This window comes from Nerophis ophidion, linkage group LG07 (genome assembly GCF_033978795.1).
Source record: "Nerophis ophidion isolate RoL-2023_Sa linkage group LG07, RoL_Noph_v1.0, whole genome shotgun sequence".
In the NCBI taxonomy this organism is placed as follows: domain Eukaryota; kingdom Metazoa; phylum Chordata; class Actinopteri; order Syngnathiformes; family Syngnathidae; genus Nerophis; species Nerophis ophidion.
The window spans coordinates 68,722,902-68,794,399 of record NC_084617.1 but is presented as its reverse complement, the minus strand read 5'-3'; the positions used below and the strand labels follow the sequence as shown (position 1 = coordinate 68,794,399).

General features: G+C 42.6%; 1 protein-coding gene across 3 annotated transcripts; it reads left to right on the top strand.

Annotated features, from left to right (window-relative positions):
• Positions 1-11,662: 11,662 nt before the first annotated feature.
• Positions 11,663-57,618, top strand: zgc:110329 (uncharacterized protein LOC550500 homolog). 3 transcript variants are annotated; one of them, XM_061906981.1, is made up of 8 exons: positions 11,663-11,983; positions 14,874-15,059; positions 19,891-19,965; positions 25,085-25,180; positions 30,856-30,972; positions 40,094-40,150; positions 46,177-46,293; positions 50,492-57,618. In XM_061906981.1, exons 1-8 carry the CDS (start codon positions 11,897-11,899, stop codon positions 50,825-50,827), a joined length of 1,071 nt encoding a protein of 356 aa, XP_061762965.1. In that variant the 5' UTR covers positions 11,663-11,896; the 3' UTR covers positions 50,828-57,618. The 3 variants fall into 3 exon arrangements, with proteins under 3 accessions (XP_061762965.1, XP_061762966.1, XP_061762964.1); XM_061906982.1 differs by lacking the exon at positions 19,891-19,965; XM_061906980.1 differs by lacking the exons at positions 11,663-11,983; positions 19,891-19,965; positions 25,085-25,180; ... (2 more) ...; positions 46,177-46,293; positions 50,492-57,618 and adding an exon at positions 15,887-17,565 and having other exon boundaries at positions 14,919-15,059.
• The last annotated feature ends 13,880 nt before the right edge of the window (positions 57,619-71,498 follow it).

The window sequence follows — 71,498 nt, the reverse complement described above, 5'->3', positions numbered from 1 at the left end:
GAAGCTGTAATAGCTCCGAAAGGTGGACCGACGTCATATTGAACCCTGTGGGGTTAGGAATGGGATCGCACTTCCAAGTTCATATGTGAGTCAATGCAGGTGGTCAAATACTTTTGGCAATATTGTGTATCTCAACCGTTATGGAAGGCCATGGACTGACCGATTATATACTAAATTCTGAGTACTGTGACTTTTTCTAGTCTGTAGAACCCTGAGAAAATGAGACCCATAGTTTAATAAAGTTATCAATACTACAAAACATAAAAGGATCCAATAAAATGACCTCCTACAGCCTACAATGTATGTTAACTCTTCACTTGAGCGAGCAACGTTTAGTAATAACAACAAATTGGGCCACTGGGGCTTGACTTTTATTTAGACTTTATTGTCCTCTTAGGTAAATTATTCCCCAAATATCTTGGACCTGAACTGCACTCCAAGGACGTCATGAGATTAGTTTACATGTATCATTGTGACATTAATAGTTGAACATTCTTAATATATTTGTCATTTTTGTAAATTGGTAAAAAAGCTCGCAATGGGGGAATTTATGACATACGCCATGTTGTTAAGGCTTAAAATACAAACCCCGTTTCCTTATGAGTTGGGAGATTGTGTTGGATGTAAATATAAACGGAATACAATGATTTGCAAATCCTTTTCAACCCATATTCAGTTGAATGCACGAAAAAGATATTTGATGTTCAAACTCATAAACTTTGTTTTTTTTGGGCAAATAATAATGAACTTAGAATTTCAACACATGCCAAAGTAATTGGGAAAGGGCATGTTCACCACTGTGTTACATCACCTTTTAACAACACTAAATAAACGTTTGGGAACTGAGGAAAACTAATTGTTAAAGCTTTGAAAGTAGGATTCTTTCCCATTCTTGTTTTACGTAGAGCTTCAGTCGTTCAACAGTCCGCTTCATAATGCGCCACACATTTTCGATGGGAGATAAGTCTGGACTTCAGGCAGGCCAGGAAGGTAACCGCACTCTTTTTTTTACGAAGCCACGCTGTTGTAACACGTGCTGAATGTGGCTTGGCATTGTCTTTCTGAAATAAGCAGGGGTGTCCATGAAAAACACGGCGCTTGGATGGCAGCATATATTGTTCCAAAACCTGTATGTACCTTTCAGCATTAATGGTGCCTTCACAGATGTGTAAATTACCCATGCCTTGGGCACTAATGCACCCCCATACCATCACAGATGCTGACTTTTGAACTTTGCGTTCATAACAGTCTGGATGGTTCGCTTGACACAATGTCGAATATTTCCAAAAACAATTTGAAATGTGGACTCGTCAGACCACAGAACAATTTTCCACTTTGCATCAGTCCATCTTAAAGGATCTCGGGCCCAGAAAAGCCGGCGGCGTTTCTGGATGTTGTTGATAAATGGTTTTAGCTTTGCATAGTAGAGCTTTAACTTGCACTTACGGATGTAGCGACAAACTGTATTTAGAGACATTGATTTTCTGAAGTGTTCCTGAGCCCATGTGGTGATATCCTTTAGAGATTGATGTCGGTTTTTGATACAGTGCCGTCTGAGGGATCGAAGGTCACAGTCATTCAATGTTAGTTTCCGGCCATGCCGTTTACGTGGAGTGATTTCTCCAGATTCTCTGAACCTTTTGATTATATTTTGGACCGTAGATGATGAATTCCCTAAATTTTTTTCAATTGCACTTTGAGAAACGTTTGACTATTTGCTCACGCAGTTGTGGACAAAGGGGTGTACCTCGCCCCATCCTTTCTTGTGAAAGACTGAGCATTTTTTGGGAAGCTGTTTTTATACCCAATCATGGCACCCACCTGTTCCCAATTAGCCTGCACACCTGTGGGATGTTGCAAATAAGTGTTTGATGAGCATTCCTCAACTTCATCAGTATTTTTTGCCACCTTTCCCAACTTCTTTGTCATATTCAACTGAATATGGGTTGAAAATGATTTGCAAATCATTGTATTCCGTTTATATTTACATCTAACACAATTTCCCAACTCTTATGGAAACGGGGTTTGTATAAACGGTATGGAAAGGGCAACAGTCATGACTCGAGGGAGGTAAACATTAAACAAGAAACACAATAAAATCCAGCAAAGTAGATGGTCTGTCTAATCCACTTTTCACTCTCCTGTCTAGAAGTCGCTTGGTTTGATGAACTTCATGTTTGAGGTCACTGAGGTCTGACTCAAAGGTCTGTGCAAAGGCAAACAGAGGCTCCTCATTGCACTCTTTGGGTTCAGGGACTGCACACCTTGCAGGATCTCACAACTTTTCTTTGAAAAACGCCTCTTCAGCTTAGTTATGAGACGCCTTCATCATCACAGTTTCTCTGTCCTACAGTGCTCATCACCAGTGAGTCAAGAAATCTTGAACTTATTCTAGGATGTCTTTTAGATTGTGTTTGTACACCGATTTTGCACTGCAAGCTCCTCAACGTCTTTCCATAGTTCATCAAAGTAATTCTCAGTTCTGTAGTCCTGGAAAGTGTCTGTAACGGCCCTTACAAAGAGGTTTTCCATGAGATATTCAGACTTTGCAAAATTGCTGTTGTTACTCCAGTCAGCACTGCTTCCTGTGAGAGAAGCTTCTCTGCTTTAAAACTGATTAAAACTCATCTCAGAACCGCAATGGCTGATGACAGGTTAAGTCACCTTGGAACCCTCAGTATTGCGGCTTCTCGCCATAACCGAAGGATTATGCTTTTCTAAACCTTTTCTGAGAGAGAGAGAGGGAGAGAGAGAGAGGAGAGAGAGGGAGAGAGAGAGAACTATGAATGTGTTGGTGCATTTTCACCATCTTACGGTGTTAGCTTTCACTGTTATGCTGATGACACCCAACTCTACATGCCCCTAAAGCTGACCAACACGCCGGACTGTAGTCAGTTGGAAGCGTGTCTTAATGAAATTAAACAATGGATGTCCGCTAACTTTTAGCAACTTAATGCACAAAAAACGGAAATGCTGATTATCGGTCCTGCTAGACACCGACCTCTATTTAATAATACAACTTTAACATTTGACAACCAAATAATAAAACAAGGTGACTCTGTAAAAAATCTGGGTATTATCTTCGACCCAACTCTCTCCTTTGAGTCACACATTAAAAGCGTTACTAAAACGGCCTTCTTTCATCCCCGCAATATCGCAAAAATTCGCTCCATTTTGTCCACTAAAGACGCCGAGATCATTATCCATGCGTTTGTTACGTCTCGTCTCGATTACTGTAACGTATTATTTTCGGGTCTCCCCATGTCTAGCATTAAAAGATTACAGTTGGTACAAAATGCGGCTGCTAGACTTTTGACAAGAACAATAAAGTTTGATCACATTACGCCTGTACTGGCTCACCTGCACTGGCTTCCTGTGCACTTAAGATGTGACTTTAAGGTTTTACTACTTACGTATAAAATACTACACGGTCTAGCTCCATCCTATCTTGCCGATTGTATTGTACCATATGTCAGGGCAAGAAATCTGTGTTCAAAAGACTCCGGCTTATTAGTGATTCCTAGAGCCCAAAAAAAGTCTGCGGGCTATAGAGCGTTTTCCGTTCGGGCTCCAGTACTCTGGAATGCCCTCCCGGTAACAGTTCGAGATGCTACCTCAGTAGAAGCATTTAAGTCTCACCTTAAAACTCATCTGTATACTCTAGCCTTTAAATAGACCTCCTTTTTAGACCAGTTGATCTGCCGCTTCTTTTCTTTCTCCTATGTCCGGTCCGATGACCATGGATGAAGTACTGGCTGTCCAGAGTCGAGACCCAGGATGGACCGCTCGTCGGGACCCAGGATGGACCGCTCGCCTGTATCGGTTGGGGACATCTCTACGCTGCTGATCCGCTTGAGATGGTTTCCTGTAGACGGGACTCTCGCTGCTGTCTTGGATCCGCTTGAACTGAACTCTCGCGGCTGTGTTGGAGCCACTATGGATTGAACTTTCACAGTATCATGTTAGACCCGCTCGACATCCATTGCTTTCGGTCCCCTAGAGGGGGGGGGGGTTGCCCACATCTGAGGTCCTCTCCAAGGTTTCTCATAGTCAGCATTGTCACTGGCGTCCCACTGGATGTGAATTCTCCCTGCCCACTGGGTGTGAGTTTTCCTTGCCCTTTTGTGGGTTCTTCCGAGGATGTTGTAGTCGTAATGATTTGTGCAGTCCTTTGAGACATTTGTGATTTGGGGCTATATAAATAAACATTGATTGATTGATTGATTGATCTTTGTAAAAAATAGTTGTTATTATTAATTATTAGTTCTTGAAAATTTGTTGCCAAATTATGTTTTACATTTTCTGCATTGTTAATAAACTGCAAATTATATATACATAAATCTCATCTCCTGTGTGCTTAGTATGTACATTTCAACATTTGACAGTCCGATTGCAATTGTTAAGTCAAGAAAAAAATTAATTGTTATAGTCTGTGGACCCCCTGAAATAGCCTTGGCCACCCCCCTGGCCACCCCAAGGATAAAAGTCTAGCTCCGCCACTGGTTACGGGGGGTGGATAAGACGAGACCGCCGACAAATCAGCCACTTACGGCGCTCCTTAAAAAGGTGAGAAAAGGGTGACATTGGGAGACCCAAGAAAGTCGCACAACATGAGGCGGAGACGGCGGGCGCCATCATGGCCTTCTTCCTGTCGATGGGCTTGGCACTGGGAGCCGCCATCTCCTTTCTGTTCGGGGTCATCATCTAGCTGGGGAAGACTGGATGTCACTCAGCCTTCCGCCCTCGTTACCGCGGCAACACTTTTCTGACAGAATGCAAGCCAACTTGATGATTGACATCTTGCTATTTGTAATGGGTCACATTCTTCATACTTTTGTTTATGGGGTTCAAAAGTTGACACGTTTTATATTTTTTACCACCAACAAAAATGTACAAAGTACTATGAGGGTCCAAACAGGTACAGCAGGGGTGTCCAAACTTTTTCCACAGAGGGCCGCACACGGAAAAATTGAAGCATGCGGGGGCCATTTTGATAGTTTTCATTTTCAGACCATAACAAAATATATTGATTTTTTTTTCATCCTTAGGGCTCTTGGGGAGCATAGAGGGTCTCAGTCACTAAAATGTTAACAACAAGCCATATTATTATTTGTTTTTATTTATTTAATGCTTACAGTAAATCTCTATATCACCTTAAAACTCATTTGTATACTCTAGCCTTTAAATAGACTCCCTTTTTAGACCAGTTGATCTGCCGTTTCTTTTCTTTTTTTCCTATGTCCCACTCTCCCTTGTGGAGGGGGTCCGGTCCGATCCGGTGGCCATGTACTGCTTGCCTGTGTATCGGCTGGGGACATCTCTGCGCTGCTGATCCGCCTCCGCTTGGGATGGTTTCCTGCTGGCTCCGCTATGAACGGGACTCTCGCTGCTGTGTTGGATCCGCTTTGGACTGGACTCTCGCGACTGTGTTGGATCCATTATGGATTGAACTTTCACAGTATCATGTTAGACCCGCTCGACATCCATTGCTTTCCTCCTCTCCAAGGTTCTCATAGTCATCATTGTCACCGACGTCCCACTGGGTCATTATTGTCACCGATGTCCCACTGGATGTGAGTTTTCCTTGCCCTTATGTGGGCCTACCAAGGATGTCGTAGTGGTTTGTGCAGCCCTTTGAGACACTAGTGATTTAGGGCTATATAAGTAAACATTGATTGATTGATTGATATCAACTTGAAGTTGATATAAAGTAAAACAAACAAGGTTTTATGCCTTTTCTGTCAAAAGACAACTTTGTTTTTTATAGTAAAACTGAAATATGGAGTATTTAGATAGATAGAGAGTACTTTATTGATTCCTTCAGGAGAGTTACTTTATTTAGCAATTAAAGCCCTCAAACATCAATAATGCGGGACACCATTGATTTTAATTATTTAATATTTTTAAGTAATCAAAGTGGGCTTCACGGTGGCAGAGGGGTTAGTGCGTCTGCCTCACAATACGAAGTTCCTGCTGTCCTGGGTTCAAATCCAGGCTTGGGATCTTTCTGTGTGGAGTTTGCATGTTCTCCCCGTGAATGCGTGGGTTCCCTCCGGGTACTCCGGCTTCCTCCCACTTCCAAAGACATGCACCTGGGGATAGGTTGATTGGCAACACTAAAATTGGCCCTAGTGTGTGAATGTGAGTGTGAATGTTGTCTGTGTTGGCCCTGCGATGAGGTGGCGACTTGTTCAGGGTGTATCCCGCCTTCCGCCCGATTGTAGCTGAGATGTAGCCCCCCGCGACCTCGAAAGGGAATAAGCGGTAGAAAATGGATGGATGGAAGTAATCAAAGTGAAAAGTTAAATAAAATCCTACTAAATATACCGTATTTCCTTGAATTGCCGCAGGGGCGCTAATTAATTTAAAGCCTCTTCTCACTCCTGCGCTTACTAAAGGCATGCGGTAAAAGTAAGCATGCGCTAATTATTTTAAAACCTCTTCTCACTCCGGCACTTACCAAGGGCATGCGGTAAAAATTTGAGCGTGAAGTAAGGATACCATCATGAAAAGCACATTTAATAAAAAAAAACGTGTATATGGTCTTACCTTTAATTATAAATGAAGTCCATACCAGCTCCTTCTGATCAAAAGCATCGATAACTTGTTTATAGAAGTCTTCCTTATCTATCTTTCTCTCTGTCTCACTGGATATCTTCCTTTATTACCTCCTCCAGCACGGGGGGGGGGGGGGGGGGGGGGGTTGCCCACATATGTGGTCCTCTCCAAGGTTCTCATAGTCCTCATTGTCACTGACGTCCCACTAGGTGTGAGTTTTCCTTGCCCATATGTGGGCCATCCAAGGATGTCGTAGTGGTTTGTGTTGTGGTTTGTGCAGCCCTTTGAGACACTAGTGATTTAGGGCTATATAAGTGAACATTGACTGATTGATTGATTGATTGATTGATTGATTGATTGATTGATTGAGTAAAAAAAAATATCAGTCTAAGGCTAGACCCTCAGGAGAGGTCCAGACTGAGTCCAAGGAAAAAAACTCACATAGCATGGCACACATTAAACATGGTAGGTATATCACACCAACTTGCAACAGAGGGAGGGGTGGGTTTGAGGAGACACCGTTGCCGCTATATAGCGCTGCTCAGCCATCCACAGCCCCAGAGGAATTAAGCAGTGGTGAAGGCGTTGATTCGAGGGTGGGGGTTGTGTGTGCATTTATACCCAATTAACTTGGGAGAGATGATGAAATGTTTTTATATGAACTGAGGCCGATCTCAAAGTTCGACCACAGGTGTTGTTGACAAAAAGGAAGGTCAAAAGCGTCCATCTTTTAGTAGTCCTCGGGAGAGTTTCTTCAGAACAGCCTCTTCCTGATTGTGTCAAGGCCATTAACTTGTTGGTTTTTCAACTACTGTGCCACAGAAATATGGAAAAAAACCCACAATGTCATTATGGAATATTGTGTGGGGAATTTTGAGGGAAAAATGTATTTATTCCATTTTAGAATAAGGCTGTCACATAACAAAATGGGGGAAAAGTGAAGCCCTGTGAATACTTTCGGGATGCGCTGTATAAGGGCACATTTCCAATTAGATTTTGTATGTTTGTATTTATAGTACAGGCCAAAAATTTGGACACACCTTTCCTCATTCACTGTGTTTTCTTTATATTCATGACCCTAACCCTAACCAACCCTAACCCTAACCCTAACCCTAACCCTACAGTACAGTCCTGTGAGACATTTGTGATTTAGGGCTATATAAATAAACATTGATTGATTGATTGATGACTATTTACATTGTAGATTGTCACATGTGGAGTTATGTACTTAACAAAAAAAGGTGAAATAACTGAAAACATGTTTTACATTCTAGTTCCTTCTAAATAGCCACCCTTTTGTCAGGTTTGTACCTGACAGTTTGGTCATGTTTTATTTTTTCCTCTGTGTTTGTCTTATTTCCTGTAAGCGCTCTCATTTTGTCTTTATTTCCTGCTGTTATCCCTGACTGCTTTTTCCCCTCAGCTGTGGCTGACTGGCACCGGGCCACACCTGGTGTCAATCAGCCAGTTGCTATTTAGACCTGCTTGTCCCTCCACTCTGGGCTGGATTATTATCATTACGGCTTGTAGCCCCGACCGTTTGTACCTGAACCTGTAGCTGTTTGCAGCCTGCAGTCTTTTTTGTTCCTCGTCTTCTAGTTCCTGTTCGTGGCATCCTGTTTCCTGTCTCCGAGTTCCTGCTTTGTGTTCTTTTCGTTATTTTTTGAAGATTAAATCATGTTTTCTTGCACAATGCCTGCCGCCTTTTCTGCATCTTGGGGTTCGTCACAAACTCAACCTGACACCTTTGCTTTTATTACTGCTTTGCACACTCTTGGCATTCTCTGGATGAGCTTCAAACAGGGCTGTAAAGTGAAAACCATTTCAGGTGACTACCTCTTGAAGCTCATCAAGAGAATAAAACGTGTTTTCAGTTATTTCACCTTTTTTCTTGTTAAGTAAATAACTCCACATGTGTTCATTCATAGTTTTGATGCTGCACTACAATGTAAATAGTCATGAAAATATATTTAAAAAAAACATTGCATGAGAAGGTGTTTCCTAACGTTTGGCCTGGACTGTGTATACATCCATCCATCCATTTCCTACCGCTTATTCTCTTTGGGGTTGCTGGTGCCTATCTCAGCTACAATCGGGCGGAAGGCGGGGTACACCCTGGACAAGTCGCCTGGACAGACAACATTCACACTCACATTCACACACTAGGGCCCATTTAGTGTTGCCAATCAACCTATCCCCAGGTGCATGTTTTTGAAAGTGGGAGGAAGCCGGAATACCCGGAGGGAACCCACGCAGTCACGGGGAGAACATGCAAACTCCACACAGAAAGATCCCGAGCCCGGGATTGAACCCAGGACTACTCAGGACTTTTGTATTGTGAGGCAGACGCACTAACCCCATTACCACCATGCTGCCCTCTGTTTGTATGTTTACTTAATTGTAAAAGCAACGCTGTACCTTTTCAGAGTCTGCACAAAAATAATCCCTCCAGTTTAAAGTTACATCAGTTGTTGCCACCACTTGTTGGATATATTTGGCGCGGTCATGATTGACACATTTGCAAATGGGTTTACACGTGTCAAGTTGACCCCCGTGTGATGAACAGCATCTCCTTGTTTCAACCTTGAGGTCTGTGCATTCTTCATCAAAATGATGGTCTTCAAGCTGTGCGGGACAGAGGAATATTAACATTTGTTTCAACTTTCAAGTGACGGGTACCTTCCTCACTGTGTGACAGACCGTGCGTCACTAATGAGTTTACGCTGAATCCATTGCAGGAGTCATTCACCCGAGTCCTTGTCGTCCATCCTTGGGAGAACATTGACTATTATCAATGATTGTGTCTCCAAGAAAACATTGCGCTCTCATAAAACATGACATCTATGTCTCCATACAAACAACAAATATACTGAATTGTTGGAAAGGCTTTCATCTATTTCCTGATGATTATAAACCAGTCATGATCTCATCCTGATCTATTAGCATTCATTCAATAACACACAAACCAGGTGAACTCTGTCCCCTTTTAAAATTGGGGTCTTAAGCAGAATTTTTTTTTTTAAACACACACACACACACATATATATATATATATATATATATATACACACACACACACATATATATATATATATATATATATATATATATAGGTGTGGGAAAAAATCACAAGACTACTTCATCTCTACAGAACTGTTTCATGAGGGGTTCCCTCAATCATCAGGATGATTGATGATTGAGGGAACCCCTCATGAAACAGTTCTGTAGAGATGAAGTAGTCTTGTGATTTTTTCCCACACCTACATATTGCGCTCTACTACGGTATCGAGCACTATTCTCTGGATAATCCAATCAAGACATATATATATATATATATATATATATATATATATATATATATATATATATATATATATATATATATATATATATATATACTATGGCTATGAATCTTAAGATTCGATTCAATATCGATTCTTGGGGTCACGATTCGATAATATAGTGATTTTTTTCGATTCGATTCGATTCTCGATTCAAAAACGATATTTTTCCGATTCAAAACGATTCTGTATTCATTAAATACATAGGATTTCAGCAGGATCTACCCCAGTTTGCTGACATGCTAGCAGAGTAGCAGATTTAAAAAAACAAAAAAAAAAGCTTTTATTATTGTAAAGGACAATGTTTTATCAACTGATTGCAATAATGTAAATTTGTTTTAACTATTAAACGAACCAAAAATATGACTTATTTTGTCTTTGTGAAAATATTGGACACAGTGTGTTGTCAAGCTTATGAGATGCGATGCAAGTGTAAGACACTGTGACACTATTGTTCTTTTTTCTATTTTATAAATGTCTAATGATAATGTCAATGAGGGATTTTTAATCACTGCTATGCTGAAATTATAACTAATGTTGATACTGTTGTTGATATTCATTTTTGTTTCACTACTTTTGGTTTGTTCTGTGTCGTGTTTGTGTCTCCTCTCAAATGCTCTGTTTATTGCAGTTCTGAGTGTTGCTGGGTCAGGTTTGGTTTTGGAATTGGATTGCATTGTTATGGTATTGCTGTGTAGTGGTTTGTTGGATTGATAAAAAAAAATAAAAAATTTAACCCCCCGCGCCCCCCCCAAAAAAATCGATTTTTAAAAAATGTGAATGGATTCTGATTCGCACAACGTAAACGATTCAATTTGTATTCGAATCGATTTTTTCCCACACCCCTAATATACATATATATACATATATATATATATATATATATATATATATATATATGTATATATATATATATGCATATATATATATATATATATGTATATATGTATATATATATATAAATATATATATATATATACATATATATAAATATATATATATATATATATATATATATATGTATGTATATATATATATATATATATATATATATATATATATATATATATATATATGTGTATATATGTGTATATATGTGTATGTGTATATATGTGTAAATGTATATATATGTATATGTATGTATATGTATATATATATGTATATATGTATAAGTATATATATGTATATACATATACATATATATATACATATATATATATATATATGTATATATGTATATGTATATGTATACATATATATACATATATATACATATACATATATATACATATACATATACATATATATATATATATATATATATATATATATATATATATATATATATATATATATATATATATATATATATACATACACACATACATCCATTTACTACCACTTGTCCAACGATAAAAAATTGGCCCGAGTGTGAATGTTGTCCGTCTATCTGTGTTGGCCCTGCGATGAGATGGGGACTTGTCTAGGCTGTACCCCGCCTTCCGCCCGATTGTAGCTGAGATAGGCACCAGCGCCCCCCGCTAACCCAAAGGGAATAAGCGGTAGAAAAATGGATGGATAATAAAAGTTTCAATCAAATCCGTCCCTTTAAGACTTTTAGTCAAAACCAGTTGATGTGTGTACTCTCCCTTTAAGAATGTACTGTCCCTTTAAGAATGTACTGTCCCTTTAAGAATGTACTGTCCCTTTAAGAATGTACTGTCCCTTTAAGAATGTACTGTCCCTTTAAGAATGTACTGTCCCTTTAAGAATGTAGTCAAAACAAAGCCTAGACGAGCCGGCTGCACGGAAGTAGCATGAAATGAGCCGATATAATTAGAATATATGTATATGTATATACATCACGGTTTTGAACATGCGGTTGGTCTTTTAATGATTAATTAATTATTTTTTCTCTAACCAAGCACTTAGTAGTCGCTTGAACTTAACCGAAGAGCTGGTTAGCTTGCTGGCTAGCGTCAGCAACACAAGCCGCCATGCCTCCTTACTCCCAACTGAAGAAAAGCAACCACTTCTACTACTTCATCAAGTTCACCCTAAACGTGTATTCCATGCTGTTTTCGGTGAGTTTTCTTTTGTTTTTTTTTAAGCCTACAACCGCTTGGTAAGAAGATAACCTGCGAGGCGGAGCTTCGATTGTCGACGCGACCCAGCCCAGAAACAACACCAAACCTCGGCGAGAAAATACTGTTTTTAACGCACCTTCTTCTATAAACATACATATGACTTTAAAATGATTTAAAAGGGCCTATTAATAATTAAAATTAAGCATAGTATCATTCGGCATAAACTAAGAAGTCCTAACGCCTTTCGTTTTAACACGCTTTTTATATTTTATGCCTGCGATAAGACTGCGACTTGTCCGGGGTGTACCCTGCCTTCCGCCCGATTGTAGCTGACATAGGCACCAGCGATCCCAAAGGGAATACGCGGTAGAAAATGGATGGATGTCCAGTTCTAATGAAACCACCGAGCCTAGGATGGGGAAAATCTGCCATATTTTCCATCAATCTGATGCTATATTGACATGGAGTAATATGTCCTGCATAACGCATATAAGCATGTTAATCGCAATGCTTTCATCCTTTTAGGTGAAGCGTTTTATTTCATGTCTTCACTATTTGTGGGCGTCAACTTAAATTGCCGTGTTTGCTAACGGGGTTCAGTATTTACATCGCACTGAATGATGAGCTCTCTGGGGAAAAATGATGCTCGCTGCAAATCTGCTTGTTCTTTGTAAAGTTCAACATGCTTTATGTTTTATTGAGAGCAAAAACAATATAAACATTCCACTAAGCTATTGTTCACAGCGTCGCAGCATCACAGCGGCTTATGCTGCAGGGCGTTGGACCTCTTAAAGGAGAGATGATGCCTTTTTTTCTTTTTTTTTTTCCCTGGCACTGACATAAAATAAAGAATGCCGAAAATACAGAACGTTTTTACAAACCCCGTTTCCATATGAGTTGGGAAATTGTGTTAGATGTAAATACAAACGGAATACAATGATTTGCAAATTATTTTCAACCCATATTCAGTTGAATATGCTACAAAGACAACATATTTGATGTTGAAACTGATAATATATATATATTTTTTTGCAAACAAGCATTCATTTTAGAAACAGCAGGTAGGTTGTGTTCACAACTGCTGTTACAGCTGTCCCTTATATAATGGCCAATATGATTGGCTCTCAAAATACAATGATTTGCAAATCCTTTTCAACCCATATTCAGTTGAATATGCTACAAAGACAACATATTTGATGTTGAAACTGATAATATATATATATTTTTTTGCAAACAAGCATTCATTTTAGAAACAGCAGGTAGGTTGTGTTCACAACTGCTGTTACAGCTGTCCCTTATATAATGGCCAATATGATTGGCTCTCAAAATACAATGATTTGCAAATCCTTTTCAACCCATATTCAGTTGAATATGCTAGAAAGACAGCATATTTGATGTTCAAACTGAGAATATATATATATTTTTTTGCAAATAACCATTAATTTTAGAAACAGGTAGGTTGTGTTCACAAATGCTGTTACAGCTGTCCCTTATATAATGGCCAATATGATTGGCTCTCAAAATACAATGATTAGCAAATCCTTTTCAACCCATATTCAGTTGAATATGCTACAAAGACAACATATCTGATGTTCAAACTGATAATATTTTTTTTTTTGCAAATAACCATTAATTTTAGAAACAGCAGGTAGGTTGTGTTCACAAATGCTGTTACAGCTGTCCCTTATATAATGGCCAATATGATTGGCTCTCAAAATACAATGATTTGCAAATCCTTTTCAACCCATATTCAGTTGAATATGTTACAAAGACAGCATATTCTATGTTCAAACTGATAATATATATCTATTTTTTGCAAACAACCATTAATTTTAGAAACAGCAGGTAGGTTGTGTTCACAAATGCTGTTACAGCTGTCCCTTATATAATGGCCAATATGATTGGCTCTCAAAATACAACGATTTGCAAATCCTTTTCGACCCATATTCAGTTGAATATGCTACAAAGACAGCATATTTGATGTTCAAACTGAAAATATATATATGTTTTTTTGCAAACAACCATTACTTTTAGAAACAGCAGGTAGGTTGTGTTCACAAATGCTGTTACAGCTGTCCCTTATATAATGGCCAATATGATTGGCTCTCAAAATACAATGATGTGAGTTTTCCTTGCCCTTATGTGGGCCTACCGAGGATGTCGTGGTGGTTTGTGCAGCCCTTTGAGACACTAGTGATTTAGGGCTATATAAGTAAACATTGATTGATTGATTGATTGATTGATTTGCAAATCCTTTTCGACCCGTATTCAGTTGAATATGTTACAAAGACAACATATTTGATGTTAAAACTGCTATTTTTTTTTTTTTTTGCAAATAACCATTAATTTTAGTGCGTCTGCCTCACAATACGAAGCTCCTGCAGTCCTGGGTTCAATCCCGGGCTTGGGATCTCTCTGTGTGGAGTTTGCATGTTCTCCCCGTGAATGCGTGGGTTCCCTCCGGGTACTCCGGCTTCCTCCCACCTCCAAAGACATGCACCTGGGGATAGGTTGATTGGCAACACTAAATTGGCCCTAGTGTGTGAATGTGAGTGTGAATGTTGTCTGTCTATCTGTGTTGGCCCTGTGATGAGGTGGCGACTTGTCCAGGGTGTACCCAGCCTTCCGCCCGATTGTAGCTGAGATAGGCGCCAGCGCCCCCCGCCACCCCAAAAGGGAATAAGCGGTAGGAAATGGATGGATTTAGAAACAGCAGGTAGGTTGTGTTCACAAATGCTGTTACAGCTGTCCCTTATATAATGGCCAATATGATTGGCTCTCATGAAATGTTGGGAAACATTGGTGTCCTTTTTTTTTTTAAATTCTTCACAACACTTCTGACCGAAATCGATGAGACAATTAGTATAACCTCTTATGTTTTGTCCAGCTGATGGGTCTCTGCGTGCTCTGCGTGGGGGTGTATGCCGAGGTGGAGCGGCAGAAAAATCGAACTCTGGAGGGTCTCTTCCTGGCTCCTGCTGTGGTGCTAATCCTGCTGGGTCTGGTAATGTTCACTGTCTCACTTGTGGGCATGGTCGGCTCCCTCAGGGACAACAAGACACTGTTGCACATGGTAAGGATGCGAGCGGGAGTGGCTTTAAGCTCTCTTAGTCAGTTTTCCAGCATTTAATATGGACATGAATATCATAGTCGACTAGTAACACTAGCATAAAATAAAATGCCAAAATGTAGTGTGTGTAATCATTATAATGTCATGTCATTCCCACTACCCAATAATGCAGTGGTTCTCAACCTTTTTTCAATGATGTACCCCCTGTGAACATGTTTTTAATTCAAGTACCCCCTAATCAGAGCAAAGCATTTTTGGTTGAAAAAAAAAAAAAGATAAGGAAGTAAAATACAGCACTATGTCATCAGTTTCAGATTTATGAAATTGTATAACAGTGCAAAATATTGCTCATTTGTAGTGGTCTTTCTTGAACTATTTGGGAAAAAAAATAACTAAAAACTTGTTGAAAAATAAACAAGTGATTCAATCATAAATAAAGATTTCTACACATAGAAGTAATCATCCACTTAATCTTTGGGAATTGTAAGAGAGATCCATCTGGATTCGTGAACTTAATTCTAAACTTTTCTTCACAAAAAAAATACATCTTTATTTATGGAACATGTCCAGAAAAAAATCTAGCTGTCAACACTGAATATTGCATTGTCTCATTTCTTTTCACAGTTTATGAACTTACATTCATATTTTGTTGAAGTATTATTGATAAATACATTTATAAAAGATTGTTGAATTGTTGCTATTTTTAGAATATTTTTAAAAGATCTCACGTACCCCTTGGCATACCTTCAAGTACCCCCAGGGGTACGCGTACCCCCATTTGAGAACCACTGCAATAGTGTACCTAACACTTAATTTTGATACATTTGCAGAATCTACATGGATATTCATGACAGCTCTTCATGTTATGCGGTGCAGCTACAACCACAACATATTGTTTATTTATTACTTCTCTGGAAGCTTAAAGGGCAACTGCGCTTGTTTTTGAATTTTCCCTATCGTTCGTAATCATTGTACAACAATTCTTCTCAACTAAAGAGGAGAAATATAACCTTGGAGGAAAATCTAATAAAAAAAAATTGGTATGCACGTACAACACTTAGAACCTTTAGCATATCAGTATGTTCAATTAAATAATGGAATGGATTAAGTAATGAAGTTAAACATTGCACTGATATGATCCAGTTTAAGAGGTTGTTCAAATTAATAGTGCTTACAAAGTACAAAGAAGAAGAATTATGAGAATTACTTTCAACCTTCAGCTCTATACTCTCGGCAGGGTTCTTGAGGGTGCATGGGAGTTTGCCCAACCAGTCTACATGTGCTTTGTGGACTTGGATAAGGCATTCGACCGTGTCCCTCGGGAAGTCCTGTGGGGAGTACTCAGAGAGTATGGGGTATCGGACTGTCTTATTATTGCAGTCCGCTCCCTGTACGATCAGTGTCAGAGCTTGGTCCGCATTGCTGGCAGTAAGTCGGACACGTTTCCAGTGAGGGTTGGACTCCGCCAAGGTTGCCCTATGTCACCGATTCTGTTCATAACTTTTATGGACAGAATTTCTAGGCGCAGTCAAGGCGTTGAGGGGTTCCGGTTTGGTGGCCGCGGGATTGGGTCTCTGCTTTTTGCAGACGATGTGGTCCTGTTGGCTTCATCTGGGCGGGATCTTCAGCTCTCACTGGATCGGTTCACAGCCGAGTGTGACGCGGCCGGAATGAGAATCAGCACCTCCAAGTCCGAGTCCATGGTTCTCTCCCGGAAAAGGGGGGAGTGCCATCTCCGGGTTGGGGAGGAGACCCTGCCCCAAGTGGAGGAGTTCAAGTACCTAGGAGTCTTGTTCACGAGTGGAGGAAGAGTGGATCGTGAGATCGACAGGCGGATCGGTGCGGCGTCTTCAGTAATGCGGACGTTGTATCGATCCGTTGTGGTGAAGAAGGAGCTGAGCCGGAAGGCAAAGCTCTCAATTTACCGGTCGATCTACGTTCCCATCCTCACCTATGGTCATGAGCTTTGGGTAATGACCGAAAGGATAAGATCACGGGTACAAGCGGCCGAAATGAGTTTCCTCCGCCGTGTGGCGGGGCTCTGGGAGGAACTCAAAGTAAAGCCGCTGCTCCTCCACGTCGAGAGGAGCCAGATGAGGTGGTTCGGGCATCTGGTCAGGATGCCACCCGAACGCCTCCCAAGGGAGGTGTTTAGGGCACGTCCAACCGGTAGGAGGCCACGGGGAAGACCCAGGACACGTTGGGAAGACTATGTCTCCCGGCTGGCCTGGGAACGCCTCGGGATCCCCCGGGAAGAGCTAGACGAAGTGACTGGGGAGAGGGAAGTCTGGGCTTCCCTGCTTAGGCTGCTGCCACCGCGACCCGACCTCGGATAGGCGGAAGAAGATGGATGGATGGATGGACTTTCAACCTTATTAAAAATAAGATATTCTTCATCTCAGTATGTTAATAATGACTGACTTAATTAATTACATTTTACAAGACTGTTGTATATACTAATTTACAGATGTCATTCTATTATAAAAAGGTCAGTAAATGAATATATATATATATATATTTGTAAACACTGAGGTGGGTAAGGGGTGGGATTAAATAAGAAGTGGGTAAGGGGTGGGATTAAATAAGATTTGCGTATTCCCACTCCTTTTCGGACATGATGTAAAGTGAATGATATGAAATTGTGTGATGTAATATGCTGTAAGTGTGTTCATGTTCGAAATAAACTAAAGAAAGAAATAAAACCGTGCCGACGGATGTATTTTTTTAATGCATTCTAACCCCTAAATGGGAGGTCCTTTATTCCGCCCATAAAACCCAATATAAAAAAAAAACATCCAAAAAGCGTCAACAATACTCCATTTACATTTTGTACTTAAATATTGACCAAGTATTAGTGATATTGTTGTTATAAGTTCGAACGTACACAAACTTTTTATAGCGCCGCCATGATCACTAACTTGTGTGCCAATATTTATCTCGCTTTCTCGCTTCCTTTTGCTTGTGAAAGTTTATTGCCGATCATAAATCATGACGTATTTCGACAAGTCTGTATGCTTTGACAGCTATTTGAGACCAGGAGGAAATGGCGAGAACGGCACGAAAAGACACTTGGTTCCACCCCCCTTTTCTTTGTGAGGATTATGAGTCATTTTTCATCTAAAAGGGGACTATAACGAGAATCTCTCGTTCGGCATCCTAATGACAGCAATTGATGTTTTATTAGGTTTTTTTGGCTCTCATGAACTCTGCAGTGTGTAATAATCATTGATGTCTTGATATGTGCACTCATAGATAGGGATGTAACCATAAACGGGAATAATGATAAGTACAGTAAAACCCCTGATGGTTAGTATTGCCATTTTAAATTAAAATGATCGAAAAACTGGTTGACAACTATATTTGTATAAACACACAGACCAATAGGCGCCAGCTCGCTTGCTAACATGAAAACAAAAGGCATTAACATATTTCCCCATTAAGAAATGACACTCACCAAACTAAATTTATATAAAGACATTGCAAAGTTAAAGTACCAGAGATTTTCTCACACACACTAGGTGTGGCAAAATTATTCTCTGCATTTGACCCATCACCCTTGATCACCCCCTGGGAGGTGAGGGGAGCAGTGGGCAGCAGCGGAGGCCACGCCCGGGAATCATTTTTGGTGATTTAACCCCCAATTCCAACCCTTGATGCTGAGTGCCAAGCAGGGAGGTAATGGGTCCTGTTCTTATCGTCTTTGGTATGACTCGGCCGGGGTTTGAACTCACAACCTACCGATCTTAGGGCGGACACTCTAACCACGAGGTTTGTGATGCATTTTTGAATTTAATGTGCCACGTATGCAAAGTTAAAATGATCAAAATACGTAAATATAAAATGTGCCTGTTACTACATTACATATATACTTACAGCACGTATATAAAACCTTAATGGAGGTCTTTGGATGTTTTATGGGGCTTTTGTTATGAATTATTTAGGCAGAATATTGTGACTCCCAAAAGCTCCATTGTAAGCGGACTTTTGAGCACAGGTATTCAATTTATAAAATGCATTAAAAAAATACATTGTCGTTATGTATTTCATAATGATTGTGAACAAAAGGCAAAATTTTAATAAAAATACAGTTTCTCTGTCAGATTTTGTTGTTGACGAACGCCAAGATGCAGAAAAGGAGGCAGGCATTGAGTAAGGAAAACATTATGTAATTAAAATACTAGAACATGAACAAACAAAAGAGTACTAACAAAAAGCACGCACAAGGCGGATAACAAACTAAACGAGTTAGGATGGGAGCTAGAACACAAAAGGAGCTTAGCATGGAAGCTAGCACAAACAAAAGGGCCTAGCGTGGAAGCTAGCTGGTATTGAGCAGGAAAACAGAAGTCCTTACATGTTGTATAAAGACAAACTGAAAGCAGGGAACAAAAGACAGTAAGCTAGAAACTGCTGCCGAAATATAGCTTACCGCTACACTGCAATGACACGACAGGAGCGACACGATGCGACAGGAACGATAATACAATCCAATAGTCCAGCACTCGACTGGAGGACAAAACAGGTTCAAATAGGAGCGGGCTGATTGACACCAGGTGTGGCAGGGTGCCAATCAGCCGCAGCTGAGGGGAAACAGCACTCAGGGAAAAAAACAGTAAGAGCGCTGACAGGAAACCGACAGGAAAAACTAAAACATGGCCACACTGTCACGGACAAGCCTGACATTCTCTTCTAATCAAAACTGATCATTGTTATTTCTAGTTCTTGTAGAATACCACATTAGACTGTTCCGGTGTATCTAAAGTTTTGGACTGTGGTGTAAAAAATGCTAAGTGATGTACCATGAACAATTGTTTTGTTTTGTTCTTTTTTTCAGTTTCTTTGCGTCCTCTGTGTTTTGCTACTTCTCCAGGCTATCGCCCTCATCATAGCGCTTCTTTTTGAGAAGAAGGTAAGCAGGTTGTGTTACTAAGCAAATAACAGAGTGCACATTTACATACACAGTGGATCCCCGGATTTTTGCTACTGAGCGTTCACTTACCCGCAAATTCATAATTTAAAAAAAAACAGTGCTTTGTCTCTGCAAAAATGTATTTATTAGAGTTTTTGTGTTTTTTTTGGTAAAAAAAACTATTTTCAATCACAGTAAGTGGATAATTACTTAGAAATATGGGAAAGTGTAAAATGTTCCCCCTATTAATACAGCATATATGTCCAACATAGTAAGATGAAGTCAGTGTAAAATGGCCGCAGTGGCGTAGCTGTCACTTGCATCTATATTCAACTTTGTTACAAACTCGCTGAAAACGTACAGTAGCTAAAACTGTGAGTTGGATTCCACCTGTTCTATCAATCATCTTTTATTACCATTCATTAGTGGTAAGTATCTATCCATTAATGATTTATAATGCATTTAATAAGTGTGTTAAGCATATCAAGGGCTTAAACTTGAATTGTGTTTCTATGTATTTATCTTGTGAGCTTTATTTATTATGCTCTTGGAGTTGAATCTAATCTAATAAATATAATTGGCACTTTTTATCTCAGTTGTTGGTCCTAAATCAGAGGAGAATGTCAACGTCATGCAGTTTGGTGGGGAAGAAGTGAGCCCGTGTAATCATATCGTGGGGTCTTGATGTAGCAGCATAATCCAGGCTTAGTTGGTGTCAAAAATAGACACTTCTCACAATGCTGTCAAGCGATTGAATACAATTATCAAATACTGTATTTCCTTGAATTGCCGCCGGGTATATAGTATGCGCCTGACTAGAATTACTGCCGGGTAAAACTTGTTTCGCAAAATAATTAGCGCATGCTTAGTTAGCATTACGACGGGCTCAGGATTAACGCCGGGTCAAACTCGTTTCGCAAAATATTATTTTTATTAGCGAATGTCTAGAATTTCCACCGGGTCAAACTCGTTTCGCAAAATAATTAGCATATGCTTAGAATTTCCTCCGGGTCAAACTCGTCACGTCACGAGTGACACTTCACCTGTCATCATTTTCAAAATGGAGGAGGCTGATTTCAATCATTTGGAATTGCATAAATCGTACCACTGTACTTTAGCCTCATCCTTCACTTTAAAGTGAAGGATGGAATTTGTGAAGAATGATGCAATGACGGCCTGATAAGACCTGATAAGTCCAAAAGACATGATACAGTATTATCTGCTCACTGATGGTACCTGGTGGTTGTTTGAGCACACTGTCACTAGTCCTGGATAGTCCCACTCCTTAGTGATTCAGTCACACCCAAGATTATCACAAGAATTATGCAAAAATACATTAGTACCTCCTGTACTGTAGCATCCCGTCACTTATGTGTAGTATTGTAGTTTTCTAATTCTGTGGCTGTGAACGCCTTTGTGTCTACATTTATATTTGTGAGTCAGAGAAGATATTTGAGCGTGGAGAAAAAATATACCGTATTTCCTTGAATAGCCGCCGGGGCACTAAATAATTTAAAACCTCTTCTCACCCCTGCGCTTTTTCAAAGCATGCGGTAAAAGTAAGCAGGCGCTAATCATTTTAAACTTCTTCTCACCCCTGCGCTTACCAATGACATGCAGTAAAAAATTGAGTGTGAGCCCGGTGGTTGGGGACCACTGCTCTACAGCATGTCATCGAGCTCACTTTTACACCATGCTGTCTGCGTGCCGGCCGGACGCATGCTTCTCGCTGCTTCTCATATGAGATTGCAATGCATACTTGGTCAACAGCCATACCTTTTACACTGATGTTTGTGATATAAACAACTTTAACACGCTTACTAATATGCGCCACACTCTGTGAACCCTCAACAAGCACATTTCTGGAGAGCATTGGCTCTGTGGCACACTATAAACGCAGCATAGGGATTACCCATAATACCGTGTATCCGTGACTCTTAGCTATTATACGCGCGCCCCCCAACCCCGTTGTAGCCAGGAGCCGTGGATGCATTGCATTGTGGGTAGGTGTTGTGTTGCGTTTGTGGTGTGTTGCAGGGCATATGTTCTCCAAAAGTGTGTTTGTCATCGTTTAATGTGGGTTTTGCGCAGGTGGCGCGTATTGGTAGGAGTGTTGAAGTTGTTTTATATCACAACCATTTGTGTGATCTGTATGGCTGTGGAACAAGACCCCTGGTTTACACACAGTAAAAGCAAAAAAAACTCCTTCGTCGATTTGAAATGATGGCAGGGGAAGGGTCACTCGTGACGTCACAAATTTGACCCGACGGGAAGAGTAAGCATGCACTTATTAAATTGGGGAGCGCGTTTTGCCCGGCCGTAATTCAAGGCATGCGCATATTACATGCCCAGCGGCTATTTAAGGAAATACCGTAGCTTTTATTATCTTGAGCGTGGTTACGGCCGACAGTTGCCACTTTTGCAATAAAGCGATTGTTGATCAACCACGCCCTCATCATCATTATTGTTACAGTAAACGCTAGTTTTGGGTTTGGCTTGTGCACATACACATATATTGTACAAACAAACACACATACATACACACAATTATTCATACATATATACATACACACGCGCACACAAAGTACTCAAGTACCTACGCTTCTACATACCGATACAAATACAGTACATACATACACACTCAAGGTAGATACATCCACACACACATTGACTGTACAAACATATACACATACTGTACATACACAAGCACTTATGCATACACACACTCATGCATATAATCAAATTTCATCAAATACATATCACGGTGGCAGAGGGGTTAGTGCGTCTGCCTCACAATACGAAGGTCCTGCAGTCCTGGGTTCAAATCCAGGCTCGGGATCTTTCTGTGTGGAGTTTGCATGTCCTCCCCGTGACTGCATGGGTTCCCTCCGGGTACTCCGGCTTCCTCCCACTTCCAAAGACATGCACCTGGGGATAGGTTGATTGGCAACACTAAATTGGCCCTAGTGTGTGAATGTGAGTGTGAATGTTGTCTGTCTATCTGTGTTGGCCCTGCGATGAGGTGGCGACTTGTCCAGGGTGTACCCCGCCTTCCGCCCGATTGTAGCTGAGATAGGCGCCAGCGCCCCCCGCGACCCCGAAAGGGAATAAGCGGTAGAAAATGGATGGATGGATGGACATAATAATGTTGTAAAACTGGGTAAAACTCGGCACACTGATAAAGCTTAACCTACTTTGAGTATAACAATCTACAAAGTTAATATAGTTTGCTTCTCTTTCTTTGCCTCCATTTATCTGCTTTCTTTTGTAATTCAAGTTTTCATTACATACATGTATTGTTGTATTTGAAACAGTGGTATTGTTAATGATTGAGGTAATTATTATTATTATTATTATGCATTATCAATAGTGCATTTCTATCGGTATTTTTATTGCTTTTTGTAGTGCAGGGGTGCCCATTACGTTGATCGCGAGCTACCAGTCGACCGCGGGGGGTGTGTCAGTCGACCTCCAGCCAGGCTTTTAAAAAGAATAGACCTGAAAATTAGTGATCATCAATCTTCACCAAGACGTCACTTAAATGACATTCACGGCACCCGAGGGTCTTGTGAGATGACGCTGGCTGCTGCAAGATCATTATTATTAAAATATGACCGAGAGGAAGGCGAGAAACACTTTTTATTTCAACAGACTCTCGCGCCGTACCTTCCGTCAAAACTCTAAAGGCCGACTGCACATTTCCTATCTTCACAATAAAAGCCCTGCTTCATGCTGCCTGCGCTAACTAAATACAGAGTCTCGGAAAACTGGCGTGCACAAGCGATCCCTCAGAAAGCTGGCGTGCACATCACTTGTGCACGCCAGCTTTCCGAGACTCTTATTTTGTTAGCGCAGGCAGCATGAAGCAGGGCTTTTATTGTGAAGATAGGAAATGTGCAGTCGGCCTTTAGAGTTTTGACGGAAGGGACGGCGCGAAAATCTGTTGAAATAAAAAGTGTTTCTCGCCTTCCTCTCTGTCATTTTTTCATAATAATGAACTGGCAGCAGCCAGCGTCATCTCACAAGACCCTCGGGTGCCGTGAATGTCAATCAAGCAAGCTACGGAATTTGCCGCCAATGTTTTTCTTGTAAAGTGTATGGAAGCTGGATGAATTAGATGCCAAAAACCAACCACTTTCATGTGGTATTGTACAGAAAGGACAACTTTTTTTCTCCTCCATTTGAAAATGTGGGCGTTATCATCATTACTGTCTGATTCCAATCAATGCAAGTCATCAGCATCAGGTAATACAACAATTTATATTCTTGTCTTTGTGAAAGAAAGACATCTATATGTGTTACACATGCTTGTATTATCATTAAACACATTTAACTTGTTTACAAAAATGTCTCTTTAATAAATAAATATAAATGATATATATAAATGAAGTAGATCCCCTTGAGTTGGTCAATTGAAAAGTAGCTCGCCTGCAGAAAAAGTGTGGGCACTCCTGTTGTAGTGCAATAATGTTCATTGTTTTTACTATCCACTTCATTAACTGCCTCTTTGCTGTTATTTTTGTGACATATTTGTACATATCCCATTTGCTGTTGATGTTCTGTTCTGTTGTTGTTTCTCTGTCGTATCCCTCTCTTGTCCCCGCAATTTCCCCCTCCGTCTTCTCTTTTTTTCTTCTTTCTATCCCTGCCTGCGCCAAACATGAAATAACTAAATTTAATAACGTCCAATACAGATAAGGCAACAAGAGAAGTATCTCACACTTCCCTTTTGTAAAGTAAATATGTACATCAGAGAAGGGCTTCTATATCAACTATATGCTTTGCCTGAGTGGCCGGACAGGACAAAAAAACAAAACCAAAAATAAAACAGTAGACACTAGAATAAAATAAAATCCTTTAAAGCTGTCCGTGTGTTTTTTTTTTTTAAGGTGCTGCAGTTTCGCAATTAACTTGAACATCTGCTTATGGATATTATCACTTTGCGATGCATCGAAGAATCAATATATCGGCACATCCATAATGCGGGTGGTCTCAGAACGTAACCCTGTGAATATTGGGAATCTACTGTGATCTTCAGCTATGCACCTTTGCTCACTGTGCTCACGACATTGTTGTGCAAGTAATGTCATTGTCCCCCAACCTTTTCCACCCGTTCCAGACATCTGCCTTGTTTCAAAGCAGCATACGAGAGGGAATCAAACACTATTACGATGATCTGGACTTCAAAAACATCCTGGATTATGTTCAAGAAAAGGTATTGTTGTTTTTAACAAAGTATTCAGTATTTTTAGCAGAACTGTAAAATTGATGAACATTTGTTGTAATTGCCATCTCCATCCATCAATCATCTTCCGCTTATCCGAGGTCGGGTTGCGGGGGCAGCAGCCTAAGCAGGGAAGCCCAGACTTCCCTCTCCCCAGCCACTTCGTCCAGCTCTTCCCGGGGGATCCCGAGGCGTTCCCAGGCCAGCCGGGAGACATAGTCTTCCCAACGTATCCTGGGTCTTCCCCGTGGCCTCCTACCGGTTGGACGTGAGGAGAGGGAGCTCCAGGAGGAGCTTAACGTAAAGCCGCTGCTCCTCCACATCGAGAGGAGACGGATGAGGTGGCTCGGGCATCTGGTCAGGATGCCACCCAAACGCCTCCCTAGGGAGGTGTTTAGGGCACGTCCAACCGGAGTAATTCCCGTCTCATATATTTTAATTAGTAAACAAAATGAAGTTATCCATCCATCTTCTTCAGCTTATCTGAGGTTAGGTCGCAGGGGCAGCAGCCTAAGCAGGGAATCCCAGCCTTCCCTCTACCAGCCACTTAATCCGGCTCCTGCCGGGAGATTTCAAGGAATTTCCAGGCCAGCTCGGAGACATAGTCTCCCCACGGTGTCATGGGTCTTCCCCGTGGCCTTCTACCGGCCGGACGTGCTCGAAACTCCGGGGGGCAAAATTTAACCCATTTGTAGGAGTAAATGAAGGCTTTTTTTCAGATGCTGTGGTACCTCAATTTACAATCCCAGTCGGCCCCAGGAGCGAGCTCTTAAACACTCATATATCAAAACAGAACCACCTATTGAAATCAATGTAATCAGTGAATGGCCTCCCCAAACCATAATTTTAACATGTTACATGCCTTTTAATATTTCAGTACTTTAATAAAATGATGTAATAATAATGTAAAGCATTCATGTCTTCCAGCACACTGAAGAGGACTTTGAAATCCTTTGTAGCTTTTTCTGATTGGCGTCTTCCCGTCTCATTAGATCCAACATATATCATGAGCCAAGTTACTGAAGAGGGACGGCTGGGTAATAAGGCTGGGAAAGCAGCAACTAATGGCGTTGAAAAAGCGGATATTTCTAGTTATTCCTTCTCCCACAATAAGAGTGGACGCTTGTTAGGCGATGTGGTAGGAGGGTAACTATGACACAAGACTGGGCAGCAGCGGAACCACAGACAAAGTTTGTGGAGCAACAGACCGACCTTGACAACCAAGGCAGCTTCAGCTATGTACAGAAAGCTGAGGTGAGGGTAAAGGACTAACCCTCAGCAGCACCAACGGAGGATGTCACTGACTTTGGTGGGAAGGCTAAAACATAGATATGTTGGAGGTTCATTTAGCCTACTTTTGTGATTTATATAGGCTAGTAAGGTTATATGGATGTATGGGTGGATGAGTGTTATATGGATTGTTACACCCCACCTGGGACAAAGGAGCCTATCAACTACAGTGGGGCAAAAAGTATTTAGTCAGCCACCGATTGTGCAAGTAATCCCACTTAAAATGATGACAGAGGTCTGTAATTTTCATCATAGGTACACTTCAACTGTCAGAGACCGAATATGGAAAAAAAATCCAGGAATTCACGTTGTAGGAATTTTAAAGAATATATTTGTAAATTATGGTGGAAACAAAGTATTTCGTCAACCATTCAAAGCTCTCACTGATGGAAGGAGGTTTTGGCTGAAAATGTCACGATACATGGCCCCTTTCATTCTTTTCTTAACACGGATCAATCGTCCTGTCCCCTTTGCAAAAAAAAAACAGCCCCAAAGCATGATGTTTCCACCCCCATGCATTCACAGTAGGTATGGTGTTCTTGGGATGCAACTCAGTATTCTTCTTCCTCCAAACACGACGAGTTGAGTTTATACCAAAACGGATACATGGATGATACAGCAGAGGATTGGGAGAATGTCATGTGGTCAGATGAAACCAAAATAGAACTTTTAGGTATAAACTCAACTCGTCGTGTTTGGAGGAAGAAGAATACTGAGTTGCATCCCAAGAACACCACACCTACTGTGAAGCATGGGGGTGGAAACATCATGCTTTGGGGCTGTTTTTCTGCTAAGGGGACAGGACGATTGATCCGTGTTAAGGTAAGAATGAATAGGGCCATGTATCGTGAGATTTTCAGCCAAAATCTCCTTCCATCAGTGAGAGCTTTGAATGGTTGACCAAATACTTATTTTCCACCATAATTTACAACCAAATTCTTTAAAATTCCTACAATGTGAATTCCGGGATTATTTTTTTCACATTCTGTCTCCCACAGTAGAAGTGTACCTATGATGAAAATTACAGACCTCTGTCATCATTTTAAGTGGGAGAACTTGCACAATCGGTGGCGGACTAAATACTTTTTTGCCCCACTGTATACCACACCAGGGACACAGTCCTGCAGGGCCGCCCCCGGTCGTATGGTAGACATCCAGACGACAGGATCGGGATGGAACAATCCATAAAACACGTCACAGATGACGTCACGCTAACATCCCGTGACGCCTTTGATGAAGGCTGCAGAAGCAAGGTAGCCGGAACTTGTCAGGTACAAAACATTACCCTTCTAGCCTATATAAATCAACCATTTATAAATAAAACATAGTTACTTCGATCTCTTGCTTTTAGCAAATGCTGGTCATTAAAACCAGATTTTTTGGGGCGGGTCTTTGAGGTTCACTATGGCAATCATTACACCATTTCGCACTACAGAGGCTCGTTACTCAAATGTATGCTCACAACTCAAAGTACAATAACAAAAAGCCGAAAGACCGCTAGTTTCCCAAAATACTCGTAAGTTAGGGTACGTGTACGTTGAGGTAACATGCATTTTGGTTTCCTGATTTGGCTACATGTAAAGAGAATTCTTATTTAAATTAGTGCATTTATGTCAATAAGCACAATTGTCTCTGAGAAGGCTTTTTGGTACATCTAAAGGGCTCGCTGGTTTGTGCAGGTTCACCTAACTAATTGTTTGGGGCTTGGAGCTAAGTCAGTTATTATATATGGTATGTGTTTGTTTGGTTTTAGTAACCATAATCCATCCATCCATTTCCTACCGCTTGTTCCTTTCAGGGTCGCGGGGGGGCCTAGAGCCATGAGGAAAGCAGGGTATCAATCAATAAATCAATGTTTATTTATATAACCCTAAATCACAAGTGTCTCAATTGATTAATTGATTGATTGAAACTTTTATTAGTAGATTGCACAGTACAGTACATATTCCGTACAATTGACCACTAAATGGTAACACCCGAATAAGTTTTTCAACTCGTTTAAGTCCGGGTCCACGTAAAACATGGGTGTCAAACTCTGGCCCGCGGGCCAAATTTGGCCCGCCAAGTAATTTCATTTGGCCCTGGAGGCAATATCAAATTAACATTAGAGGTGGCCCGCCGGTATTATACAGAGGCGGTGCCGCTGTGACACCGCGTTAACCGCTAATGCTCATACTTGCCAACCCTCCCGATTTTCCCGGGAGACTCCCGAAATACAGTGCCCCTCCCGAAAATCTCCCTGGGCAACCATTCTTGTGAATATCTCCCAATTTTCACCCGGACAACAATATTGGGGGCCGTGCCTTTAAAGGCAATGCCTGTAACGTTCTCTACAACCTGTCGTCACGTCCGCTTATCCTCCATACAATCAGCGTGCCGGCCAAGCCTCATGATATAAACAGCTGAATGCAAAGTGAATGCAAAGCATACTTAGTCAACAGCTATACAGGTCACACTGAGAGTGGCCGTACAAACAACTTTAACACTGTTACAAATATGCACCACACTGTGAACCCACACCAAACAAGAATGACAAACACATTTCAGGAGAACATCCGCACTGTAACACAACAGAATAAATACCCAGAACCCGTTGCATCACTAACTCTTCCGGGACGCTACAATACACGCTACCACCTAAAAGGTTAGTTCGTTCAACCTTGGCCCGCGGCTTTGTTCAGTTTTAAATTTTGGCCCTCTCTGTATTTGAGTTTGACACCCCTGACGTAAATCAATTCATGGTCAAAAGGCTGCACAAGCCACAACGACATCCTCGGCTCAGATCCCACATCAGGTCAAGGAAAAACTCAACCCAATGGGACAATGAGAAACCTTGGAAGGGACAGTAAACCCCCTGGCGACCGGTGCAATGGACGTCGAGTGGATCTAGCATAATATTGTGAGAACCCAGTCCATAGTGGATCTAACATTATAGTGAGACTCCAATCCATAGTGGGGCCAGCAGGAGACCATCCCGGGCAGAGACGGGTCAGCAGCAGGGTACACCCAGACAAGTCTCCACCTCATCGCAAGGCCAACCAAGAAAGCCGGACACATTCACACACTAATCAATCAATCAATCAATGTTTATTTATATAGCCCCAAATCACAAATGTCTCAAAGGACTGCACAAATCATTACGACTACAACATCCTCGGAAGAACCCACAAAAGGGCAAGGAAAACTCACACCCAGTGGGCAGAGAGAATTCACATCCAGTGGGACGCCAGTGACAATGCTGACTATGAGAAACCTTGGAGAGGACCTCAGATGTGGGCAACCCCCCCTCTCTAGGGGACCGAAAGCAATGGATGTCGAGCGGGTCTAACATGATACTGTGAAAGTTCAATCCATAGTGGCTCCAACACAGCCGCGAGAGTTCAGTTCAAGCGGATCCAAGACAGCAGCGAGAGTCCCGTCCACAGGAAACCATCTCAAGTGGATCAGCAGCGTAGAGATGTCCCCAACCGATACAGGCGAGCGGTCCATCCTGGGTCTCGACTCTGGACAGCCAGTACTTCATCCATGGTCATCGGACTGGACCCCCTCCACAAGGGAGGGGGGGACATAGGAGAAAGAAAAGAAGCGGCAGATCAACTGGTCTAAAAAGGAGGTCTATTTAAAGGCTAGAGTATACAGATGAGTTTTAAGGTGAGACTTAAATGCTTCTACTGAGGTAGCATCTCGAACTGTTACCGGGAGGGCATTCCAGAGTACTGGAGCCCGAACGGAAAACGCTCTATAGCCCGCAGACTTTTTTTGGGCTCTAGGAATCACTAATAAGCCGGAGTCTTTTGAACGCAGATTTCTTGCCGGGGCATATGGTACAATACAATCGGTAAGATAGGCTGGAGCTAGACCGTGTAGTATTTTATACGTAAGTAGTAAAACCTTAAAGTCACATCTTAAGTGCACAGGAAGCCAGTGCAGGTGAGCCAGTACAGGCGTAATATGATCAAACTTTCTAAGGCCAACTTAGTGTCGCCAATCAGTCTCTTGGTTATGGTCTCTGGCGAATGCAGAAGGCTCAGAACATTTGATCAGTCATGCTGCTCAATTAATAGATCCTAGGTTCTGCCTGGTAATGGTGCATTTTCTATTAGAGCAATGCAAATTGCACTGGCATGGATGCTGTTTATATCTGGCCTGACAGTGCAAGTTTAGAAAGAAACTGAGTTATCATTATTCGGGAAAGACAAGACACTGGATTTTGTTTTCTCAAATCTGCACGATGGAAATATAATTTTTTTGTCAAATATCGATTACAAGTGAACATGTTTTCCAAAGCAGATTACATCAAGTTCGATTTTCTGGAATCCGATGCAAAGAAACATTTATCTCCTGTCTAAATTATTTTCTTGTTGTTTTTTCTTCAGTTTTCCTGCTGTGGAGGGGATGAATATAAGGACTGGGCAGTCAATCAATACCATTTCTGCAACGGTACTGGTCCACTTGCATGTGGGGTTCCATATACCTGCTGCGTCCCCGGTAAGGTGAGCTAAACTCCCATCAATGACACCAATCACACCAGCTACATTTCAGAGTGGAACATCCAAGGCAAATACAATAAGGCTACAGGTAATACGATTTTGAATTTCAAAATTTTGAGGCCTCAAACATCACATTTAAATTATCTCATAACCTGACACCTAAGCTGACGTACGTACTAGGGCAGTGGTCCACAACCATCGGTCCGTGACGCATTTGCTACCGGGCCGCAGAAAAACATGAAATATTTTATAAAAGACTGCATTTTCTCAGACTTAACTTTCGCCTGTCCCACTAGACACACCAAAGGGCTTGTTTATAGATAAATGGGTTGTACTTGTATAGCGCTTTTCTACCTTCAAGGTACTCAAAGCGCTTTGACATTACTTCCACATTTACCCATTCACACACACATTCACACACTGATGGAGGGAGCTGCCATGCAAGGCGCCAACCAGCACCCATCAGGAGCACGGGTGAAGTGTCTTGCTCAGGACACAAAGGACGTGACGAGGTTGGTACTTTGTGGGATTTGAACCAGGGACCCTCGGGTTGCGCACGGCCACTCTTCCACTGCGCCACGCCGTCCCTGTACAATGAAACTCCTCATAGGAAGTTGCCGTTTGTTATATTTGTTATAACTTTGTGACATGATACAATGCACATTTATGAACATATAAAGTATAAATGTGACAGATTGTAGCCAAAGACTGATTTTTAACTGCCTTTTTTTAAATTTCAAAAGATGCAGCTCTAATCTCAAACGGGACTGCATTCCACTATTTACGGGCAACTGACTGAAATGCTCCATCGGCAATACTTTTGTACAAAGTACAAAAAGCAGGTTCGTGAGTGAGTTGGAGCCTAACCTAGTTGACTTCGGGCTAGAGGCAGGGGGTACATCCTGATATGGTCATTTTAGTTAATGATGTCTAATCACCTAACTTTAGCTTATTAGACAGACAGCCGTGTGCATAATTTTCCCACATACAACCAGAAATTTGGTGGTAATATGACAAAACATTTGAATGAGCAGGCTTCACGGTGGCAGAGGGGTTAGTGCGTCTGCCTCACAATACGAAGGTCCTGCAGTCCTGGGTTCAAATCCAGGCTCGGGATCTTTCTGTGTGGAGTTTGCATGTTCTCCCCGTGAATGCGTGGGTTCCCTCCGGGTACTCCGGCTTCCTCCCACTTCCAAAGACATGCACCTGGGGATAGGTTGATTGGCAACACTAAATTGGCCCTAGTGTGTGAATGTGAGTGTGAATGTTGTCTGTCTATCTGTGTTGGCCCTGCGATGAGGTGGCGATTTGTCCTGGGTGTACCCCGGCTTTCCCCCTGATTGTAGCTGAGATAGGCACCAGCGCCCCCCCGCGACCCCGAAAGGGAATAAGCGGTAGAAAATGGATGGATGGATGGACAACCAGAAATTGGCACTTTGGATGTATCAGTGATGTTTTATTTCAAAAAAGAAAGTTAAAACTTAGTTTGATATGTGTGACAAGTGAGATAGCAATTGATGCGTGTCCTTAATAAGTGTGTAAGAGTGATTGCTGGGTCACTCAATGACATTGTCGTATACTATGTTGGATATGCCAAAATGTGCAGTCTTCCTATGAGACTGTTGGTCATGTCGTCCTTTTGCTTTGCTCTAGATCAGGGGTGTCAAACTCAAATACAGAGTGGGCCAAAATTTAAAACTGAAGAAAGTCACGGGCCAAGGTTGAACGAATTAACCTTTTAATAGGGACCCAAATAAGTTTTGCATTGAATATTGAACAAGCAAGGCTAATATATCTTTATAGTGACATGCAAAATCCAGTTTCAAATAATAATATTAATAATAAAAAAAAATTAATGGCATATCAAATACAATTTTAATAAAAATGTAATGCCTCTTTTCTATTTGCAGCCTTCTGAGGTAAATATCGAAATAAAAATTTTCCACAGGCTAACAATAAATTTAAAAATAAAATAACAATAATGAATGAATCAAACAGTCAATCCTTGAAATAGCAAGATAAAGTGCATGAATAAATTGTTAATTATTGCTCAGTTTACTACACTGATTTGCTTTAACACTGACAATGGAACAAGCAACGCTTATATAACTTAATAGTACAAAATCAACTTTCCAAAAAAAAAAAAAAAAACATCAATGGTATATTAAATAAAATGTAAATAAAAAATGTAATGCCTCTTTTTTATTTGCAGCCTTCTGGGGTAAATATCAACATTAACTTTTTCCACAGGCTAATACATTGGAAGGGGGTGTTGGTAAGGGGGGGGTGGGGAGGGGTGTATTGTAGCATCCCAGAAGAGTTAATGCTGCAAGGGGTTCTGGGTATTTGTTCTGTTGTGTTATTGTGCGGATTTTCTCCCGAAATGTGTTTGTCATTCTTGTTTGGTGCGGGTTCACAGTATGGCGCACATTTGTAACCGTGTTAAATTTGTTTATAGGGCCACCCTCAGTGTGACCTGTATGGCTATTGATCAAGTATGCCTTGCATTTCCTTACATGTGTGTAGAAGCCACATATATTACATGACTGGGCCGTATTTTGTCTACGCATGGGAGAGTGAGAAACATAATTTTGATTCCTTTGTATGTCTTACATGTAAAGAAATTGACAAATAAAGCTGACTTGACTTGACGCTGTTTGTGAGGAGGAAAAACAGACTTGACGACAGGTTGTAGAGGACGCTAAAGGCAGTGCCTTTAAGGCACACCCCCAATATTGTTGTCCGGTTGGAATTCGGGAGAATGGTTGCACCGGGAGATTTTCGGGACGGGCACTGAAATCCGAGAGTCTCTCGGGAAATCGGTGAATGCGGTGTTACAGCGGCACCACTGTATAACACCGGCGGGCCAGCTCTAATGTTAATTTGATATTGCCTCAAGGGCCAAAGGAAATTACACGGCGGGCCAAATTCTTCCCGCGGGCCAGAGTTTGACACCTATGCTGTAGATGGTCATTTGAAGCAGTAAATGTTTTTTTCATTTTTGAGGTTGGCCACTTCCCACTTAATGAAATACAGCTCTTGTCTGAGATGTAACAGACATTCAAATATTGTATTTGCAGTTTATGCTTGAGCTTCAATGTGCAGAGTGGTGCTTGTGCAGTGGTCTTTGTAATCATTTGCCAGGACTCTGTGTGGGTAATCAAACTACTTCACATCAAGTCGTAAGCACTTACAAAGACTTAAAGTCAATCTGTGGAGGTCCAATGAAGGTCCAGTGTGCAATACACAAATGTCATATGTGGAGGCTTGAACCATTGAAATACACATAAGCTACAAGGGGAATACAATACACTGTCTGAAAGCAACAACAATATTAGCATAGCCGGGGTTTTTATCATGTTCCTTAATTATGAAGCAAGACAATTTGTTTTAGGAAAATAGGTATAGTTTTGAAGTAATTACATAATTGCCCTTTTACCTGAGTCTGGAAGGGTCTGATCAAGGATGCTTTTTGATCCTTAATGTGAGTTAAACCATTTGCATTTGTATTCTTAAATAGGGTGTCGGCGAGTTTCACATTGGGAATTTGTTTTGCAGTAAAGACACTACTTTGTTTTAAAATGGATCTATTGCGTTTTGGGACACTGGTGCATGAAAAGCCTGCATGCCTAAATAGAATGCAGTCGTGATTTTAATTGCTAATCACGTCACATCTCCACAGTCCATTACTTCATTAATTCTTTGTTTTGACAAAATGTGTTTAACATTCTGCTGTGTCTATCATTCATGGGTTAGTGCAGGGGTCTATTTATCTTTACTATTGAAAGAGACAGTTTTCCCCGTAATCCACTAAAGAAAAGTAGAAAGTCACAAATTAATAACACCGCTTATGAACTCCTAAGTGTCAATGTTTTTTTATGTATGTTCTACTTGTTTAAACATCATACGCAAATACGGTGTTAGGTTTCACTGTTATGCTGATGACACCCAACTCTACATGCCCCTAAAGCTGACCAACACGCCGGATTGTAGTCAGCTGGAGGCGTGTCTTAATGAAATTAAACAATGGATGTCCGCTAACTTTTTGCAACTCAACGCCAAAAAAAAGGAAATGCTGATTATCGGTCCTGCTGGACACCGACCTCTATTTAATAATACAACTCTAACATTTGACAACCAAACAATTAAACAAGGCGACACGGTAAAGAATCTGGGTATTATCTTTGACCCAACTCTCTCCTTTGAGTCACATTAAAAGCGTTACTAAAACGGCCTTCTTTCATCTCCGTAATATCGCTAAAATTCGCTCCATTCTGTCCACTAAAGACGCTGAGATCATTAACCATGCGTTTGTTACGTCTCGCCTCGATTACTGTAACATATTAGTTGGTACAAAATGTAGTTGCTAGACTTTTGACAAGAACAGGAAAGTTTGACCACATTACGCCTATACTGGCTCACCTGCACTGGCTTCCTGTGCACTTAAGATGTGACTTTAAGGTTTTACTACTTACGTATAAAATACTACACGGTCTAGCTCCATCCTATCTTGCCGATTGTATTGAACCATATGTCCCGGCAAGAAATCTGCGTTCAAAGGACTACGGCTTATTAGTGATTCCCAAAGCCCAAAAAAAGTCTGCGGGCTATAGAGCGTTTTCCGTTCGGGCTCCAGTACTCTGGAATGCCCTCCCGGTAAAAGTTCGAGATGCCACCTCAGTAGAAGCATTTATGTCTCCCCTTAAAACTCATTTGTATACTCTAGCCTTTAAATAGACTCCCTTTTTAGACCAGTTGATCTGCCGTTTCTTTTCCTTTTCTCCTATGTCCCACTCTCCCTTGTGGAGGGGGTCCGGTCCGATCCGGTGGCCATGTACTGCTTGCCTGTGTATCGGCTGGAGACATCTCTGCGCTGCTGATCCGCCTCCGCTTGGGATGCTTTCCTGCTGGCTCCGCTTTGGACTGGACTCTCGCGACTGTGTTTGATCCATTATGGATTGAACTTTCACAGTATCATGTTAGGCCGGCTCGACAGCCATTGCTTTCCTCCTCTCCAAGGTTCTCATAGTCATCATTGTCACCGACGTACCACTGGGTGTGAGTTTTCCTTGCCCTTATGTGGGCCTACCGAGGATGTCGTAGTGGATTGTGTTGTGGTTTGTGCAGCCCTTTGAGACACTAGTGATTTAGGGCTATATAAGTAAACATTGAGTGATTGATTGATTGAAATAACAGAATACTACAAACATAAGTGCAGTGTGCATGTGTAAGCCGTTTTTGGAAATAGGGAATGTACAATATGGTCTGAAACCCATATTGCAGCTTCTTGCAATAAGGATATACGTATCGCAATATATTATTTAGAATCATTTCCACATGTTGCAAAGGCTGCAGATATATGCAGTAATGTATTGTGGACGTGTATGCACAATGTAGTTGCTCTGTTTAGTTGTTGTATTATAATCCTACCACTAGACTGATTAATCTATTTAGTAAATGGTATATTTTAATGTGTGTACATTTTTATCAAGCCTGGCATTGTCATTTCTGGCATTGGCTTCTGACTGTGTTCATTGGGGGAAATGCAAGTATTTGGTCCCCTGCTGATGTTTTAAGTTTATTGCCATACAAAAACATGTACAGTCCAGAGGGAGTGATAGTGACAAAATCTCCTAGTGTTGATACATTTATTTCTGTTTGATTAAAGCAAATCGTTTTTAATCCCCACGCAAAACATAACTTAGTACAAGGTAGAGAACTACTTGTTGGCAAGCATTTAGGTCAGATGTCTTTTGTAGTTGGTCCACAATCTCAGGGGGAATTTTGAGCCATTGCTGTGAATTATTGTGAATTATATTTATATAGCGCTTTTCTCAAGTGACTCAAAGCGCTTTACATAGTGACACCCAATATCTAAGTTTAATTTAAACCATTGTGGGTGGCACTGGGAGGAGGTGGGTAAAGTGTCTTGCCCAAGGACACAACGGCAGTAACTAGGATGGCATAAGCGGGAATCGAACCTGCAACTCTCAAGTTGCTGGCACGGCCACTCTACCAACCGAGCTTTACAGATGCTCTCCAAATCCTCAAAATCACTTTGCAACTCAAAGTTTTAGCTCTATACACATATTTTTTATGGTGGTAGATCAGGGGACTGGCTCCACCACTCTTAGATTGTATAGCACGTATTTTGGAGTCATACTAATACAGTTAATCAATCAATGTTTATTTATATAGCCCTAAATCACAAGTGTCTCAAAGGGCTGCATAAGCCACAACGACATACATCAGGGCAAGGAAAAACTCAACCTAGTGGGATGACAATGAGATACCTTAGAGAAGACCGCAGATGTAGGTGTTTCGTCGTCCCCTCCCCCCCCCCCTCTATGGGAGACCGGTGCAATGAACGTTGAGTGGGTCTAGCGTAATAGTAAGAGTCCAGTCCATAGTGGATCCAACATAATAGTGAGAGTCCAGTCCATAGTGGGGCCAGGAGGAGACCATCCCGAGCGGAGACAGGTCAGCAGCGCAGATATGTCCCCAACCGATGCACAGGCGAGCGGTCCACCCCGGGTCCCGACTCTTGACAGCCAGCACTTCATCCATGGCCACGGGACCTGTGCCCAGAGCAGAAAAAAAGAAAAGAAATGGCAGATCAACTGGTCTAGAAAGGGGGTCTATTTAAAGGCTTGAGTATACAAATGAGTTTTAAGATGGGACTTAAATGCTTCTACTGAGGTGGCATCTCTAACTGTTACTGGGAGAGCATTCCATAGTACTGGAGCCCGAATAGAAAACGCTCTATAGCCCGCAGACTTTTTTGGGCTCTGGGAATCACTAATAAGCCGGAGTCCATTGAACGCAGATTTCTTGCCGGGACAAATGGTACAATACAATCGGCAAGATAGGATGGTGCTAGATCGTGTAGTATTTTATACGTAAATAGTAAAACCTTAAAGTCACATCTTAAGTGCACAGGAAGCCAGTGCAGGTGAGCCAGTATAGGCGTAGTTTGATCAAACTTTCTTGTTCTTGTCAAAAGTCTAGCAGCTGCATTTTGTAACAACAATTTTTTTTAATGTTAGACATGGGGAGACCCGAAAATAATACGTTACAGTAATCAAGACGAGACGTAACAAATGCATGAATAATGATCTCAGCGTGGCTAGTCGACAAAATGGAAAGAATTTTAGCGATATTACAGTATGTGGTAATGTAAGTAGAGGAAGAAATGCTCCATGCTTATGAGATAGAGCTAGGAGCTGTCAAGCTCCGGATCGAACCGATAACTACAACTTTCCACTGCTATTTGTTGTTAGTAATGTTTTACTTTTGACAAATCCACAAAAATATTTGGTCACAGACGAATTAATTTGTCGGTGACGTCATCATTCATGTTTTTCTGGTCTGAGACAAACATAGACAAGTGGGCGTGGCCAATGACCAGCATCAACAGGAATAGAAAAATGGCTGTGGCCACGTGCAGCAACAACGTGGGTGAAAACATTCAACGTTCAATGCATACAACGATTTTGGCTGAAAGCTCTGAAGTATGTAACTATTTAATAGAAAATACATGTATAATATAGCATCTATCAATTGATTAGATTGATTTTGTTGACCGTTAATGTCTAACTGTTAGTTGTCCCACTTACCCTCATAAGCACACTCACACAATCATCTGTTTTAGTAAACAAAACTCTTGACATAACATCAGAGTGGCTATAATAACAAGTGGAACACATTTTCATTTACGGACTTACATCTACGCTGAAGAGTTGCGCGTGCATCACCATGACAACACACGTACGGATGAGCACAACCTGGATTGGGGAAAACTTATCAAATTTAAGGTGTTATTTTTTGCATGGATTTTAAAGGCCTACTGAAACCCACTACTACCGACCACGCAGTCTGATAGTTTATATATCAATGATGAAATATTAACATTGCAACACATGCCAATACGGCCGGTTTAGTTTACTAAATTACAATTTTAAATTTCGCGTGGAAGTATCATGCTAAAACGTCGCGGTATGATGACGCGTGTGCGTGACGTCACGCATTGTAGAGGACATTTTGTTCCAGCACCGTTTACAGCTACAGTATTATGGACATCTGTGTTGCTGAATCTTTTGCAATTTGTTCAATGAACAATGGAGACGTCAAAGAAGAAAGCTGTAGGTGGGAAGCGGTGACACTGCTTAATAACTGTTTAATAAATACGGTTTTGGTCAATTGACTTAGTTGTGGTTTCCCTCTGTGCATGAAAGTTTAAAATGAGCATATATTAATGCAGTATGGACAAGAATGTTTTAATGTAGACACATAGAATCATTATACTACTGTGATTATATGTATCAAGTGTTAATTCAAGGCAAAATATCGAGATAGATATCGTATATCGCGATATGGCCTATAAATATCCCCCAGCCCTAATTCATTATCATTTTTAGAAATGTAATGCTCCAAAGATGTTTAGGTACTAAGGAAATAAAATACATTGTGTAATGAATTACAGTCTCTTACCCTGATATTACATGTTTTTATTTTGACTTCTTGTGTTGTCTTAAGATGTGCAAATATCCGCACCCTAATGATTGGGTTTTTATTTGTAAGGAGTGGACATGTCTATATTTTATTACTCCTTTCCCATCGGTGTCAACAGTAACAAATGACATCTGTTTTATCTTCGCAGAAAGACATTCTCATTAAGCCCAAGTCGCTATCCCGCAGACAGACGTGTTTTGGTATATAGACTTCAATTCTATCTTTAAATGAAGTGATGTTCCCGGGAGTCAGGTCCGTGCTCCCAATGATAACTTTGTTTCTCCACTCTTAAGCACTGTCTCTGGGTGTGGTGCAGTGGCAACTCTTTCTTATTTCTCTGACACACACACACACACACACACACACACACGCACACACACACACACACACACACACACACACACACACACACACACACAGAGTGATAGAAGAGTTTATTAGATCAGATTGTTGCCATTATTGGTTCTTGCCTCACAGTTGCCGCTGTTTTCCACCACACCGGTTTACACCCTGGCAGGCGGTGGTCACATACACACTTCTCATATCACTTGTTCAAGATGTCCACATGGTTTTGTGTCTGGTCTCATCCTCTCATTGTGGGTTCTTTCCTCAGGTAGGAGAAGTCATTAACACCCTGTGCGGGTCCAAGGCTATGGCTCTGGATAAACAGGTACGTGGAATAACTGGTAATTGAAGCTATTTGTGTTCCTCCGTGTGTTGTAGTGCAGCATTAGGTGATGTGTGGCTTCTGTAAGTGGATGTTTGTGTGTAACAGATAATGAAATACATTGTGTCATAATCGTACAAAAGAATTATGCTCAAGGGGAGAGGAAACACACACTGTCTTTGTTTCGAGACACCTGGCGATATTTAGGGAAGAGCTTGGAGCGAACATTTTCTTTGTTCAAAAACAATCCTTTTGTTTTCCCTGTTGATTAACCTGCTTCTATATGCAAAATTGTATTTAAGTATGTCAAATTGATATTCTATCTATTCGGCATGATGCCACTTGTTCACGTCCGATACCAATGCAACATTGTTTACTGGCCAATGCATATCAATTTGATTTATACTAATAACCTTATCTCCATTCTTGTTATAGGAAATGGTATGCATGGGTGCACTTTCCTTAATATAGACAGTAAAAAAACACCACATTATTGAAATAAGTAAAAGTTTAAATCTGAGTAAATGGGAGTTTAATTCCTTGCACGATGTGTACTTCACACTTAATATCCTCCCGAAAATCGAAGAAAAAAAGTATCTTTCAATCCAATTTTTTTTAAATCAACTTTACTTGAACTTTTAGAATTGTATACAAATCTTTTTACCTACTCAGTGGCCTAGTGGTTAGAGTGTCCGCCCTAAGATCGGTAGGTTGTGAGTTCAAACCCCGGCCGAGTCATACTAAAGACTATAAAAATGGGACCCATTACGTCCCTGCTTGGCACTCCACATCAAGGGTTGGAATTGGGGGTTAAATCACCATTAATGATTCCGAGCGCGGCACCGCTGCTGCTCACTGCTCCCCTCACCTCCCAGGGGTTGATCAAGGGGATGGGTCGAAAGCAGAGGACAAATTTCACCACACCTACTGTGTGTGTGACAGTCATTGGTACTTTAACTTTAACTTAACTTTACAGTCCTACATCAACTTACAAGGATGATCCGTTCGACAACCAACCTTGTGACTCAGAACATTCGTATCTCTAAGCCAGTGGTTCTCAACCTTTTTTCAGTGATTTACCCCCTGTGAACATTTTTTTAATTCAAGTACCCCCTAATCAGAGCGAAGCATTTTTGGTTGAAAAAAAGAGATAACGAAGTAAAATACAGCACTAGGTCATCAGTTTCTGATTTATTAAATTGTATAACAGTGCAAAATATTGCTGATTTGTAGTGGTCTTTCTTGAACTATTTGGAAAAAAAGATATAAAAATAACTAAAAACTTGTTGAAAAATAAACAAGCGATTCAATTATAAATAAAGATTTCTACACATAGAAGTAATCATCAACTTAAAGTGCCCTCTTTGGGGATTGTAATAGAGATCTATCTGGATTCATGAACTTAATTCTAAACATTTCTTCACAAATAATACATCTTTAACATCAATATTTATGGAACATGTCCACAAAAAACCTAGCTGTCAACACTGAATATTGCATTGTTGCATTTCTTTTCACAGTTTATGAACTTACATTCATATTTGTTGAAGTATTATTCAATAAATATATTTATAAAGGAATTTTGAATTGTTGCTATTTTTAGAATATTTAAAAAAAAAATCTTACGTACCCCCTGGCATACCTTTAAGTACCCCCAGGGGTACGCGTACCCCCATTTGAGAACCACTACTCTAAGCAGCCCTGCCTATTGAAATCATTTAAATCCATGCATCACAGTTTTAACATGTAACATGCCTTTAAAGGAAAACTAACTTTTAGAAAATAAATACTGTTTGAAAAGCATTACAATATAATGTGCTACAAACAAAGAACAGCAACTTCATGAAATGCATCAATTTTGTACAGCATTTACCTTGGAATCGGACTACTGTAGTGCGTGTGATTCAGGCTATTTTACTATTTAGTGTGGCCAAGTCTGCGTATTATCTCCTTATTATTAAGTGAAGTGAAGTGAATTATATTTATATAGCGCTTTTTCTCTAGTGACTCAAAGCGCTTTACATAGTGAAACCTAATATCTAATTTTTACATTTAAACCAGTGTGGGTGGCACTGGGAGCAGGTGGGTAAAGTGTCTTGCCCGAGGACACAACGGCAGTGACTAGGATGGCGAAGCAGGGATCGAACCTGCAACTCTCAAGTTGCTGGCACGGCCGCTCTACCAACCGAGCTTTACCGCCCCTTAGCAACTGTGTTTCCCTCGTGGCATCTGGCAACGTTGTCCCTGGCGTCTTTGAGTGACGGACCAAAAATCACTTCCGGGGTGAAAACACAACAATCGTCTGTGAACCAAAGCTATTGCTTGACCATCCAGTTTGTTGAGTTAGGACGAGACACAAAAAATTCAAACGCAGCTTCCTTTTGAAAAATTGCTTGGCGTTTGTGGCAAGAAGGCTTGTTTCAGCTTGTGTGATGCAGACTCGTGCTACGGCGGGCTCGACTTGCCAGGTTGGCTGCTAACAGGCAGGGCGTATTTTTGACAGTTTGGAGGACGGGATGTCGATTTCTGAGCGGTGCTCAAACATGCACATCAACTTTGAAATACAAAACTTATGTTTGTTTCTTGCATAAAGAACAGTGTAACAATATAATGCCACTTTACTGCTCAAACGGTCTTGTTTGTTGTGTAATTGAGTCAAAAACAGCAACGTGTGATAATATATTAAATCTTCATTGCTCCAATAGCAGAAACTTGTTACAAATATTAATATAACCTAGAGCTAAAATGCTTGTAACTCAAGGTATGCTCCAACTAAAAGCATTAAAAAAAAGCAGAGAGACAGCTCGTATATCAAATTAGTCATAAGTTAAGGTAATCGTAAGTTGAGGAATCCTTGATTTTGCAGCATGTAATTAGCTCTAGTATTAGTTTTCTCTAGAGCAGACATGTTAAAGTTCCAGTGACTGTCACACACACACTAGGTGTGGTGAAATCACTCTCTGCATTTGACCCATGCCCTTGTTCCATGGGAGCAGTCAACAGCAGCGCTCGGAAATCTTGTAACTGAAACTTTGCATTTATGTTTTTCCTTTGTTACCTTGATTTTAGCACTTGTGCATCGCTGCAGTCTTATCGTGCCGGGTCCCATTTTTTTTTCTTAACAATTCTTCTGGCTGTGGCATGATGGCTGATACTGCTCTCCTTACTATCATATACTCTCTTGCCAGTGTAGTAAGTTTGTTTTTTTGTTATTCTTAGGATGGCCATCACACACACACACGCTTCATTTCTTGGTTTAGCTTGTAATAAAAGCTCAGTATGCTGACACAGAAGTGCATACCAACCATGTTGTCATTGTACTCCCTTATGACGGCACGTCTTATCACCTAGACTTTGCCTTTTTTCAATCAACAGGTGCAGACAAATGCTTTTCCGAGTGGGGTAAACTTTCAGAATTCTCCTGATTAATCTCACTACTGCCTCCCTCCTTTTTCTTCGCAATTGTTTGTCATCAGGCAACCAACATGGTTTTTGTGGAGGTTTTTTCTGTTAGGACTGCAGCTACTGCAGGGCTCTTGGCCACCGATTCGTATGTAAGCATAGTTAGAGTACACAAGACTTCCTGTAGGAACAATTTAAAACATAGGACTGCTGCTCCCGCAGTTCCCAGCCTTTTGATCAGCAAATATATCCTTCTCTTGATATACTTCAAAGTCCAGCATCTGGGATTCGAGGACAAAGCCCTTTAAGCTTGTATGGTATGGCTCGCCTAAAACAAATGGCTGGAGTGAGAGCAGACAGTAAAATGGATCAGACGTTCTTGTTTTTACAGGCCTCAATCAGTGGTGCTATAGTATGTCCGCAAGAGAACTCTCCAAAAAATATATTCTTTGTTTCCTCTGTTCCATTCATGTATTTAACAATCTTCAGTGAATTCTTCACTTGAACAACCTGTCTTTGTAATTTGCTGGCTAAACATTGTCGCTTTGCTCCTGCTGGCCTACAACCTGGGAAGAAGTGCCTCATTTCTTCCGCAGGGGTTTTCAGTGAGACTCTCTTCAATTGCTGATATCTCTCTGTCTTTAAAGACTTTGTCGTCCATGCACTGTGAAAAGTACTTCATAGCTGTCTAGTTTCTACACATGGTGGGGTTTTTGTAACAGTCGAGAGACCTATGTAGGACAGGTTGAAATCTGTAATATGAGGAAAAACACAATCAACGAAGTGATGAACCCAATGTTTTATCTTATCTATATGTTGATCTTCTATACATTTTCTGGTGTTGGCCCACAGAGGATGACAGTGTTCTGGTTCATGTTCATTTATTATTCAACAAAAAACGTGTATTTTAGGGCAGAAATTATTATACTATTATGTAACCTCAGTCCAGTGCTAACATCCCACAAATTGCATTCAGGTACTTTCTGTTTTCCTGGTAAATAATGTAACTCTACAGCAAACATGAGGCGCTAGGCTAAATGACTCCCACTAATTCCGCTAGCTAGCTGCTAGTTAACTAGTGTCTGTTTAATGAAGTGTTTACATGATAGTAGGGCTGGGCGATATATCGTTTGACTCAGTGCGATATAGAAAATGACTATATCGTGATATTCGAGTATATGTTCTCACACAGTTGATTTTAGCTGAGGGCATTACACTGCATGCGGTTCCCACTCTTTCTTGTCTCCTTCTCACAGACACATAAACAAGCGCACCTTCTTACATATGTCACACGTGCAACGTCACATTCCCTCTCCGAGCAGAGAGGTAGCTACATGGGTAGCTCTAATGCTAACGGTGCGTTCCGAGTGGTAATACCAGAGAGAGAAGGTGCGAATCTGGTAAGAAATGAAGAATTAATTCCCAAGAAAAACAGCATAGAGTCCATCATCCGACAGTGATTTGGCTTCAAGCGGGAATATGTTGAACAATTATGCGGCAAAAGTGTTGCAACAAAAAAGTAGCAGCACTGCTAATATGTAGCATCATTTGAAAAGTCACCCACTAGTGAATGAAGAGTGCTTGAAACTCCGCATGTCAACATCTCCGTTCGGTGCCACACCCACAAAATGCCGAAGCAACATTTTCCAGATCAACACCATCTGAAAAAAAAAATCAACAACAGAAGAGGATAACGTCCGCAGGAACCTACCACAGAACGAAGGACATATATTTGATTTCCTATTATGCAGCTCATTTTTATTTGTCAGTTTTGGAAATATCTTGTGTGACATCATGCACAAAAGTGCACTTTATTTGTTTAAACTATTATAGTGGCATTCTGTACGAAAAGTGCTCTTTAACTTAGTGTTGTTTTGAATAGAATAGAATATATCTTTATTGTCCTTGTACATTGTACAACAAGATTGTATGCAAACTAATTTAGTGCAAAATCCTACATAAAAACATAAGAACATAGATAAATAGATTAAAATATATAAAAAAAAAACCAAGCATACATCTCACATGCATAGTCATTATTGTTATCTTGTGTTCGTGTTTGATATGTCATCTTAGTGACATCATGCACAAAAGTGCACTAAGAGCTTGTTTTATAATGTCTCTGACAATCTTGCAATTTCTGTTTTGAAATGACATGAATGTTTGTGCCACTGCTTAATTGTTTATTAAATACACTTGTGATTTCCCTCTCTGCATGAAAGTTTAAAATGAGCATATATTAATGCAGTATTAACAATATTTTTTAATGTAGACACATCAAATCATCACACTGATGTGATTATATGCAACAAGTGTTCATTCAAGGCTAAGGCAAAATATCGCGATATATATCATGACATGGCCCAAAAAAATCGAGATATTAATAAAAGGCCACGTCGCCCAGCCCTACATGATAGTTGAGGCTTTCGAATCTGATCTTATTTTACCCCCAAAACATTTAATCCATTAATTTTGGCCGGTATCAGACCGATACCACCATCCTTAGTCTGGTCACAGAAGAATCCAAACATTCATGTGTACTGATATGCATACAGCATTTTTTTTTTTACGGTGTTCATGGTTTTAAATAAAAACTGATGTATTTCTGTCTTTTGCCTGTGCATCAGCGTGAAACCCTGCAGGAGGTGATCCACGTGCGCGGCTGCATACATGCAGTCAACCTTTGGATGACTGACAACATTGGAATAACCATCGCCTTGTGCTGTGCCATTGGGCTGCCACAGGTAATTTAAAACTCTAGGCACACACTGGTTGTAGCCTTTCTCGTTAGGGCATTGGTGTTTCGGTATGTTGATGAGAAAGTGGTTTCTCTTTTGATGTTACTGCTGCTTCTTGAAAATAAGTAGACAGCAAGAGCTTGCATAAGACCAGTGTAAGTTTCTTTAAAGCGGAACAATGAGATTATAAAGCTATTACTACAGTCAAATCTGTCTATAGCAACCTCTTAAGGGAAACCACAGAAGCATACTTGCCAACGCTCCAGATTTACCCGGGAGACTTCCGAATTTCAGTGCCCCTCCTGAAAATCTCCCAGGGCAACCATTCTACCGATTTCCACCCAGACAACAATATTGGGGGCGTGCCTTAAAGGCAATGCCTTTAGCGTCCCCTCTCACCTGAAAAGGAGACTATTATATATGTCTCCATTATCCATAGTTTTATCTATAATCCATAAAGTAGGCAGGCACGGAGCTATTTCTCAGCGTGTGTTTATTTTTTAATTTATTTCACACAACAATGCCTGAGAAGGAGCAGAATGAAGAAAAAACGTATATTTTCCTGCCCCCTTTGACATAATACGTAGTCTTAATTCATGGATATCATATAAACCAACAAATACATCCAAATGTAATGAAAACAATCAAAAAACACACAAGAAAAAAAACCAACAAGTGCAGAACTTCGTAAAGTATATAATAATAATAATAATTTACACCTCACGGAATGATATAAAACAAATACAAAACCAGACAAAAAAAAAAAGTAAAATAATAAATAAAAAGCAAAATGTAAACATCTATGGCTGTCCATATGATCTTATTGTTCTATCTATATATATTTTTTTTCAATTGGAATATATTTTTACAGTCTTTTATCTTTATTCCAGCCGGCACGTTAATACACTGACAAAACATCCGGATTTCCATCGTGCATTGCTTCAAAACTACGGCACGTAGTAATGTCCAAAAACATAACAGAGACGAAGCAGAAGAACGAACAAGAGACATGGCGACGACGAGTAAGAGGAAGTACGCTTGCAAGTTCCAAAATGATTGGAAATCAATAATTATAGTTCATCCGGGACAGCTCGAAGGGGAAGGGGTATGCTGCCTGCAAATTTTGTTGAGTAGACTTCTCCATTGAACACGGTGGCCGAATGGATATACTCATTCATGAACGGATTATGTGTATGTATGTATATTAAATACTTGAAAATATATGGGTGGGGCACCGAAATTTAGGAGTCTCCCAGGAAAATTGGTAGGGTTGGCAATTATGCATATAGACCGAGTTTTGACCCTACTTCTCATGAAGTAAAACTGCACATTTTAGCGTGCCGCTTTTTAGTGGCCAGCCTAAATCACACCTGTGCAATAATAATTCTGTCTGATCTGCATCTTGATATGCCACACCTGTGAAGGCAAACTACCGTATTTTTCGGATTATAAATCACAGTTTTTTTCATAGTTTGGCCGGGGGGTGCGACATATACTCCGGAGCGACTTATGTGTGAAATTATTAACACATTCCCGTAAAATATCAAATAATATTATTTATCTCATTCGCGGAAGAGACGAAGAAAATGTCAGCAATCGTCACACACACACGTCAACCAACAAGAATTGGGCGGGGGAGGGTCATGGCAGAAGTGCATTGTGGGTCATGGGATGCTAACTGCTATATGCTATATGCTACTGCCGTAGCTATTAAAATGGATCATTTCAACGTTGGCGGTAACTAATAAAAACTGAAAAGGGCTGAACAAAAATGGCACCGAAAAGGAAATCATGTACTGCAGATTACAAGCTGGACGTAGTGAAATATGCAGCAGAAAACGACAAGAGGAAGCGGCGCATACCTTTGGAGTTTGCAGAGTTGTTTAGAAGCGACATTGAGGAAGAAGATTTCATGGGATTTATCGATTAGGAGTGACAGATTGTTTGGTAAATGTATAGCATGTTCTATATGTTATAGTTATTTGAATGACTCTTACCATAATATGTTACGTTAACATACAAGGCACCTTCTCAGTTGGTTATTTATGCCTCATATAATGTACACTTATTCCGCCTGTTGTTCACTTTTCTGTATTTATTTCAAATTACCTTGCAAATGTCTATTCTTCAGGCCTGTGATTTTTCCGTCTGAAGTCGGAATTCCGTCTTTAATATCGGGGGGGGGGGGGGGGGGGTATCTTCCGTTTTTCCGTTTTTTTTCCCGACCCTAAGTCAAGATTCGTTTACTTGCCGATTCGTCTTTTGTAATCGAGGCGTAGCTTATATTACGCCGTAGTTGATTGGTCGATATGTTCCTTGTGACCAATCAGGACATCTGTTATGAATGATGACGTTATTACCGCCATTTTCCAAATGTAAACGATGTCGGTTCTCGAGAGAAAGGACGCTTCACGAGTAAAAGAAATTGATAAACATGTGAAAAATAAGTTTCAATGGGACTGGATGGAAAGGGAAATCACTGATACTGTTGGGAAGAAGGAAGTTACGACTTTGTTCGGCGATTTTATTCGGAAAATCGATCGTCCCGGAAAAGTTTTGTGCACGTGGTGTCATGATAATATTGACTATGGATCACAAGGCTTCAAGGCTTTGGAAGTACATGCGAAATGCCAAAAACATATGAAACAACTTGAAGCAAGTAGAACAAACTTTTCACTAGCTGGTACTTTTGGATGTCAACCGAAAGTGAGCAAGTGAGCAAACCTGCCATAGACATTGACAGGAAAGATCCACCCAAACAACCCACTTCAACCCACTGAACTGAAGTAATGTGGTAATACTGTAAATAAACTGAAAATAATAAAACTAATCAATGTGAAACCCGTGGATGTAAAATGAACACAAGATGTAAATATTAGTGACTAAATGTTAGGGCTGTGAATCTTTGGGTGTCCCACGATTCGATTCAATATCGATTCTTAGGGTCACGATTCGATAATATATCGATTTTTTTCGATTCGATTCTCGATTCAAAAACAATATTTTTCCGATTCAAAAGGATTCTGTATTCATTCAATACATAGGATTTCAGCAGGATCTACCCCAGTCTGCTGACATGCTAGCAGAGTAGTAGATTTTTATTTTTTTTTAAAGATTTTATAATTGTAAAGGACAATGTTTTATCAACTGATTGCAATAATGTAAATGTGTTTTAACTATAAACGAACCAAAAATATGACTTATTTTATCTTTGGGAAATTATTGGACACAGTGTGTTGTCAAGCTTATGAGATGCGATGCAAGTGTAAGCCACTGTGACACTATTGTTCTTTTTTATTATTTTTATAAATGTCTAATGATAATGTCAATGAGGGATTTTTAATCACTGCTATGCTGAAATTATAGTTAATATTGATACTATTGTTGAGAATTTTCATTTTTGTTTCATTACTTTTGGTTTGTTCTGTGTCGTGTTTGTGTCTCCTCTCAATTGCTCTGTTTATTGCAGTTCTGAGTGTTGCAGGGTCAGGTTTGGTTTTGGAATTGGATTGCATTGTTATGGTATTGCTGTGTAGTGGTTTGTTGGATTGATTTAAAAAAAATACAACAAAAAAATTAAATAAAAAAAATAAAAAATCGATTTTTTAAAAATGAGAATCGATTCTGAATCGCACAACGTAAACGATTCGATTCGTATTCGAATCGATTTTTTCCCATACCCCTACTAAATACTGTTGGGACTGAACCATATACAATCATTCATTAGGATAATTGGGGTATGTATGTTCTATTAATGATGATTTCATGTCTTTAAACACTAAAATATTTTCTTTAAAATGTGCTGTCTTTGTTAATTTTAGCATGTTAAATTGGTGAAAAACCAGGAGTTTCAGGGGGCGTTGCCCCTCTTGTCCCCGGGAAATGTTTTCAGTCTTTTTCTTTGTGGTCAAATCACATGCCTGATTCTTAGTGTTGGATTTTATCAAATAAATTTCCCTCAAAATTGTGATTTATACTCCGGAGCGGCTTATAATCCGAAAAATACGGTAGAAGTGCTCACTTGCAGAGTTAGACAGATTTGTTAACAATATTGGACAGAAATAAGGCTTTGAGTTCAAATAATGAAAAATGGGAGCATGTGTTTAAATTTTATATTTTGTTCATTGTGTATTATTTAGCTCACAAACACTTGCCAGGCATAACAAACATCACAAAATGAACACGTTTGCGTCTGTTCCTGCAGCTGTTGGGCATTGTCCTGACCTGTGTCTTCTGGAACCTCCTGGTGGAAATGAGCCAGTCAGTTGACATGGTGGACTTCAAGCTGAAGAAGCTGGAGTTCAAGTACAGCGAGCTGGACCTGGCCGGTGCCGGCTGCTGTATGTGCCTGCCGAGAGACGGCGGCTACTTGCCCATTCCGGTCGCCGAACCCGACCTGGACCCCATTGATGTCCACCTGCAGAAGCTGAAGAAGCAGCCGCCTCGCACTCACTCTCAGCTCCTCCACCTCCAGCAGTCCAGATCGACCACCGGGCTGGACGAGGTAGATGTCGGACGTAAACTGAAAAGGGAACACTAATTAGTCTTCATGCGTCATTGTAAAATTTGTATTTGTTTGATTTGTGTTGCACTACTTAAGGGTGAAACCTCTGCTGTTGGATTTAGGGAAGTTGCTCAGCCAAACTGATCCAAAATACCTTGTCACTTTTTAAGAATTTCCAACAACAAACGTAGAGCAGGGGTGTTCAAACTTGATTTTTATTGACTATTCTATACATAAAATGACACTTGAAACATGACGGACGTTTACATCAACATTAATGAGATAAAACGTTGGAGTATTGCGTGTTTGACACAATGGAACCCATTTAAGTCGGTCCCCTTCAAGTCGATAAGTCCTGGTCCGCCGTCCACTTGTACTACTAAGTGCCCACTTAAAGGCCTACTGAAACCCACTACTACCGACCACGCAGTCTGATAGTTTATATATCAATGATAAAATCTTAACATTAAAGACATGCCAATACAGTCGGTTTCGTTTACTAAATTGCAATTTTAAATTTCGCGCGAATTGTCCTGCTAAACAAGTCGTGGTATGATGACGTGTGCGCGTGACGTCACGGATTGTAGCGGACATTTTGGTCAAGCACCGATCCCAGCTATAAGTCGTCTGCTTTAATCGCATAATTACACAGTATTCTGGACATCTGTGTTGCTGAATCTTTTGCAATTTGTTCAATTAATAATGGAGACGTCAAAGAAGAAAGATGTAGGTGGGAAGCGGTGTATTGCTGCCACCTTTAGCAACACAAATACACCCGGTGTTTCCTTGTTTACATTCCCGAAAGATGACGGTGAAGCTTTACTATGGAACAGAGCGGTCAAGCGAACATGGTTCCCTACCACATGTCAACCGGCAGGTTTCGGTGAGAGAATGGTGGTAATAAGTCGGCTCTCGCCGTACACACGAACGGAGAGCTTGCGGACTCTCTTGCCTCCCCCCACCGGAGACACTGGCGGTCACCACACCCGTGGCCACACCCCTCCGACTTTCAGGTTGTACAGGTAAAACCATACAATCTCACTAAAACACTGGTAACACAATAAGCAGATAAGGGATTTTCCAGAATAATCCTAGTAAATGTGTCTAATAACATCTGAATCGCTCCCACTGCCCTCGTCTTTTTTTTTTTTTTTCTATCCCTTAACTCTCACTTTCTTCATCCACAAATGTTTCATCCTCGCTCAAATTAATGGGGAAATCGTCGCTTTCTCGGTCCGAATCGCTCTCGCTGCTGGTGGCCATGATTGTAAACAATGTTCAGATGTGAGGATGTGAGGAGCTCCACAACCCGTGACGTCACGCGCACATCGTCTGCTACTTCCGGTACAGGCAAGGCTTTTTTATTAGCGACTAAAAGTTGCAAACTTTATCGTGGATGTTCTCTACTAAATCCTTTCAGCAAAAATATGGCAATATCGCGAAATTATCAAGTGTGACACATAGAATGGACCTGCTATCCCCGTTTAAATAAGAAAATCTCATTTTAGTAGGCCTTTAAGTTGTGGTGGACCGCTTTTCACCACTACATAAAATGCCATCCATCTTCTTCCGCTTATCCGAGTTCGGGTCGCGGGGGCAGCAGCCTAAGCAGGTGTGACAGACTCTCGCTGTCGTCCGGGTTCCATGGACCACCAAATAGGGACATTGTTGAGCAGGGTTGTGACTTTGTTTATTTTTGCCAATAAAACCTCAGTGCAGGTCGCTTTTCAGCTCACCTTCTTCCTCTCTCGCTCCGCATCAGCTTCCCTCTGGCTCCTTCTCGTCTCTCCGCCTCTCTTCCCGACGTTCACGGCCGTCGCCCTTTTAAACAGTGCGAGAGGATTACTAAATTATTCCCAGGTGCGCGATACATGCACCTGATCTTGATTGTGGCGTCAATCGCCCCGGCTCGCCGCTCGCTCGCCGTCCACGCCTCCTCGGTTTACCCTTTATAGTACATCACAAATTTACAATTTCACATTACAACATTGAAAATTGGGTGAAGAAGCTCTGTCATTCGGGAGGAGCTAAGAGTAAAGTCCTCTTAATGGAGAGGCGCCAGATGAGGTTTGATTGATTGATTATTAGTAGATTGCACAGTACAGTACATATTCCCTACAATTGACCACTAAATGGTAACACCCCAATAAGATTTTCAACTTGTTTAAGTCGGGGTCCACGTTAATCAATTCATGGTTTGGGCATCTGGTCAGAACGCCCCGGGATGCCTCCTTGGGGAGGTGTTTAGGGTACATCTGGCAGGTAGGAGGACAGAGGGAAGACCCAGGACAGGTTGGAGAGACTATGTCTCCTAGCTGGCCTGGGAACGCCTCGGGATCCCCCATGAAGAGCTGGACCAAGTAGCTTGGGGAGAGAGGAGTCTGGGCTTCTCTGCTTAGGCTACGACCCGACTTTGGGTAAGCGTAGAAACATGTCTGTGACCGTCTTTCGCTGTCGTGGGGGTTCCATGGACCACCAAATAGGGACATTGTTGAGCAGGGTTGACTTTGTTTATTTTTGCAAACAAAACCTCAGTGCAGGTCGCTTTTCAGCTCCTCCTTTCCGCTCGCTCGTTGTCTGCCTCTGGCTCTCTTCTTCTCTCGCTCCGCGTCAGCTTCCCTCCGGCTCAGGGGTAGGGAACCTATGGCTCGCGAGCCAGATGTGGCTCTTTTGATGACTGCATCTGGCTCTCGGATAAATCTGAGCTGACACTACTTAACACAATAAGTAATGAATAATTCCACTTGTAATCATAGTGTTAAAAATAACGTTAAAAATATAAAAATGCTCATGCATTTGAATCCATCCATCCTTTTTCCTACCGCACCTGTTCAAGAAGTTGCCTTAAGGGTAAGAAATAATTGATTTATTATTGGTTAGTGTAGGGTTAACCCTCTTGGGGGTTCTTCAACAAGGCCCAGGTGGGCCATTTGCACCCTTTCGCTGATTTCGAGGCCGGTCCTGGCAACACCCCGCTTCGCTGCAGACCCGCAGGCCACGCTCCCTCCTAAGTTAGCTACTGAATAACAATGTTATTACAAAGAATAAGAGACCTATTATACCCTAGAAATGTTGGTCTTACTTAAAAATGTACACTTTTAGTTGTGTTCAGTATTAAAAATATATTATATGGCTCTTACGTTAATACATTTTAAAATATTTGGTTTCTTGGCTCTCTCAGCCAAAAAGGTTCCCGACCCTTGCTCTGGCTCCTTCTCGTCTCTCCGCCTCTCTCCCTGACGTTCACAGCTGTCGCCCTGATCTTGATTGCAGCGTCGCTCCCGGCGCGCCTTGCCGCTCGCTTGCCGTCCCCGCCTCCTTGCCGCCATCTTGCGCCGGTTTCCGGCGTGCCCTGCCTCGCTGTCGGACCGCCGGCTCCGCCTCTCCACCGTATGGAAGCCCAGACTACCCTCTCCCCAGCCACTTTGTCCAACTCCTCCCGGGGGATCCCGAGGCGTTCTCAGGCCAGCCTAGAGACATAGTCCTTGGTCTTCCTCGTGGCCTCCTACCGAAACACCTCCCTTGAGAGGGGTTCGGTTGGCATTCTGACCAGATGCCCGAACCACCTCATCTAGCTCCTCTCTGTGTGGAAGAGCAGCGGCTTTACTTTGAGTTCCTCCCGGATGACAGAGCTTCTCACCCTATCTCTAAGGGAGAGCTCCGCCACCGGGGGGAGGAAACTCATTTCGGCCGCTTGTATCCGTGATTTTGTCCTTTCGATCAAAACCCAAAGCTCATGACCATAGGTGAGGATGGGAATGTAGATCGACCGGTAAATTGAGTGCTTTGCCTTCCGGCTCAGCTCCTTCTTCACCACACCGGATCGATACAGCGTCCGCATTACTGAAGACTGAAGCCCGTCGATCTCACAATCCATTCTTCCCTCACTTGTGAACAAGACTCCGAGGTACTTGAACTCCTCCACTTGGGGCAAGATCTCCTCCCCAACCCGGAGATGGCACTCCACCCTTTTCCGGGCGAGAACCATGGATTCGGACTTGAAGGTGCTGATTCTCATCTCAGTCGTTTCACAATCTGCTGCGAACCGATCCAGTGAGAGCTGAAGATCCTGGCCAGATGAAGCCATCAGGACCACATCTGCAAAAAGCAGAGACCTAATCCTGCAGCCACCAAACCAGATCCCCTCAACGCCTTGGCTGCGCCTAGAAATTCTGTCCATAAAAGTTATGAACAGAATCGGTGACAAAAAAAAAATATCAGTAACTCAGTAAAAGTGGTATAATGTAAACTACTGGTTTTAGCTCTTAACATTTTATGTATGTCACTGTGACGGACTCCCGCCGTCGTCGTGCGGGTTCCACGGACCATCAAGGAAGGACATTGCTGAGCAGGTTTGACTCTTGTTTATTTTTTCAAATAACACAAGCTTTGTCTTCCGGTCGGGACGCTTTTCAGCTCCTTCTCGCTCCTCGCTTGCTTTTAGCCGGCCGCGTCGTCGCTGTCTTCGTCTGTTGCTCTTCGTTCGTCGTTGCAGGCTCTCCACCTCCTTCTGCCATGATCCCTCCTCCTTCTCCCCTTTTATACAGCCAGAGGAGATAAGATGATTGTGTGCCGGTGTGCGAGCCGTGCACCTTATCTCGCTCATAGCATCGCTCCCGGCACGCCCCGCCTCTCCTCTCAGCGGCTTTCTCCGCCTCCTTGCCGCCATCTTGGGCAGGGCTCCAGCGTGCCCCGCCCCGCCGCCGGACCGCCTGCTCCGTCTCTCCACAGTCACCAATTGTGTTCATATATAAAATGTTTAGAGCTAAAATCAGTAGTTTACATTATACCATTTTTTGACAAACTTTTGAGTTCCTGATGTTTTTCTATTTAAAATTATTAAGAAATACATTTTTAAATAATTGACTGTGTGTCGCCACTTGTCATTAAGGGTTGATGGTGAGGCAAGCCGACAAAGCAGGTACACAGCATGAAAAAGTGCACACAGTGACTTCCTGTTCAGTGCAAAATAAAAAAATATGACACTCCTACCCTAGATTCTACCACTGCAATTAACATAACGTTGTCTTTCTTAGATTGTTAGCCACCGCACAAAAGAGTTGGCGTATTTCCGTAAAACTTACAAATGTAGTCAAGACCGCTGCAAGTTTACACTGATCATGCATTCTTTGCACTAGCAAATCCATGCAGCGTAGACAATAAAATCCAACTGTGGGGGTCTTCCTCCCTCCGGGTTCCATGGACCACCAAGGACAGACATGACTGCGAGCAGTGTCTCTCGTCGGGTCGCTTTTCAGCTCCTCCAACTGCTCGCTCTTCTGGTTGCTTTTCAGCCGCACGCCGTCATCGTCTGCGTCTCGCTCTTCATTCACCGGCTCTCCAACTCCTCCCCTGTCCTTCTCTGCTGTTGCCTTTTTACACAGTGCAGGTCGATTTAGTTAACTGTGCCTAGGTGGGCCATCTACGCACCTGACGCTCGTCCCTGGCGCGTCCCGCCTCGCTGCAGGACTGCCGGCCACGCCCCCTCACACCAACCCAAACTTAAAATAACATTTATTTTGCGATACAACTTTGAGGGACCGGTGTCAAGAAGTAGTCACAACAGATATTATATTGATGCGCACTCAAATCTAATTAAAGATGAAAAGGAATGAAGTGAAGTGAATTATATTTATATAGCGCTTTTCTCTAGTGACTCAAAGCGCTTTACATAGTGAAACTCATTATCTAAGTTATATTTAAACCAGGGTGGGTGGCACCGGCAGCAGGTGGGTAAAGTGTCTTGCCAAAGGACACAACGGCAGTGACTAGGATGGCTGAAGCGGGGATCGAACCTGGAACCCTCAAGTTGCTGGCACGGCCGCTCTACCAACCGAGCTATACCGCCTCAGGTATAACTCGAGGTGTTCCATCAACAATTGCCTTATTTTAACAAAAAGTGTCAGGCCAAAGCGATATCAGCAAAATATTATCAAGCAAAGCAACAGCAAAAAAATTTCGCATCAAAAGGCACACACTAGCTCAGCCACTGATGCATTCACGGCCTCACAAACAGTCGGACAACTCAACTTAAAAGGGTTTCCATTGTATCACGCCCACAAAAATAATCAAATATAATAATAATTGAAACATCTTCAACAGCTTAGCGTACAGTATAATAATAATATAGTGGAAATCAAATGTCCTGCATCCTATATCTGGAAAACCTTGAAAATAAGCATCAACTTTTGCTAATTTATTTGCTTTTTTATTTGTTTTTTTGTCTCATTTGTGATGTGTTTTTTTCTGGTATTTTTGGCATTAATTCAATTTGAGCCTTTTGAAATTGAGCAAACGTCTCATGTGCTAAAATGCTTACCTCAGGCTGTTTTTCCAAATAGCCGTGTAGTCAAGAGGACATCTTGTGTACAAAAACGAACTGCAGAGTTTTTCAGTGTGTGGAAAAATAGGACTAGCCAAGTATGTCACGCGTGTGTACAGGTTGTGTTACGCCTTTTTTTTTTTTTTTTTTTTCATGAGTTTGATTTCGTGCAGTCTGTGTACTTTGTAAAACCGATAGTTGTGGAATAACAAGAATGCATGTTTTGTACTGTGTATGACCATAAGCGGGTTTATGATACTTGGTTTACTTTGGAACAAAGGTTCAGGTTTACAGCTTTTTTTTTTTTCTTTTAACGACATGCTTTTTTATTTTGTCCATCCCTCAAAGGGACAACTAAAGGGAAAAAAACAAACAGGCTGCAACTCTGTTTTAAAAAACAGTACCTTGACAGTGTTTGCCCAGACTACTGTTTTGAGCTTCTCTTCTGCTCCTGCCTTGTACCGACACTACTTCTCATGGTAATAAACCTGAATTTGTCTACTGATTTGTGTGACACGTTGTGTTCGCGTGTTAGCGATGCCGTTTTTTCCGATAAAAAAAAAAAAATTGTACAAACCCCGTTTCCATATGAGTTGGAAAATTGTGTTAGATGTAAATATAAACGGAATACAATGATTTGCAAATCCTTTTCAACCCATATTCAGTTGAATGCACTACAAAGACAACATATTTGATGTTCAAACTCATAAACTTTATTTTTTTTTTATGCAAATAATAATTACCTTAGAATTTCATGGCTGCAACACGTGCCAAAGTAGTTGGGAAAGGGCATGTTCACCACTGTGTTACATCACCTTTTCTTTTAAAAACACTCAATAAACGTTTAGGAACTGAGGAAACTAATTGTTGAAGCTTTAAAAGTGGAATTCTTTACCATTCTTGTTTTATGTAAAGCTTCAGTCGTTCAACAGTCCGGGGTCTCCGCTGTCGTATTTTACGCTTCATAATGCGCCACACATTTTGGATGGGAGACAGGTCTGGACTGCAGGCGGGCCAGGAAAGTACCTGCACTCTTTTTTTACGAAGCCACGCTGTTGTAACACGTGCTGAATGTGGCTTGGCATTTTCTTGCTGAAATAAGCAGGGGCGTCCATGAAAAAGATGGCGCTTAGATGGCAGCATATGTTGTTCCAAAACCTGTATGTACCTTTCAGCATTAATGGTGCCTTCACAGATGTGTAAGTTACCCATGCCTTGGGCACTAATGCACCCCCATACCATCACAGATGCTGGCTTTTGAAGTTTGCGTCAATAACAGTCTGGATGGTTAGCTTCCCCTTCGGTCTGGATGACACAATGTCGAATATTTCCAAAAACAATTTGAAATGTGGACTCGTTAAACCACAGAACACTTTTCTACTTTGCATCAGTCCATCTTAGATGACCTCGGGCCCAGAGAAGCCGGCAGCGTTTCTGGATGTTGTTGATAAATGGCTTTAACTTGCACTTACAGATGTAGCGACAAACTGTATTTAGTGACAGTGGTTTTCTGAAGTGCCGAAGTGTTCCCGAGCCCATGTGGTGATATCCTTTACACACTGATGTCGGTTTTTGATACAGTGCCATCTGAGGGATTGAAGATCACAGTCATTCAATGTTGGTTTCCGGCCATGCCGCTTACGTGGAGTGATTTCTCCAGATTCTCTGAACCTTTTGATGATATTATGGACCGTAGATGTTGAAATCCCTAAATTTCTTGCAATTGCACTTTGAGAAACGTTGTTCATAAACTGTTTGACTATTTGCTCACGCAGTTGTGGACAAAGGGGTGTACCTCGCCCCATCCTTTCTTGTGAAAGACTGAGCATTTTTTGGGGAAGCTGATTTTATACCCAATCATGGCACCCACCTGTTCCCAATTAGCCTGCACACCTGTGGGATGTTTCAAATAAGCGTTTGATGAGCATTTTTCAACTTCATCAGTATTTATTGCCACCTTTCCCAACTTCTTTGTCACATGTTGCTGGCATCAAATTCTAAAGTTAATGATTATTTGCAAAAAAAATGTTTTTATCAGTTTGAACATCAAATATGTTGTCTTTGTAGCATATTCAACTGAATATGGGTTGAAAAGGATTTGCGAATCATTGTATTCTGTTTATATTTACATCTAACACAACTTCCCAACTCATATGGAAACAGGGTTTGTAAAGAAGATAACACATCAATTTTGCAAAGACAAAATGACGATTGCATGTTTCTGACGTCGTTGGATGATGGTTTTTTTCTCTTCTGCTGATTATCGGTCCTGCTAGACACCGACACTTATTTAGTAATACCACCTTAACATTTGACAACCAAACAATTACACAAGGCGACTCGGAAAAGAATCTGGGTCTCTGTAATATCGGCAAAAATTATTCATACATTCGTTACGTCTCATCTCGACTACTGTAACGTATTGTTTTCGGGTCTCCCTATGTCTAGCATTAAAAGATTACAGTTGGTAAAAAATGCTGCTGCTAGACTTTTGACAAGAACAAGAAAGTTTGATCACATTACGCCTGTACTGGCTCACCTGCACTTAAGATGCAACTTTAAGGTTTTACTACTTACGTATAAAATACTACACGGTCCATCTCCATCCTATCTTGCCGATTGTATTGTACCATATGTCCCGGCAAGAAATCTGCGTTCAAAGAACTGCAGCTTATTAGTGATTCCCAGAGCCCAATAAAAGTCTGCGGGCTATAGAGCGTTTTCTATTCGGGCTCCAGGACTCTGGAATGCCCTCCCGGTAACAGTTCGAGATGCCACCTCAGTAGAAGCATTTAAGTCCCATCTTAAAACTCATTTGTATACTCTAGCCTTTACTTAGACCCCCCCCCCCCCTTATAGACCAGTTGATCTGCCGTTTCTTTTCTTTTCTGCTCTGCCCCCCTCTCCCTTGTGGAGGGGGGAGGGGGGGGGGCACAGGTCCGGTAGCCATGGATGAAGTGTTGGCTGTCCAGGGTCGGGACCCGGGGTGGACCGCTCGCCCGTGCGTCGGTTGGGGACATCTCTCCGCTCGGGATGGTCCCCTGCTGGCCCCACTATGGACTGGACTCTCACTATTATGTTAGATCCACTATGGACTGGACTTTCACTATTATGTTAGATCCACTAAGGACTGGACTCTCACTATTATGTTAGATCCAGTGTGGACTGGACTTCCACTATTATGTTAGATCCACTATGGACTGGACTCTCGCTATTATGTTAGATCCACTATGGACTGGACTCTCACTATTATGTTAGACCACTATGGACTGGACTCTCACTATTACGTTGGATCCACTATGCACTGGACTCTCACTATTATGTTAGATCCACTATGGACTGGACTCTCACTATTACGTTGGATCCACTATGGACTGGACTCTAACTATTATGTTAGATCCACTATGGACTGGACTCTCACTATTATGTTGGATCCACTATGGACTGGACTGTCACTATTACGTTGGATCCACTATGGACTGGACTCTCACTATTATGTTAGATCCACTATGGACTGGACTCTCACTATTATGTTAGATCCACTATGGACTGGACTCTCACTATTATGTTAGATCCACTATGGTCTGGACTCTCACTATTATGTTAGATCCACTATGGACTGGACTCTCACTATTATGTTAGATCCACTTTGGACTGGACTCTCACTATTACGTTGGATCCACTATGGACTGGACTCTCACTATTATGTTAGATCCACTATAGACTAGACTCTCACTATTAGATCCACTATGGACTGGACTTTCACTATTATGTTAGATCCACTATGGACCGGACTCTCACTATTATGTTAGATTCACTATGGACTGGACTCTCACTATTATGTTGGATCCACTATGGACTGGACTCTCACTATTATGTTATATCCACTATGGACTGGACTCTCACTATTATGTTAGATCCACTATGGACTGGACTCTCACTATTATGTTAGATCCACTATGGACTGGACTTTCACTATTATGTTAGACCACTATGGACTGGACTCTCACTATTATGTTAGATCCACTATGGACTGGACTTTCACTATTATGTTAGATCCACTAAGGACTGGACTCTCACTATTATGTTAGATCCACTATCGACTGGACTCTCACTATTATGTTAGACCACTGTGGACTGGACTCTCACTATTATGTTAGATCCACTATGGACTGGACTTTCACTATTATGTTAGATCCACTAAGGACTGGACTCACACTATTATGTTAGATCCACTATCGACTGGACTCTCACTATTATGTTAGATCCACTATGGACTGGACTCTCACTATTATGTTAGATCCACTTTGGACCGGACTCTCACTATTACGTTGGATCCACTATGGACTGGACTCTCACTATTATGTTAGATCCACTATAGACTGGACTCTCACTATTAGATCCACTATGGACTGGACTCTCACTATTATGTTAGATCCACTATGGACCGGACTCTCACTATTATGTTAGATTCACTTTGGACTGGACTCTCACTATTATGTTGGATCCACTATGGACTGGACTCTCACTATTATGTTATATCCACTATGGACTGGACTCTCACTATTATGTTAGATCCACTATGGACTGGACTCTCACTATTATGTTAGATCCACTATGGACTGGACTTTCACAATATTATGCTAGACCCACTCGACATCCATTGCACCGATCTCCCTTAGACGGGGAAGAGGGGTCACCCACATCTGCGGTCCTCTCCCAAGTTTCTCATTGTCATCCCACTGGGTTGAGTTTTTCCTTGCCCTGATGTGGGATCTGAACCGAGGATGTCGTCGTGGCTTGTGCAGCCCTTTGAGACACTTGTGATTTAGGGCTATATAAATAAACATTGATTGATTGGCGTGTGCAAAACATCCAAAATAATATTTTAAAAAAATGTTTGTGACTTTAGTAGAATCCAGAATAACACTGCCATGCTCTTATTTTGAAGCATTCCTTGCACTGAGCAGGAAGTGTGTGTGCGCATTTTTAATGCTGTGTAACGAGACACTCGTTATGTTTTCTATTGTCGTTCCACGCTGCTTAATGGTAATGAGAAAGGTTGGCGATGCCATGACACATGTTGACATAAATGTGGTATTCTTAGGTCCTGGTGTGTTATGTTCTCTGTCCCTGCACCTGTTCTCACTCTCTCTCTCTCCCACAGCAGCCGGCTCCAAACCGCAGGGCACACCTGATTCTAATTAGTCTCTCTCTACCTAACCATGCTGGTGCAGCATGTGGGCGCCGGAGCTTTCTATGCAGTCACCACAGCCACGTCCTCCATGGACCCTGGAGGAGAAAGTCCTGCCCAGTACCTTCCTAGCCCTGCTTAGTGTTCTTATTTGTGTACTTTTGGTTTTCTTTGTAGTTTTCTCGTGGGAGTGCTAGTTTTTGCTGCCATCGCCTTTCGTTGGCTGCCTTATTGTGTTTCCTCCACGATAAAAAGGAAGACCTTTTGCCAAGCGCTAACCATCTGAATTTTTGGGATCCACAACACCCGCACGCAACAGAAAAGCTCCAACCAGACTATGGAACCGGCGAAGACGGAGCCTATGAGGCAAGCATTGGCTCAACCAGTAGGGGAACCAGCTAAACCTACAGAGCGTCAAGAGACCATGTTGGAACGCCTCAACACACTCAATGTTTATCAATCAATGTTTATTTATATAGCCCCAAATCACAAATGTCTCAAAAGACTGCACAAATCATTACGACTACAACATCCTCGGAAGAACCCACAAAAGGGCAAGGAAAACTCACACCCAGTGGGCAGGGAGATTTCACATCCAGTGGGACGCCAGTGACAATGCTGACTATGAGAAACCTTGGAGAGGACCTCAGATGTGGGCAACCCCCCCTCTCTAGGGGACCGAAAACAATGGATGTCGAGCGGGTCTAACATGATACTGTGAAAGTTCAATCCATAGTGGCTCCAACACAGCCGCGAGAGTTCAGTTCAAGCGGATCCAAGACTCCTGGCCATCATCGTCATCGGCGGTCACCCGAAAGGGTACGACGATCCTCCTGGTAGGGGTGTATCCCTTTATGGGGGATGCCTGTGCGTGACTTAGTTTAACGTGGGGAGACCGGTGCACAGGCAGTCACAAAACAATCCTTGACAGAAACGGGTCAGGGTTCAGTGGTATGGACTCCAAGACGACTGGGGGACCCTTTTCTGCTGCATCCGTTGTGGTAGTTCTTAAATCTACCGTCTTACGCCCGCTCCGCCGTTGAGGTCTTCACCGTATCCCTGGCTAGGGGGCAGTCAGGTATTAGGGCTTTGCCAAGGGCCACCTGGGGTAACAGTAGTGAAGGGGGTTAACTTTCTAGTGCCCCAAGACCCCATAGAGGAGCCTCCACTGCCGGATGCACTTTAACGTCATGACCTGGACACGGGACACTCCTGGCCACGGTCGTGCCTGAGATGGCACCCGCCCACCCTATACAAGCCGCTCCAGCCGGCAACTTGCAGCTACCACGGCCTGAACAATTCACCGGTGAGAGAGACAACCTAAGACAGTTTTTGACACAAAGTGAGCTCCAATTTGAGCTACACACCCTTGCTTTCATCTCGACGTGGGCTAAAGTGGCATAGAGTCCAAGACGACTGGGGGACCCTTTTCTGCTGCATCCGTTGTGGTTGTTCTTAAATCTACCGTCTTACGCCCGCTCCGCCGTTGAGGTCTTCACCGTATCCCTGGCTAGGGGGCTGTCAAGTATTAGGCCTTTGCCAAGGGCCACCTGGGGTAACAGTAGTAAAGGGGTTAACTTTCTAGTGCCCCAAGACCCCATAGAGGAGCCTCCACTGCCGGATGCACTTTAACGTCATGCCCAGGACACGGGACACTCCTGGCCACGGTCTTGCCTGAGATGGCATCCGCCCACCCTATACAATCCGCTCCAGCCGGCAACTTGCAGCTACCACGGCCTGAACAATTCACCGGTGAGAGAGACGACCTAAGACAGTTTTTGACACAAAGTGAGCTCCAATTCGAGCTACACACCCTTGCTTTCATCTCGACGTGGGCTAAAGAAGCATAGAGTCCAAGACGACTGGGGGACCCTTTTCTGCTTCATCCGTTGTGGTAGTTCTTAAATCTACCGTCTTATGCCCGCTCCGCCGTTGAGGTCTTCACCGTATCCCTGGCTAAGGGGCAGTCAAGTACTGGGCCTTTGCCAAGGGCCACCTGGGGTAACAGCAGTAAAGGGGTTAACTTTCTAGTGCCCCAAGACCCCATAGAGGAGCCTCCACTGCCGGATGCACTTTAACGTCATGCCCAGGACACGGGACACTCCTGGCCACGGTCGTGCCTGAGATGGCATCCGTCCACCCTATACAAGCCGCTCCAGCCGGCAACTTGCAGCTACCACGGCCTGAACAATTCACCGGTGAGAGAGACGACCTAAGACATTTTTTGACACAAAGTGAGCTCCAATTTGAGCTACACACCCTTGCTTTCATCTCGACGTGGGCTAAAGTGGCATAGAGTCCAAGACGACTGGGGGACCCTTTTCTGCTGCATCCGTTGTGGTAGTTCTTAAATCTACCGTCTTCCGCCCACTCCGCCGTTGAGGTCTTCACCGTATGCCTGGCTAGGGGGCAGTCAGGTATTAGGGCTTTGCCAAGGGCCAACTGGGGTAACAGTAGTAAAGGGGTTAACTTTCTAGTGCCCCAAGACCCCATAGAGGAGCCTCCACTGCCGGATGCACTTTAACGTCATGCCCAGGACACGGGACACTCCTGGCAACGGTCGTGCCTGAGATGGCATCCGCCCACCCTATACAAGCCGCTCCAGCCGGCAACTTGCAGCTACCACGGCCTGAACAATTCACCGGTGAGAGAGACGACCTAAGACAGTTTTTGACACAAAGTGAGCTCCAATTTGAGCCAGACACACCCTTGCTTTCATCTCGACGTGGGCTAAAGTCGCATAGAGTCCAAGACGACTGGGGGACCCTTTTCTGCTGCATCCGTTGTGGTAGTTCTTAAATCTACCGTCTCCCGCCCGCTCCGCCGTTGAGGTCTTCACCGTATCCCTGGCTAGGGGGAAGTCAAGTATTAGGCCTTTGCCAAGGGCCACCTGGGGTAACAGCAGTAAAGGGGTTAACTTTCTAGTGCCCCAAGACCCCATAGAGGAGCGTCCACTGCCGGATGCACTTTAACGTCATGCCCAGGACACGGGACACTCCTGGCCACGGTCGTGCCTGAGATGGCATCCGCCCACCCTATACAAGCCGCTCCAGCCGGCAACTTGCAGCTACCGCGGCCTGAATAATTCACCGGTGAGCGAGACGACCTAAGACAGTTTTTGACACAAAGTGAGCTCCAATTTGAGCTACACACCCTTGCTTTCATCTCAACGTGGGCTAAAGTGGCAGAGTCCAAGACGACTGGGGGACCCTTTTCTGCTGCATCCGTTGTGGTAGTTCTTAAATCTACCATCTTACGCCCGCTCCGCCGTTGAGGTCTTCACCGTATCCCTGGCTTGGGGGCAGTCAGGTACTGGGCCTTTGCCAAGGGCCACCTGGGGTAACAGTAGTAAAGGGGTTAACTTTCTAGTGCCCCAAGACCCCATAGAGGAGCCTCCACTGCCGGATGCACTTTAACGTCATGCCCAGGACACGGGACACTCCTGGCCACGGTCGTGCCTGAGATGGCATCCGCCCACCCTATACAAGCCGCTCCAGCCGGCAACTTGCAGCTACCACGGCCTGAACAATTCACCGGTGAGAGAGACGACCTAAGACAGTTTTTGACACAATGTGAGCTCCAATTTGAGCTACACACCCTTGCTTTCATCTCGACGTGGGCTAAAGTGGCATTTGTAATCTCTAACCCAGGGGTAGGGAACCTATGGCTCGCGAGCCAGATGTGGCTCTTTTGATGACTGCATCTAGCTCTTGGATAAATATGAGCTGACATTGCTTATAAAACATTCTGGTGCATTTTTAATCCATCCATCCGTTTTTTTTGTACCGCACCTGTTCAAGAAGTTGCGTTAATGGTAAGAAGTTACTTATTTATTATTGGTTAGTGTGGCTTGCCCTCCTGGGGGTTCTTCAGACCACCAAGCACCCACATGAGAGCCTGTTTCAGTCTCTTAGTTGCTTTCCAGCAATTGTCTTTTTCTCTTCCGTTCTCGCTCACACTCTGGCTCCAGCCCCAACCCCGTCTCTCCTCCTGGCTGCTGCTTATAACAGAGCGACAGGCGATTAGATAACAAGGCCCAGGTGGGCCATCTACGCACCTGTCGCTGATTTCGAGGCCAGTCCTGGCAACTCCCTGCTTCGCTGCAGGCCCGCAGGCCACGCCCCCTCCACAGTTAGCTTCAGAATAACAATGTTATGACAAAGAATAAGAGACCTATTATACTCTAGAAATCCATCCATCCATTTTTCTACCGCTTATTCCCTTTCAGGGTCGCGGGGGGCGCTGGCGCCTATCTCAGCTACAGTCGGGCGGAAGGCGGGGTACACCCTGGACAAGTCGCCACCTCATCGCAGGGCCGGAAAAAAAATGGAAAAAAAAAAAAATTTGAAAAAATACAAAATATGCAATATTTTCACCCAATACATTTTTTTTTTTAGGTGGAATATTTGAGATTATATAATAATTGGAGCCTTCATTTTGGATTTTGATTCATTATTATTTTTTGAGCAATGACATCCATCCATTTTCTACTACTTATGTTGGTCTTATTTAAAAATGCACACGTTTTGTTGTGTTCAGTGTTAAAAAAAAAATAACTGGCTCTTACGGAAATATATTTTAAAATATTTGGATTCTTGGCTCTCTCAGCCAAAAAGGTTCCCGACCCCTGCTCTAACCTATCTCCCCGCGCAGGTACATAGGCAATGACCTTAAGACTGCCTTAAGCACCTCATAGTCCGCCTTTTCCAAGTATCTGAAGCAGATCTTCCATCGCCGCATCCCAGACAGAGAGGCAGCAAGGTCCTATTTCAGGCTCCAACAAGGTACACAACGGGTCGCTGACTACTCCATCGAGTTCCACACTTTGACGGCCGACTGTGACTGGGGCTTATCGGCGCTGTTGGACACCACCTTCCTCAGACTCGCTGTTAAGATTCGCCACTTCATGATCCCACTGACACTCCCTACGGACCTTGACGACCTGATCTACCTCGCAGTCCAGATCGACATCCGCCTATTGGAGAAGAAGGGGGGTCGACAACCGGGACAATGCCCATCAAGCAACCCATCTGAACCAGCCGAACGGGGACACTCGTTCTTAGAGACACCTTTCCAGCTTGGCAGATGAGGAGCCGATGCAGCTGGGAGGTCGTCGGCTCATCACCGCCGAGAGGGAACGCTGTCTTCGCCTCCAACTGTGCTTGTACTGCGGCGCCGCTGATCACTTCCTCTCCCGCTGCAATTCACGGCCGCTTCCTGCCTCACAACCACGAATGCGCTCTCGCTCACCAGTTTGTTCGGTCACAGTTCTTCTTTGGGCACAAGAAGAATGCAGCTTAAAGGTATACCATCCATCCATCCATCTTCTTCCGCTTATCCGAGGTCGGGTCGCGGGGGCAACAGACTAAGCAGGGAAGCCCAGACTTCCCTCTCCCCAGCCACTTCGTCTAGCTCTTCCCGGGGGATCCCGAGGCGTTCCCAGGCCAGCCGGGAGACATAGTCTTCCCAACGTGTCCTGGGTCTTCCCCGTGGCCTCCTAACGGTTGGACGTGCCCTAAACACCTCCCTAGGGAGGCGTTCGGGTGGCATCCTGACCAGATGCCCGAACCACCTCATCTGGCTCCTCTCCATGTGGAGGAGCAGCGGCTTTACTTTGAGTTCCTCCCGGATGGCAGAGCTTCTCACCCTATCTCTAAGGGAGAGCCCCGCCACACGGCGGAGGAAACTCATTTCGGCCGCTTGTACCCGTGATCTTATCCTTTCGGTCATGACCCAAAGCTCATGACCATAGGTGAGGATGGGAATGTAGATCGACCGGTAAATTGAGAGCTTTGCCTTCCGGCTCAGCTCCTTCTTCACCACAACGGATCGGTACAACGTCCGCATTACTGAAAACGCCGCACCGATCCGCCTGTTGATCTCACGATCACTCGTGAACAAGACTCCTAGGTACTTGAACTCCTCCACTTGGGCCAGGGTCTCCTCCCCAACCCGGAAATGGCATTCCACCCTTTTCCGGGCTTAAAGGTATACTCTCCTGGCCTACCCATCACTTTGATAATAGCACACTCATAGACTACGGGGCAAATTATCTTTTTTTTGGGACTTTGAATTCATAAGACTCCATGATACCCCTTTTTTTGAGCTCTCTGTACCCAAGATGGTGTATTCTTTAAAGGGGAACATTATCACCAAACCTATGCAAGCGTCAATATATACCTTGATGGTGCAGAAGAAAGACCATGTATTTTTTTAACCGATTTCCGAACTCTAAATGGGTGAATTTTGGCAAATTAAACGCCTTTCTGTTTATCGGTCTTTGAGCGATGACGTCAGAACGTGACGTCACCGAGGTAACACACCCGCCATTTTCATTTTCACATTAGAAACACCGGGTCTCAGCTCTGTTATTTTCCGTTTTTTTGACTTTTTTTTGAACCCTTGGAGACATCATGCCTCGTCGGTGTGTTGTCGGAGGGTGTAACAACACTAACAGGGAGGGATTCAAGTTGCACCACTGGCAAGAAATCTGCCCCCATTGAATGTACCAAAGTGTCTCCACATTTGACCGGCGATGCTAAGACAGACATGGCACAGAGATGTATGGATAACCTGCAGATGCATTTGCAACGATTAAGTCAACGAAATCACAAAGGTGAGTTTTGTTGATGTTGTTGACTTATGTGCTAATCAGACATATTTGGTTGCAGCATGACTGCCAGCTAATCGATGCTAACATGCTACGCTAATCGATGCTAACATGCTATTTACGCTAGCTGTATGTACATTTGAAACTAGATACCCACATTTAATGCGAAACAAACACTTACCAATCGACGGATTTAAGTTGCTCCAGTGTCACAAGATGCGAAAGTCCTGATCGTTTGGTCCGCACATTTTACCGGCGATGCTAATAAGGCAGCCATGCTATGGGCCACTTCATTAGGTACACCCACGCTATGGCCGAAAAGCGTCAATAGCTATTCGCTCAATAGCTTCAATTTCTTCTTCAATTTCGTTTCCATACTACGACCATCTGTTTCAATACATGCGTAATCTGTTGAATCGCTTAAGCCGCTGAAATCCGAGTCTGAATCCGAGCTAATGTCGCTATATCTTGTTGTGGTAACCGCCATGTTGTTTGTATTGGCAGCCCTGTATGACGTCACAGGGAAATGGATAGCGGTTTCGAAGATAGCGAAAATAAGGCACTTTAAAGCTTTATTTAGGGATATTCCGGGACCGGTAACATTTTGAAAAAACTTCAAAAATTACAAAAAGCCACTGGGAACTGATTTTTATTGTTTTTAACCCTTTTGAAATTGTGATAAAGTTCCCCTTTAAACAGGCCATTATTACTCATTAGACCCAGTCTCTCAACCTGCGCTTGTCTATCAATCATTGTGAGACACCAACCTTTTTCGTTATACCCTCTCGATCTTCGCCCGTCGTTCTAGGGTAAACCTGGCTGCATAAACAGAACCCGCACATCGATCGGCCGCGTTCTGCTATTGTTAATTGGAATGTTACCTGCCACACTTATTGTGACCGTTCAACTGCCTGGACTCACACACCGCCACATACGTCCCTTGTTGAGCTCATTGACTTGGCCAGCGTGCCTACCAACTCTCATGATCCCAAAACAGTTTTTAGCAAGGACCGTACCCTAGCCCCCCTCGGGCGGAAGGCGGGGTACACCCTGGACAAGTCGCCACCTCATCGCAGGGCCAACACAGATAGACAGACGACATTCACACTCACATTCACACATCCATCCATTTTCTACCGCTTATTCCCTTTAGGGGTCGAGGGGGGCGCCGGCGCCTATCTCAGCTACAATCGGGCGGAAGGCGGGGTACACCCTGGACAAGTCGCCACCTCATCGCAGGGCCAACACAGATAGACGACATTCACACTCACATTCACACATCCATCCATTTTCTACCGCTTATTCCCTTTAGGGGTCGCTGGCGCCTATCTCAGCTACAATCGGGCGGAAGGCGGGGTACACCCTGGACAAGTCGCCACCTCATCGCAGGGCCAACACAGATAGAAAGACGACATTCACACTCACATTCACACCTCCATCCATTTTCTACCGCGTATTCCCTTTAGGGGTCGCGGGGGCCGCCGCCGCCTTTCTCAGCTACAATCGGGCAGAAGGCGGTGTACACCCTGGACAAGTCGCCACCTCATCGCAGGGCCAACACAGATGGACGGACGACATTCACACTCACATTCATACATCCATCCATTTTCTACCGCTTATTCCCTTTAGGGGTCACTGTGGCCGCTGGGGCCTATCTCAGCTACAATCGGGCGGGAGGCGGGATACACCCTGGACAAGTCGCCACCTCATCGCAGGGCCAACACAGATAGACAGACGACATTCACACTCACATTCATACATCCATCCATTTTCTACCGCTTATTCCCTTTAGGGGTCACTGTGGCCGCTGGGGCCTATCTCAGCTACAATCGGGCGGAAGGCGGGGTACACCCTGGACAAGTCGCCACCTCATCGCAGGGCCAACACAGATAGAAAGACGACATTCACACTCACATTCACACATCCATCCATTTCCTACCGCTTATTCCATTTAGGGGTCGCGGGGGCCGCTGGCGCCTATCTCAGCTGCATTTGGGCAGAAGGCGGTGTACACCCTGGACAAGTCGCCACCTCATCGCAGGGCCAACACAGATGGACGGACGACATTCACACTCACATTCATACATCCATCCATTTTCTACCGCTTATTCCCTTTAGGGGTCACTGTGGCCGCTGGGGCCTATCTCAGCTACAATCGGGCGGGAGGCGGGATACACCCTGGACAAGTCGCCACCTCATCGCAGGGCCAACACAGATAGACAGACGACATTCACACTCACATTCATACATCCATCCATTTTCTACCGCTTATTCCCTTTAGGGGTCACTGTGGCCGCTGGGGCCTATCTCAGCTACAATCGGGCGTAAGGCGGGGTACACTCTGGACAAGTCGCCACCTCATCGCAGGGCCAACACAGATAGACAGACGACATTCACACTCACATTCACACATCCATCCATTTCCTACCGCTTATTCCATTTAGGGGTCGCGGGGGCCGCTGGCGCCTATCTCAGCTGCATTTGGGCAGAAGGCGGTGTACACCCTGGACAAGTCGCCACCTCATCGCAGGGCCAACACAGATAGACAGACGACATTCACACTCACATTCACACATTCATC

What these genes read in the sequence shown, in the direction of transcription:
- zgc:110329 (XM_061906980.1), top strand. Translation starts at nt 16,253, where the DNA reads ATGAGAATTACTTTCAACCTTCAGCTCTATACTCTCGGCAGGGTTCTT.